This window comes from Nicotiana tomentosiformis, chromosome 3, assembly GCF_000390325.3.
Source record: "Nicotiana tomentosiformis chromosome 3, ASM39032v3, whole genome shotgun sequence".
In the NCBI taxonomy this organism is placed as follows: Eukaryota; Viridiplantae; Streptophyta; class Magnoliopsida; order Solanales; family Solanaceae; genus Nicotiana; species Nicotiana tomentosiformis.
Window position 1 is genome coordinate 28,668,552 of NC_090814.1, and position 72,089 is coordinate 28,740,640.

The 72,089-nt window shown below is 39.1% G+C and overlaps 2 protein-coding genes across 2 annotated transcripts; both read left to right on the forward strand.

Moving 5' to 3' along the window:
• Positions 1-16,422: 16,422 nt before the first annotated feature.
• LOC138907537 (uncharacterized) lies at positions 16,423-17,055 on the forward strand. Its single transcript, XM_070198135.1, has one exon. It carries the CDS (start codon positions 16,423-16,425, stop codon positions 17,053-17,055), a length of 633 nt encoding a protein of 210 aa, XP_070054236.1.
• Positions 17,056-17,683: 628 nt separating this feature from the next.
• LOC138907538 (uncharacterized) lies at positions 17,684-18,566 on the forward strand. Its single transcript, XM_070198136.1, has 2 exons — positions 17,684-17,804; positions 18,040-18,566. Exons 1-2 carry the CDS (start codon positions 17,684-17,686, stop codon positions 18,564-18,566), a joined length of 648 nt encoding a protein of 215 aa, XP_070054237.1.
• Positions 18,567-72,089: the final 53,523 nt, after the last annotated feature.

Here is a 72,089-nt window from a genome sequence, read left to right on the forward strand (position 1 = left end):
TTTATGGTGAGATTGAGAGTAAACGCACGAAGGGTGATGCTGTGCCGTTTCTATTAATTTTATGGTGAGATTGAGAGTAAAAGAACGAAGGGTGATGCCATGCATTTTTCCTTACTGCATTCACTATTCCTATTGATTCATGGTATATTGACTGTTCCGGTTATCATTCTGTTGTAGTTCTTTATCTTGTATTCCCTAGTATGTTCTTCCCATGTCTCCCCTCCCGACATTTCCTGTTTAGTTCTTCATTCCTATTATTTGCGTATACACTGTTAAATTGTACAGGTTTATTGTAGGTGCCTTGCCTTAGCCTCATTACTACTTCGTCGAGGTTAGGCTCGACACTTACCAGTATATGGGGTCGGTTGTACTGATGCTGCACTTTGCAGTTTCTGTGCAGATTTTGATACTGACTCTGGTTGATCGAGATTTTGCTATTGGTCCCCTGTCCAGAGACTCAAGGTAGATCTGTCAGATAGGAGTCTCGCAGATATGACATCGGAACCCTTGAGAAATATTCAGATAGGAGTTGGCGTAGTTAAAGGTATCGTATCAGTATTACGAAAATAAAAGAGAATGCCGCTAGGAAGATAGTCAAAACTTCAGTTCAGAAGCAACAGCACGAGCACAAGTGCACAGAGGTATGTAACTACAGATATTTACAGGCGAGTAAGAACATCGAAAACTTCTTCGGGTATACAATATAATAAGCTCACAACTTTACAAGAACTAGAGGGTCCTCCCTAAGCACTACCATGAAAGACTAGCTGAGGAAATAAGGGAGAAGACTTCAACCTAAGCACAGTTACCAAAAAAAGAAATGGTCTTATAACAACAGTCTCACAACAACATTGTATGCACTCCATAAGAAAGTTGCACATATCGTGGCTATCAAACGGGAAGAAGAAAAGAATCAAAATGTGATATTCAAGATCATATAGGTTGTATGGAATTCCAATATGTGTGGAGGCACTAAGATAAGCTAAGTATGCACGCAACAAGGGAACAGAAAGACCAGGAAAAGTAATAACTTACGTTTAAAGAAAGATGAGAAAGAACGATAGGAATTATTCGATCAATGATCCAGAGTTAGTTACGTTATAAACACACTTATGATTGCAGAGTATTATCCATGCAGCATATATGTTGACAATCATACAGCCGTAGAAGACTCTGGTATAAGTTAAAAGAAAGAATTGAGCCCAGTTCATAGATAAGGGATTGAATTATTAGAAGATTGTATCATGTATATTTCATAGCGTCCATGAAGGGCTAAATTAATAAGTGATACCAAGAGCCACAAATCAGAAGATAGCTTAAGCCTACATAAAGGCTGATCAGAAGAGAGAGGAAACTAAAGAGTTACAACAATGAAGTAAATCAGGAGTCTCATTATTGGACCTAGAAAATTATAGACCTCGTGATTGGGAACATTGCAGGATCACTCTTAAGATCAGAGGTACAAGAGAGATAGTACAACAGCCATATTCTATGATGGCTCTACGATAAAGCCAGTTAGAAGAATACCAGCCTCATAAGAAGTCAGTATGAAGCTCCCACCGGATTGTGTATGCACCAGAGGTGCAAGTAATATAATAGAGCTTCAAGTCATGGATGTGAATTATACCTATGTGGAAGGGAGGTCATGAAGGAGATAGAAGATGTGATGCGAGATTTTAAGGTAAGTAAGGTAAAGGTGAACAGCGTACGAGATACTCAGATGCAGAAGGTTGTGAATAGTCCATACTTTGGATAAAAGGCTAGAAACGCAGGGATTCAGTATCCAAGAATGATAGCGGCATCGTCAGTAGCATATCTTCCAGTCTATGGTTTTTAGATACCGAGAGATCTAGCCAAGAGAGTAAAGAAGAGTTAGAGACGATGTGATGTCTCGCTTGATGTTCCAAAATCACATAAGGAAATCTGTGGTGCGAGCAAGTTGAAGGAAGGTTGCGAATAGTATAATTGAATATGTGTAGGTCGCAAGCTAAAGTATGATAAAGCGACAAGGTTTTAGGAAGACAGGAGTAAGGATAAAAAAGGGAGAGTGAGAAGGTGATGAGAATGGATACAGTCCTTAGGATTAAGCCCATGAGAATAAGAGAGCTGATGGTTTCTCTAAATTATACAAAGCTCAGTATAGCCTGAATGAACTCAGATGAGTCTAAGACTGATGGCATTTAGAAGAGATGGAATACTGCCCTGATAGTACAATGAGGGTGTAATTGTGATATATAAAGAATGGCGTTTGGGCCTTCAATTGAGTAATGATTTGAAGAGGATTTCATGAATTCTACGGGATTAAAATACCCACGTAAGTGAATCACATTAGGATGCTATAACATACGGTTATTGAAGTACAGTATCGCCGCTAAGTGGATTAGGAAAATCACTTCAAATATTCCTCGATGCACGTAAGCCCTAGTGGCAAGGTATTACGTAAAGAATTTCAAGTTATCAGTGGTATATTGTAGATCAATATTGAGGTGAATCCACAATGGATGGACAAAAGTCACAAAGTATGAGATGAGATTAGGCCGTCATTATTAAGATGAACAGTAATTAGGAAGCATTAAAGGACTTAGATATATACATATGGGATAAGCAACAAAAGTAACCTGGAGTTCGGTAGCAGACCTCAGTAACGATAAATCGAAGTAAGAGTTATGGTATAGTATGACCTGCCTAGATGCAGTAAAGTTATCCGAATGGATAATCGGGTCTATGAAATAAGATATAACAATATTCGTAAGTTTGACAAAGTACCGAGCGAAGAACTTCAGTGTACCTATAGATGCCCAGAGGGACATCTTATTAAGCTCTGTATATGTTTACAAAGTGAGGCCTAGAGATTGGCTAAAAGCTGGAGGAACGAAAAAGGAGAGAAGAGTCGCATAGGCGTACTGACAAAGTCAGAGTCGTACAGGTTGCATGATAAAAGGTAGCAGCAGTTACAAGATTGGAAGGATTCCGACCACGAGTCGTGGTGTGAGAAAGAGGCCTAAAGGGGGAATGCCCTGGCCTTTGGGATTCATTCACTAAAAAGTTGCCTAGATGGCAAGAGGAGCACTAAAGTATTCGCAAGAGCTATGGGTTATGAGAATAATAAGTGCATCAGTCAACATTCGAGGACGAATATTCCAAAGGGGGGAATGATGTTACACCCCATATTTTCATACGTGAAAGTACGCCATAAGTAAATTGATGAAAGCTCAGAAATGAGATATTACATCCCGCATTTTCGTACATTAAAGTTTCATTGTAAGTTAATCGACGTAGGTTCGGGGATGAGATTATCTTGAGGTTAACGTATTTATGCTATTTATAACAAGCGATAAGTAAGTGCCGTAAAGGATAAAAGGTAAACGAATTAAAGAAAATGAGTTTCGTCGAAGGTGGTCAATTTGGGATATAATACGATCCGAGCTATAATACCCGGTATTTATGGACTAGTGCCATAAAAAGGTACCCTATAACCACGATAAGTAGGGTACATAAAGTATGTTAAAAGAGAGTAGTATTTTAAGTAATTGGAGATAATTCTTTATTATGTAGGTAATTGGCTAATTATTGAGTAATGGGATATTACTTAATTAATTAAGGGTATATTGGATAAGGATTTAATTTCATTAGGCGGCAGCCGCCCTCAAACTAAGTGACTAATCCTTTAGACCATTGAATTAAGAAGACACTTGGACAATATCCTAATCATTCCATACAAACACGTAAGAAGTGGACTTTGTGTTAGTCACCCTACACTTTGTCTTGAATATCAAAAAATTCAATTTGGAGGAGATTTAGAATTTTATAGGAGACTTCATATTACAACAGCAACGGGAGTTCTTGGTTAGTAAAGGAACTCATGCGAAATTATACTGTGTAATCGTAACTGGATTTTGTGATTCTAAGAGAGCACGGTACAATCTTTCCCAAGAATATCATACGGATTTTTCCCTACTCCAGGTATGTTAAGGCTATCCGTTCTTTCTTTTTGGCATGATCAATACGATACAAACGAAACGAGCAAATGTACAATTTTCATTAATGACTCTATTTATAGAAATATTAGGGGTGTCTATATTCTTGATTCCCCATGTGAATTATTATTATATCTTCTTTTCATGAGTCTCAGAAAAATACGTATTTGATAAAATTGATCCGACAGACATATTATTTTTATGACATTCCGAGACAATCTTATTAACGTATTTCTTATGCATTTCATGCATTTATACATGTACATTGACCCATGACCAGAGGGTGTTATATACGCGTATATTATATGTATATGGGATATGGAAAAAGGTTATGGCGTTATATACGCACCACCACCTGATCAGCTGGTGTACGTTGATGATTTGCCCACAGTGGCCGAAATGATATGATGGGATGCCCTCAGAGGCTTGATGATGTTATGAACGCATATACCAATGCATGGTATGAAATTTATACGCATATGCGTGACATTATAAAAATGAAATGATTCACAAAGCTATGCAGACGTACATGTCGAGTCTTTTACTCCATGTTTCTCTCATATCTATTATTTACTGATTTTCATTCCTTATATACTTGGTACATTATTTGTACTGACGTCCCTTTTGCCTGGGGACGCTGCGTTACATGCCTGCAGGTCTCTATAGACATGTCGAGAGTCCTCCAAGTAGGCGATCAGCTCAGCGGAAGATGTTGGTGCACTCCATTTGATCCGGAGTTGCTTATGTGGTCAGTATGATTAGGACATGTACTGGTTAGTATGGTGGGGTCCTGTCCCGACCTTTATGACATTTATGTATTCTCAGATTCTTGTAGACATTTTTCGCGTACGTGAAAGATTGTACAGCCTTGTCGGCCTATGTGTGAAGTTTATAAATGACGATGTTGGCCTATTAGGCCCGTATGTCACGTGTATATGATGATGTAATAAGAAAGATACGTTATGTTGGTAGTCGGTTGAGTAAGGTATCGGGTGCCTGTCGTGGCCCATTGGTTTCGATCGTGACAGAATCATTTCATATTTATTATGTCATGCATACGCGTATAAATGTCATACCATGCACAGGTATATGCGTACATAACATCATCAAGCCTCTGAGGGCATCCCATCATATCATCTCAGCCACTGTGGGCAAATCATCAATGTATACCAGCTGATCAGGTGGTGGTGCATATATAATGCCGTAACCTTTTCCTATATCCCATATACATATAATTTACGTGTGTATAACGCCATTTGATCATTAGTCAATATACATGCATAAATGAATGAAATGCACATGAAATACGTTAATAAGATTTCTCAGAATGTCACAAGATCAATATGCCTTTGATTAATTTCATGAAATGAACTGTATCAACTTACGTATTTTCTGAGACCCATGAACAAATGATAGAATAAATGTAAACATGGGGAATCAAGAACGTAGGCACTTCTAGTATTTCTATGAATAGAGTTATTTACGAAAGTTGTGCATTTGCTCGTTTAGTTTATAACGTATGGATCATGCAAAAGGAAAGAAGGGATAGCCTTAACATACCTGAGCCGGTTCACTTGACAATCCCTCTAACACATGACAATCGCGACAAAACACGTGACGACAAGATCGAAGTAGGAAAAAATCCGTATGATAATCTTGAGAACGATTGCACCGTACTTCCTTAGAATCGCAAATCCCACACTGGTATAGTATTAAGTAGTCTTCGTATGAAATGTTGAAGCAAATCACGTTGCTTTTGCAAAATATGATCTTTGCTGAAGCTTTCTTCTGTGACTTAGTAGGTGTGTGCATTTCATTTTGTGAACTAGAGAGATTCTTTTTAGCCTTTGGGTGTGGGCCCAACTTTTGTGGCTAAGCTTTGCCTAAAGGCCCCGAATTATGTCACTTATTTTAATGAACTAAGAGTCATTACTTGGGCTTGATCAAGACCGTCTTCGGCTGCCACATTGAGGTCCAAGGCTTATCTAAAGATGTTTAATTAATTAGCTAAAATCCCACTAAAAATCATTAACTACCCAATTACCAAATTAATTAGGAATTATCTATAATTACTTACAATATTAATCACTTTTAACACACTTCATACATCATACTATCATGGTCATGTGGTACCATGTATGGCACTAGTCCATAAATACGGGGTGTTATAGTTTGGACCGTATTTTATCTCAAAATGTCAAACTTCGACGAAACTCATTTTTTTCGATTCGCTTACCCTCTCACCTTCATGAATTTACTTATCACTTGCTTGAAATAGCATAATACTTATAATCTCAAAATAATATCATTCACGAGCTTACGTTGATTAACTTATGATGAAACTTTAACGTACGAAAATGCGGGATGTAACATCTCATTTCCGAGCTTTCATCAATTTACTTATGGCGTACTTTCACGTACGAAAACATGGGCTGTAACATCATTCCCCCTTTTGGAACATTCGTCCTCGAATGATGACTGATGCACTTTATAATTCTCCTAACACACAGCTCTTGCGAATACTTTAATACTCTCCTTGCCATTTAGGCAACTGTTCTGTGAATATATCCAAGGGCCAGGGCATTCCCACCTTTAGGCCTCTTTCTCACACCACGACCTGTGGTCGGAATTCTTCCAATCTCGTAACTTTTGCTACATTTTGTCATGCAGCCTATACGTCTTTTTCCGTGTATGTATGCCTATGCGACTCTTCCATCCAGCTTTTAGCCAATCTCTAGGCCTCACTTTGTAAACATATATAGAGCTTGACAAGATGTCCCTCTGGGAATCTATAGGTATACTGAAGTTCTTCGCACGGTACTTTGTCGAACATACGAATATTGCTATATCTTATTTCATAGACTCGGTTATCTTTCCACATGACTTTACTCTTATTTCGATTCAGCGTTATTGAGGTCTGCTACCAAACTCCAGGTTACTCTCGTTGCTTATCCTATATGTATAAATCTAAGTCCTTTAATGCTTCTTCATTACTATTCATCTTAAGAATGATGGCCTATTCTCATCTCATACTTTGTAACTTTTATCCATCCATTATTGATTCACCTCAATGTTGATCTGCAATCTACTACTGATAACTTGAAACCTCTTACGTAATACATTGTCACTAGGGTTTACGTCTCATCGGGGAATATTTGAAGTGACTTGCCTAATCCACCTAGGGGCGATACTATAATTCGATAACCGTATTTCATAAAATCCCAACCTGATTCATCTTATGGGGGGGGGGGGTATTCTAATCCCGTGCCGTCCATGAAATCCTTTTTTTTCTTCAAATCATTACTCAATCGAAGGCCCAAACATCATTCTTTCTCTATTCTACTCCCATGTCTCAACCTTATTGTATTTTCAGGCAACATTCCATCTCTTCTAAATGCTATTAGTCTTAGACTCCTTTGAGTTCATTCAGGCTATACTGAGCTTTTTATAACATAGATAAACCATTTGCTCACTTGTTTTCATGGGCTTAATCCCGAGGACTTATCCATTCTCGTCACCTTCTCACTTGCCTTTCCTTATCCTTACTCATGTCTTCCTAAAACCTTGTCACTCTACCATACTTTAGCTTGCGATCTACACATATCCATTTATACTACTCGCAACCTTCCTTAAACTTGCATGCACCATAGATTTCATTATGTTATTCTGGAACATCAAATCATCTCAAATTCTTCTTTACTCTCTTAGCTAGACCTCTCGATACCTAGAAACCATAGGCTGGAAGATATGCCACTAACGACGCTGCTATCGTTCCTAGATACTGAATACCAGCTCTTCTAGCCTTCTATCTAAAGTATGGACTATTCACAACCTTCTACACTTGAGTATCTCGTACGTTGTTCACCTTTACCTTATTTACCTTAAAATATCGCCTCCCATCTTCTATCTCTTTCATAACCTCCCTTCCACATAGGTATAATTCACATCTACAACTTGAAGCTCTATTATAATACTTGCACCTCAAGTGCATTCACAATCCGGTGGGAGCTTCATACTGACTTCTTATGAGGCTGGTACTCTTTATAGAATATGGTTGTTGTACTCTTGTACCTCTAATACTAAGAGTGATTCTGCAATGTTTTCAATCACGATTTCTATAATTTTTTGGGTCCAATAATCAGACTGCTGATATACTTAGTTGATATAAATCTTTAGTTTCCTCTTCCATTTGATCAGCCTTTATGCAGGCTTAAGATATCTTTCGATCTATGACTCCTGGTATTAGTTATTACTTTAGCCTTTCATGGGTGCTATGGAATATCCATGATACAATCTTCGAATAATTCAATCCTTTGTCTATGACCTGGACTCAATTCTTTCTTTTAACTTATATCGAAGTCTGCTATGGCTTGTATGATTGTCAACATATATGTTGCATGGATAATACTCCAAAATCTTAAGTGCACTCATAATGTAACTAACTCTGGATCGTTGATCGAATAATTCCTTTCGTTCCTTCTCAATTTTCTTTAAATGTAAGCAATTACTTTTCCTGATCGTTTTATCACTTGTTGCACGAATATTTGGCTTATCTTAGTGCCCACACATATTGGAATTCCATACAACCCATATGATCTTGAATATCACCTTATGATTTTTTTTCTTCCCATTCATTAGCCACGATAGCTGCCACTTTCTTATGGAGTGCATGCATTGTCGTTGTGAGACTGTTGTTACAAGATCATTTCCTCTTCAAGTTACTATGTTTAAGTTGAAGCCTTCTTCCTTATTTCCTCAGCTAGTCTTTCATTGTAGTACTTAGGAAGGACCATCTAACTCTTATAAAGCTGCGAGGTTATTACATCGTATACTCGACGAAATTTGTTTTTTTGATGTCCTTCCTTGCCTATAATTATCCATAGTTACTTACCTTCATGCCCTTGTGCTTCTAGGGTTACTTCCGAACTGATATTTTGACTGTCTTCCCAGTAGCACTCTCTTTTATTTCTGTAACACTCATACGGTACCTTTAACTACCCCAACTTCTATCTGAATATTTCTCAAGGATCACGATGTCATACCTACGAGACTGAATTCCCCATGTTGGGGTTCACTATGTTTATCTTGCACAATCTATTGATTTGTTTGTATCCTTTTGTCTAGCTATAACTAGCCTCTTCCTAAATCAACTGCTAACTATTCGTTGGCCCATTCTCATATCAACATTCCGCGTAATCGTTTTTGGGTTATTTCCTATGTCTTAAATTACGTATCGCACTGGCTCCTTATATATCAATAACATCTCGAGCAGTAACCCTTACTTCCTCTCCTTGACGTCGTGTTTGCACAATGTTATGGAATCGTTGCATATCGATAGGATTTAAATGTGTGCAATCTCATCCCTTTCTCATTTTTATCGCATTCTCCCTTTTCTATTCATAGTTACTAAAACCACTTCATTCTGACTTAATGCCACATCACTCCATATTCCTCCTTTTAGGGGAGTACTAAGATTTAGAGCAATGACGATCTACCTATAGATGTTTTACCTCTTCATCTTTGGCATCTTTTCATACCACCGATGACCCTTACTCGCCTTGCGGTAATCCTTCTGTGCCAAGGATAACAAAATTCCTTACGTATGAGGGTGTCACATAGTATAAATGGCACATATATTCCCTTAAGCTTAACTTTGCTCACATTGTTTGCTTTAGGGAAGCGTCTTGCTGAATGACCTTTAAAGGGTATTCTTCTGTCATCCATTCTATTATCGTTGGAATGCAATCTCTGAAATTTCCATGATACCGACTATTATTAAATCACTCAATCCCTAATTCATGTTTAGTTTATTTTGTTCACCAGCCCATACTAATTTCTATTACTTTGGGGTCTAACGTTTCCTTCTGGTAGTGTAACACCCCAGAAAATTTTGAAGAACTTAAGTGTAAAGCCCGGTAAAATTTGCAAAGAAAATAATGTTTCATGGTGCCGGACTAGGCTTACGTGCCGGACCTTTTGGGTTGAACAATGCACGAGAAAGTAAAGGAAAATTTTTGGCAAAAAAGTGCATTTCTGCGGTCCATTATGTGACCGCAGAATCACTTTGCGGACCGCATAATCGCCGCAGAGTGAGACAGTTAATTGGGTCCATTGGAGGCAATTATGCGGTCGACTATGCGACCCCATAACTGTTATGCGGTGTACTATGCGACCACATAGCTGTTATGCGGACCGCATAGTGACCGTAGACTCAAGCAGATTTTTGGTCATTTTGGACACTAATTATACGACCGATATACGGTCCACATAACCATTATGCGGTCGCATATGCGACCGCATAACCTGTTCCGAAGCTTCATTTTTGGATTTTTAAAACCCGACCCTATTTCGTTAAATACACTCTTTGGGTCATTTTTGAGCAATTATCTGACATTTTAGAGTGAGAGAGGGTGCCCTAGAGTGAGAAGGTGTGCTCCAATATTGTTCTTCAATTCTTGCTCAAGTTTTGGAAGATTAAGAGGGAAAGCTCACTAGGTCTTCATCCTAGAGGTAAGATTCTACACCCTAAACCCTAATTTCGAAATCATCTGAAAATGGGTATTTAGCAAGATAATATTTGGGCATGAGAGTTGATTAGTTTACATGCATGTGATATCAAGGGGTGTAGAAAGATTGTTGAACTAAGCATGGTAAAGATTGGGTTGTGGGATGATGGAATCTTCCATAAAAAGATCTTGAAACCTTAATCCACACTTAGTGTTTGATAAAATGCTCAAATGAGCTGAGAATATGAATATCTTCCTAATTATGGTTCAATTTTGTTATGTCTCAAATAGATTGGGATTGTTAGAATTTCCGGAACATTGTAGTCATTTAAGGAAAGCTCAAATGAGGTATGTTGGCTAAACTTTCTCTCTTGGAATTGAATTCCATAATGTTTCCGTGAGTTTCAAAGTATGGGTTGTGTATTAAAATGTGGTGTCTTGAATCGTATTTCAAATGAAAGCTAGTATGCCAAGTTGTGTGAGAAAATCTCAATATTCTTAAGACACTTAATTGCTCATATGTGTACCTAAAGTCTTGATTTGGAATATAAAGTGTGGCCAACGTGCCAATAGTGAAAGTTATACTTGTGACCAATGGTGCCAATGAAATGAAATAATGCGAGAAAGATTATGAAATGAGCTTTGACTCAACTATTCCAAAATTGACTTCGACAATATAATCGGCTAAAAGTTTATGAGCTCAAGTGATACCCATATGTGGCTGTTTTGGCTAATGCTATGCTTTGTAAGTAATTTTCAATGTGTTTTACGTTCTTACATATTCGTGAGTGGAAATTGTGTATGGTCTTAACTTGTACTTCGATTGCCAATCATTTTACTCCAATTATTGGAAAGAAACCGATTGTGTTTAAAAGCCTTCATTTCTAATGAATTTAAAGTTGTGATTTCCAGAATATTTTACTTGTTGATAAGTGTGGAATATGAAATATGTCCATTGCGCCATGAATAAAGAATCATATGTATGGCCAAGAAAGCCAATGAAATAATAATGTTGTAAGTGGTTGAAAGTACGTATTAGATGATATGTGGTTTGAAAGGTTATGAGATGTACGTATTTGTACATTTGTTTCCAATGTGTTATGAAACCCTATGGACAGTCTTTGAAACGCATAGGTATATTGTGTTATGAAACCCTATGGATGGTCTATGAAACGCATAGGTATATTTTGTTATGAAATTTTGTGGACGGTCTATGAAACGCATAGGTACATTGTGTTATGAAGTACATTGTGTTATGAAATCCTATGGACGGTCTATGAACGCATAGCTACATTGTGATATGAAATCCTGTGGACGGTCTATGAACGCATAGGTACATTGTGTTAGGAAATCCATTGTGATATGAAATCCTATGGACGGTCTATGAACTCATAGGGACATTGTGTTATGAAATCCATGGTGATATGAAATCTTGTGGACGGTCTATGAAACGCATTCTGGGCATTCTGTACAGGTTGTTTCAATTACATTATATTATGTGTTCCATGTATAGATCATATGGGCATTCTGTTTTGAAAGAGGATTTCTAGCTATACATACTAGTGCTATTCGACAGTACTAACGTCCCTTTTGCCGGGGACACTGCATCTTTAATGGATGCAGGTGGTTCTACAGTAGGTGGCATTGATCAGTGATAGCAGTACACTCCTTTCAGCTGATTTGGTGAGCCCTACTTCATTTCGGGGTCATGTATCTATTGTTTCTCGTGTACTTTGTGGTTGAGGTATAGCCAGGGCCTTGTTGCCGGCATTTCCATATTACTCTTCAGTTGTACTTAGAGGCTCCGTAGACAGGTTGTGGGTGGTATTTAATGTTGGGAATTGGACTAGAACTGTTGGCATTTGGCAACATGTTTTTCCTTAAATTTATAAACTAGTACTATTTTGGAAATATTGAATGATGTAGTTAATGGGAATGAAATGGAAGCGGTTAATGAAATCTCTTCAGTATTTGATTAACAGATTACATCTCCTCTTTATTCATGATTGAATTTGGGTAGAATGAAATCTAACAGGCTTGCTCAGTCGGGTTCACTCGGTTGAGCGCCGGTCGCGCTCCTCGATTTTTGGGGCGTGACAGGTAGTCGCGTTGGAGTCACGAACTTATTTCTCGAAATGAGGATATGACTTTATGGCCTATCCTCTTTTGTTGTATCAAGGCCTGTCACCTCTCATCTTTTCCTTCCCTTGAATATAAACTCTGTAATACTGTCATTATTTTTATCTACCGTTGTCATCCACGTATCACATCTTACTCATAATGCTTCATTATCTCTCTTCTTATTTCCCTGCTAATATTTCTATCTATCACTTTATTCTGAAAATTTTAATAAGACATTATTTTGCTTTTAGCTCCCCTTGCTCCATCCACTGGCTCTTCGGGTTGCCTAACATTCTCTCTCTACTAGGGACGCGAGCCATACTAAGGTAATATTTATCCCTTCCAGGCTTCTAGTGCCTATCTTTGTAATACTCATATCTAGTTGTACTATGTTAGAGTGCACCATCTGGGTGTCTCATAAAGAGATCTATTAGCACATTTGCAATATCCTTCGGAAATGTCAACTAACGCAAACAATCCATCCACCATTTTGGGTTACTCTAACCCCAGTCGGATCCTGATATCCTGTCCTTCTCTTAAATCATATATGTTAGATCCTATAGGGCATAACTGAGATTGGTGTGGCCGATGGTACATACATCTATTATTGTTGAAGGTAACTCAAAAGACTTATATCTCTCTTCATGAAGGGTGAATAATGATAATCTTCGCTAGCTGGGTATCTCGTATCCTTCTTCACCTTGCTTCTTTTACTTGTTGAAAATTTTATCTACCTTCTGAATCTCTCATTGCTTTTCACCATATGGGTGGATAGATATTCTTGCCTTAAGGCTCCTTATCAAGATGCTTACATGTCTTAGTACACACATGATCTGCTGAAGACCTCACATTTACTCATCATAAGCATCATGCAAAAATCGAGTTCCTCTGACCCAACTCTACCACGGCCATAGTCAATCTCTTACCAGGTGTCTTTTGGATGTATGTATCGTCTTATTATGAATAAAATAGAATTTAGGAGTCTAAATTCTTATAAGTGAGCTCTACCACACGATCTAGAGTAAGAAGAAAGAGTGATAGTCCTAAATTCCCTATAGCCTCTTGCTTATAAGTGTGGTGCACAACATACCCATAAATAAGACTATACTAGACACGACTTGTAGACTCCCTAGGACAGAACTGTTATGATACCACTTTTGTCACGACCCAAACCGATGGGCCGCGATGGGTACCCAGTACCTTACTCAATCGAGTACCAACGTAACGTATATTTTGTACCATACTATCATAGGTAAATGAGGCGGAAAGTCTGTCCTGAGATAACTAGAATAAAGCATGAGGGAATACTAGATATAAGATGACCCAACATGATATACCGACTTATACATATGACGTACGGGCTTATAAGGCTGACATGATCCTTTATATACTCAAAACATAGGCCGACAAGGCCATACAAGTATCTGTATATATGATATTTGTCTACAAGCCTCTAAGAGTACATAAATATCATAAAGATCGGGACAGAGCCCCACCATACCAATCAATACATGTCCTAATTATACTGACCAAATAAGCAACTCCGGAGCAAATGGAGCACACCAACACCTTCCGCTGAGCTGATATCCTTCTTGGAGGACTCTTAACCTATCTATCGGGACCTACGGGCATGAAACACAGTGTCCCCAGGCAAAAGGGACGTCAGTACAAATAATGTATCGAGTATGTAAGGAATGAAAATCTGTAAATAAAAGACATGAGAGAAACATGGAGTAAAAGATTCAACATGTAAGTCTGAATAGCTATGTGAATCATTTCATATTGATAATGTCATGCATATGCATGTAAATATCATACCATGCATAGGTATATGCATACATAACATTATCATGCCTCTGAGGGCATCCTATCATATCATCTCGGCCACTGTGGGCAAATCATCAACGTATACCAGCTGATCAGGTGGTGGTGCATATATAATGTCGTAACATTTTCCCATATCCCATATACATATAATATACGCGTATATAACGCCATCTGGTCATGGGTAAATATACATGTATAAATACATAAAATACATATGAAATATGTTAATACGATTTCTCAGAATGTCACAAGATCAATATGCCTTTGATTAATATCATAAAATAAATTGTATCAACTTACGTATTTTTTGAGACCCATGAACAGATGATAGAATAATAGGACACATGGGGAATCAAGAACGTAGGCACTTCTAGTACTTTTATGAATAGAGTCATTTAAGAAAGTTGTGCATTTGCTCGTTTCATTTGTAACGTATGGATCATGCCAAAATGAAAGAAGTGATAGCCTTAACATACCTGAGCCGGTTCTCTTGACAATCCCTCTAACACACGACAATCGCGACAAAACACGTGACGACAAGATCGAAGTAGGGAAAAATTCATATGATATTCTTGAGAAAGATTGCACCGTACATTCTTAGAATCACAAATCCCACGTTGCTATAGTATTTAGTAGTCTTCGTATGAAATGTTGAAGCAAACCACGTTGCTATTGCAAAATATGATCTTTGCTAAAGCTTTCTTCCATCACTTAGTAGGTGTGTGCATTTCATTTTGTGAATTAGAGAGATTCTTTTTAGTCATTACTTGGGCTTGATCAAGACCTTCTTGGCTGCCACGTTGAGGTCCAAGGCTTATCCAAAGATGCTTAATTAATTAGCTAATCTCCCACCAAAATTCATTGACTACCCAATTTCCAACATAATTAGGAATTATCTCAAATTACTTAAAATACTACTCACTTTTAACGCACTTTATACATCATACTATCATGGTCATGTGGTACCTTGTATGGCACTAGTCCATAAATACGGGGTATAATAGCTTGGGCCGTATTTTATCTCAAAATGTCAAACTTCGACGAAATTCATTTTCTTCGATTCACTTACCCGCTCACCTTCATGAATTTACTTATCACTTCCTTGAAATAGAATAATACTTATAATCTCAAAATAATCTCATTCCCGAGCTTACATTGATTAACTTACGATGAAACTTTAACGTACGAAAATGTGGGATGTAACATCTCATTTCCGAGCTTTCATCAATTTACTTATAGAGTACTTTCACGAAAGAAAGCATGGGGTGTAACAGGGTTCACTCGGTTGAGCGTCGGTCACGCTCCCCGAGTTTAGAGCGTGACAAACTTGGTATCAGAGCCTAAGGTTTTAAAGTGTCCTAGGATATCTCAGAGCTGTGTCTAGTAGAGTCCTTCGTATCGGTGTGTTGTCGACCACATATCTAAATAGGATGCTGCTTGGGCATCTAGGAATAATACCCTTCTTTCATGTTCTCGATCGTGCGATGAAGCTGATTGTAAGATTGTTCCTCCTTTTACTAGTACTTTGCTCTAACTTTCAGTATATGGCACCTAAGAAGAAGGCAAGAACTGGCCAAAGAGCCAATGTCACCCCAGGAGTGGAAGTTGATTCTATATTTAATGATGCGGGTGAGCACCCAAGGAGTGAGAATATTCCTACAATTACTACACTCCCTAATTCTACTATAACTGATCAGGCCGTACCTACCCCTACGCCTACTAAGGGTGTAACGGTCCCTCCAACTGATATACCAGTTCCACCTCCACCTCCAGCTTCCAATTTCGGTGTTTCTGATGGGGATCTTAGGGGAGCCATATAGATTTTCGCTCAAATAGTGGCTTCCCAGGCCTAGAGATCAAATGTTGCACCCACTTCTTCTAGTCAGCCAGGAGATTCTGCTAGTTCCAGGGTGAACAGGTTTCTCCAGTTGGATCCTCCAGTGTTCACGGGTACTAACCTAGATGAGGACCCTCGGGACTTCATTGATGAGATGCACAAGACTCTCCAAGTTATGCGTGCTACTAAGATAGAGGCAGTGGAGTTAGCCTCCTACCGTCTGAAAGAGGTGGCATATTCTTGGTATGAGCTGTGGGAGGAGTCCCGTGAGGAGGGGAGCCCTCCGGCGAGGTGGGGTGAGTTTGCCGATGCCTTCATTGATCATATCTTGCCTGCCGAGACTAAGGCAACCCATGCCGCTCAGTTTAAAAAACTAAGGCAAGGTACTCTGAGTGTGTGGAAATACCATATGAGATTCGCGCACCTGTCCAAGTATGCTATTTACATATTGCCCACTATGGAGGCTAGAGTGCGCCGGTTTGTGCAAGGCCTAAATCCCTTTGTAATTAATAAGGCCACAACTGCTGCCTTGAATTCCGATTTGAACTATGGAAAGATGGTGGAATTCGCTCAAGCCACAGAGACCCACATATTGAGGAACATAATGGAGTGCGATGGTAGTAATAAGGCCCGGTCTGCGGGCAACTTTGGTGGTTCTTCTAGTGGCGGCAGGTCAGCATTCAGGGGAAGGTCATCAGGGCCATCTCAGTCCTCTGCTCAGTCTTCGGTTAGTGCACCATCATCAGGGCCCGATCAGCAGCAGTGGAGCTGTTTCAGGCCCAGTTAGAGCAACAGGGGCTCCTACAAGCAGGGTCAGCATGGTGGTAGATTCCAGCAACAACGAAGGTCCCCATGTCGTAGGTGTGGAAAGATGCACTTGGGAATATGCTACATGGACTTACCCATATGGTACGAGTGCGGATTGAGGGGTCACATTCAGAGGGATTATCGTTCGTCCTGCCAGGGTGCGGGCAGGGGCACGTCACAACCGCCAGTTCTGCAGCTACTGCATCCACATCACCTCCTCCAGCTTGAGGCAATCCAACACCCGCAGGGCATGGTGCAACTAGGGGTGGAGCACAGAGTTTGGGAGGATCCAGCCGTTACGATGCTATGAGGGGTCGCCGGAATTCCGAGGCTTCTCCAGATATTGTCACAGGTTTATTGACTATCCAATATCATGATGTGTATGCTCTTATTGATCCAAGTTCCACTTTTTTCATATGTCACTCCTTATGTTGCTATGAAATTTGGGATAGAACCGGAACAACTTTATGAGTCGTTCTCTGTATCTACTCCGGTTGGTGAGTCTATTTTGGTCGTGCGGGTTTATGGGGATTGTGTTGTCACGTTGCATGGTCGATACACCATGGCCGATCTCATTGAATTGGGAATGGTCGATTTTCGATGTAATAATGGGGATGGGCTGGCTTTATTGTTGTTTTGCCAAGCTTGATTGCGGAACCAGGGTTGTTAAGTTCGAATTTCCAAATGAGCCAGTTATTGAGTGGAAGGGTGATGATGTAGTGCTGGAAGGTAGGTTTATTTCTTAACTTAAGGCCACGAAAATGATCAACAAGGGGTGTATTTACCATTTGGTCCAGGTTACGGACACTGATGCTGAGGCACCTACACTTGAGTCCGTGCCTGTTGTGAATGAATTTCTGGGAGTCTTTCCGGATGAACTCTCTGGGATCCCACCAGACATGGAGATTGAATTTGGGATTGATGTGATGCCAGACACGCATCCTATATCTATTCCCCCCTACAGGGATTATACAAAATCTCAAAAAGAGATTGGAAGTAGCTAGAGGTAAATGGCCCGAGGAACTTCCTGGAGTGCTATGGGCGTACCGAACAACGGCCAAATCGAGCACAAGAGAAAATCCTTTCTCCCTTGTGTACAGAGCAGAAGCCTTAAACCCGGTGGAAGTAGGGGAGCTTACCTTGAGATATTTCCAGGCAAGTGAAGAGGCAAAAAACGAAGCAATGTTAGTCAACTTGGAGCTACTCGATGAGCGTAGGGACTTGGAGCATATGGTAGCCCAAAAGCATAGAATAGAAAGATATTATAATCAAAGAACCAACCTCTGTTATTTCAAAGTGGGAGACTTGGTTATAAGGAAAGTAACTCAAAACACCCGGGAACTCAACGCAGGGAAGCTAGATCTAACATGGGAAGGCCCCTGTCGGGTTTTAACTATCACACGGAAAGGTTCATATGAGTTGGAGAATCAAGATGGAGAAAAGTTGCCAAGCAACTGGAATGAGGCGCACCTCAAGAGATATTATAGCTGATGAACATGACCTGTACTGAAAGTATGTGCTGCACTCTTTTTCCCTTCATCCAGTTTTTGTCCCAGTTGGGTTTTTCTCGCAAGGTTTTTAATGAGGTAGCAACGGAAAGCATACAACCGAGAAAGTTTCAATAGCAGCAATAAGACCTTTTAATAGCAAGGTACACAAGCAAAGAACCACTCCGGGGCGGTTAGATAATCTTTGCCTCGGTAGCAAAATTTTCACTGGAAAATTCACAGGTGCAAACCACTAGGGGATTGTTAGATAGTCTTGTTGGAGGCTCATTTATAGCAAAGCGAGCAAGAAGTGGCGACCCTTAACTAAAAGATCACCCCACTGAGGGTTCAATTTGAAGATGCTAGGGCCAAATAGGCTGAAGTCCATAGTGTCGTTCTTGCTGCATCCGATTGCGAGGTTGCGCTCCGCTGAAAGATTGACCAATTTGGAGGGAGCCTTCAACTCCAAAATGGAAGAGCATGCTGTTACCGGGGTGAAATATGCCCAATTGGAGGAGAAATATAAGAAGACCATTAAGCATAATAGACTTTTTAGCTCTACTGTCCGTGAACTCGATGTTAGCCTCAAGTTTATTAGATCCGCTCGGGAAAACCTTTCTGCCGAGGTTGACCTACTTAAAGAAGAACACAAGCGTCGAGCGGTTTCCCTCGTTGTTGAAAAAACATATGTTATGTACATCATGAGGAGAAATACCTTGGAAGAGGCTAAAGCGGGTGTCATTGACTTTGATGCCAAAATCGCTAAAGCCCTTGAGCTGGAGTCAGCTGCTAAAAAGGGTCTCCCGGCAGGGCCTGACGCTTCCGGTACTTCTGGTTCCGGTTCCGAATCCTCGAGAACTGAAGAGGAACCGGAGGGCGAATATATTGAAGGCTAAAATCATAAGGGTCAAGGTATTAAGCCAGGGACGGATCTACCCACTTCCCTTGGGGGCACAGATACTTCTCTTCCTCTAGGTTCCGGAGGTGCTGTAGTTTAACTTTTCATTTGTTATCCCAACTTTTGTACCTGTGCCGATTTGGCACATTTATTGTGAATAAAAACATCTTTTTCTCAAGTATTGCATGAGTATTTCTGCGTCATTTTTTTTGAACATTTATGCAAGTTTTAATCTTTGCGTTCTTTCTTGCTTAAGTGTTTTGTGCATGTTTTACTATTTCCGTCTAATTATGCAAAGCTTTGGGTGTATTTTCCCCTGAAAGCATTTTGATTTCGGGTACAAATTCTTCCAAAATCGACCTTTATCGTGAGGGTTTTTATAAGAAAGGGCCCTATTATGTTTAAGGTGCTCTTGAAGAGGGTGTCTCGTGTTTATTACGGCACTACCATTTGAAGTACTTGTTTAACTTTCAAATGAAAAAATCAATTCATCGTTCAGACAAGAAACAAGATAGAAATTAAATGACTTTACTTTATTCCTTCCATTTTCGAAAAGTACATAAGCATTCGTTATGCTAAAAAGAAATTGCCATTTCTTATGGCTAACTTGTACAACTTGTTTCTACGGGGCTGGCCGCGCAGTCCCCGGTCCCGATGATACAACTTTGTTTTCGGTTTTCATATTCTGGTCGGTGTGGCAGTCATTATTATCGTATCCTCATATCATCCGCCCCCCAGTGTTCGAATATGAAGAATGCAAATTTGAACACTGGAAGTTTTGCACCTTCGAGTACTCCACTAATGAATTGCTAGATAATCTTCAATTCGGTAACAAACTTCACTTCCCGACCAAAAGTTGATCCCGCCCGGAGGTAAGTTATTCTTTTTTCCGAATAAACCTCTAGAGGCCCTCAAAAGCAAGGAAAATGGCCTACGAAACAAGAAAGGCGAACTTAAGATATTACTAAATGAAGAGTGTACCACTGCAGTGTTGTGCGCATTGTTCAACAAGCACTCTACCGAGAGATCCTCTATCATTTCCCAATATATTTTTGAAGCTAAAGGCTTCAAATAGTTAGCAAGTTCCACCGGCCGGGATAGAAAATTGCATCCGGTAGAGACCGAGATAGTAACGCTCCTCCTCCTTTGCGGAACTTCTGAGAGGGCAGCATAATTTTGCCCCAAATTCCCATGAACCGGGGACTGGGGGAGAGAAACATCCTCTTCTTGGACAGATGCGACCGGTGGAGATGATGTAGCAGTTGTTGGTGGAAGAGTTGGTGAAGAAGGAGATGAAGCTGATGGCGTTGAAGTGTGAGAAGCAGTTGCGGCAAATGCAGTGCTGGTTGTTGGTTTCTCATCAACCGAAGATGGCAGGGACTCGGTAATCAACCCCAAAATATCGGGCGCAGCGACTGGGATCCTAAAATGAGAGTTGATATTTTCCACCATTTCAAACTCCCCCCAGAGAGCCGAGGGATCATCCTCGGTTGGTGTAACTAACTCAACAGATTGAGCAGTCTACGGAGTTGAGGAAGGTCATCATCTTCTATGTAGAGAAGCCCCCTCCTCGCTGTCTTCTCCATCATCACCAACTTTCAGAGATTACTCGGGGGAAGCATTCTTCTCCCTTTTATTCTTTCCCACGACCACGGAGGAACGCCTTCTTTTTGGTTGCTTTTTCTCCGCCCGGGGACTCCGAGAAGAAGCACTCACACCAGAAGCAGTCCTAGAGACGCCTGTGTGTGAAAAAGCCTTCTATAGTAGCCTCGCCGCATCAACAGGATCGACCAAATTGTCCTCTTTAGGGACGACAACTGAGCCCTGGAGTAGACCTATATTCAACAGAAGAGAAGGATCAGACAAATTTCTTATAAGAAAAGGTAAACACAAGATGAGTTCAACTTACCATGATTTTTGGCCTTCCATCCAAATTTCAGGGATAACCATTTCCACGTGCGGGTTTCGGGCATAGTAACGTCCAAAATTTTCTGAAACCATTGGTCCAAGCCCTCTACCCTAGGGGAACCCATCGAGTCACTGAGACAGGTAAACAAAGAAAAGTCAATAATAACAGAAGCAGAAGCAAACTATATACGTACGAGTGCAGTTCTACAATTCCGGGAAAGACGGAGCCGAGGCCGGGATGATGTCACCGATGGAAATAGAAACAAACTATTCTATCCACCCACGATCGTTATCATTATCCTCGCTGGATAGCAGTGCATGGTGGCCTCATTTGCTGAAGTAAATCATCCCCCACAAAAGATCTTGAGGGAATAAAGGTTCATCACGTGAGCTAGGGTTAGCGCCTCCCTCATTTCTTGGCACAGGTGCCGAATGAAAGCAATCATCCTCCACATGTAGGGACTCACCTATGCCAAATATACCTGGTAGCGGAGGCCGAACTCCAAAATAATGTAGTCAAGCTCTCCACTCAGAGAAAACGTCCCCAAAGTGAAGATATACGTATATAAGTACGTAAAACCCTTCTTGGGTAACGTTTCCCGCTCCGTCAGATAAGGAGCGATAATGTCTAAATCCTGGCAATGACAATCTTCCTTCACAACAGTAATACTAGAAGGATGGATGGAAGAAGGATATCTACCAATGGCCCATGTACGAGGGTTAGCATAAGGAAATTTCTCTTCGAAGTCTTTAGTTGTGATGAGACTTTTGGGAATAATGGCGCTCACTGTATGAGGAGCGGATTCATCGGCTTTGCTTTTGTTCTTTGAGGAACTGAGATTTTTTGAAGAAGAAGCCATTCTATGCTAGAGAAGAAGGTAAAGCTTTTCTCTTATGAAGAGAATTAAATAAAGGTTGAAGAACAGAGTACAAGTTGAATGAAGAGAGTTTGAGAAAGTTTGGAGAATTATGGGGTGTGAATAAAGGAGGTTGATGCGTATAAGTAAAGGTTTAGGTGGCTAAATTCGTGGCCATAATTACTTCGATAGCCGGCAAACGTTATGCTGAATCGTGGGATGATGCGTGTTCGGGGCATTAAATGCGGAGAGACGTGGGTCTAATCAACCGTCAGAATCTTTTCAGAGGGGGTCAGTGAAATTTCTGCCAAAAAAGTGTTTCTACCAACTTCTCGGTGACACAAAGTTATGTCGCCGGAAAGCAGGGGGACTATTTGTATAGGGTATAATATGCTATGTTAAGTGATTGCATAAGTGCGTGGCACGTGGAGTTGAAGGCAGATGATAGCTAAAACCGAAGACAACTATTCCAGTTGTTACCGGAAAGAATGGTGCTCATAAAGATGAAATAAATGTCTACCACCCGGTAGCATTTTGTCACGACCCAAACCGATGGGCCGTGACGGGCACCCGGTACCGTACTCAATCGAGTACCAACGTAATGCATCTTTTGTATCTTACTATTATAGGTAAATGAGCCAGAAAGGCTGTCGTGAGATAAGTAGAATAAAGCATGAGGGAACACTCGACATTGGACGACCCAATATGATATACCGACTTATACATATGACGTACGGGCTTATAAGGCTGAGATGATCCTTTATATACGCAAAACATAGGCCGACAAGTCCATACAAGTATCCGTATAAATTACATCTGTCTACAAGCCTCTAAGAGTACATAAATATCATAAAGGTCGGGACAGAACCCGCCATACCAATCAATACATGTCATAATCATACTGACCAAATAAGCAACTTCGGAGAAAATAAAGCGCACCAACACCTTCCGCTGAATTGATTGCCTACTTGGAGGACTCTCAACCTGTCCATCGGGACCTGCGGGCATGAAATGCAGCGTCCCCAGGCAAAAGGGATATCAATACAAATAATGTACCGAGCATGTAAGGAATGAAAATCAGTAAATAATAGACATGAGAGAAACATGGAGTAAAAGACTTAGCATGTAAGTCTGAATAACTCTGTGAATCATTAATATTTACAATGCCATGCATATGCGTATAAATGTCATACCATGCATAGGTATACATAACATCATCAAGCCTCTGAGGGCATCCCATCATATCATCTCGGCCACTATGGGCAAAATCAATAATGTATACCAGCTGATCAGGTGGTGGTGCGTATATAACACCATAACCTTTTCTCATATCCCATATACATATATATACACGTGTATATAATGCCATCTGGTCATGGGTCAATGTACATGTATAAATGAATGCAATGCATGAGAAGTACGTCAATAAAATATCTCGGAACGTCATAAGACCATTATGCCTCGAATTAATATCATGAAATAAACTTTATCAACTTACATATTTTCTGAGACCCATTAACATATGATAGAATAATAAGACACGTGGGGAATCAAGAACGTAGGTACCTCTAGTATTTTTATGAATAGAGTTATTTATGAAAGTTGTGCATTTACTCGTTTCGCTTATATCGTATGGATCATGCCAAAAGGAAAGAAGGGATAGTCTTAACATACCTGAACCGATTCTCTTGATAATCCTTCTAACACACGCCAATCGTGACGAAACACGTAATGGCGAGATCGAAATAGGGAACAATTCGTATGATATTTTTGAGAAAGATTTCACAATACTCCCTTAGAATCGCAAATACCATGTTGTTATAGTATTAAGTAGTCTTCATATGAAATGTTGAAGCAATCACATTGCTATTACAAATTGTCATCTTTGCGGAAGCTTTCTTTCTTAAATTAGTAGATGTGAGCATTCCATTTTGTGAATTAGAGAGGTTATCTTTAACCTTTAAGTGTGGGACCCAGTTAGGATGACTAAGCTTTGGCCTAAAGGCCCCTAATATGCCACATATTTTAATGACTAAGAGTCATTACTTGGGCTGCCACGTTAGGGGAGGGGAGGGGGGTTAAGCTTATCCAACAATGATAATTAATTAGCTAATCTTCCACTAAAATCAATAGTTACCCAATTATTCACATAATTAAAAATTATCTCAAATTACTTAAAATACTACTCACTTTTAGCATACTTTATGTACCCTACTATCGTGGTCATGGGGTACCTTGTATGACACTAGTTTATAAATACGGGGTATTATATCTCGGACCGTATTTTATCCCAAAGTGACAAACTTCGACGAAACTCATTTTCTTCGATTCGCTCACCATGTCACCTTCACGAATTTACTTATCAATTATTTGAAATAGCATGATACTTATAATCTCAAAATAATCTCATTCCCGAGCTTACGTCGATTAACTTACGACGAAACTTTAACGTACGAAAATGCGGAATGTAACATCTCATTTTTGAGCTTTCATCAATTTACTTTTGGCGTATTTTCACGTACGAAAACATGGGGTGTAACACATTTAATGGAGAATATTCTATAGTATTTAGTACACTGCCTGTTATAAAGAATTTATTATTCATGGCCGCCGTTAAATATTCTTCTATAGCCCTCATAATTGACTTTAAAAGAAGGGCATGATCCTAGCACCTTGTTCCCTAGGTGCAGCTATAAATAGTGAGCTCTATTACCATTGTTAAGGGGATGAATTTTTTGGCAAACTTATGCTATAATCTATTAAAAGCTTTATACAATTTATCTTACTTTTTGATTTCACTGTTATTGTGCCCAGAACCTCTGCTCTCGGAACTACTGTTTCTGCTATTTCATCTTCTTCTCAAGGCTAAGTGTTGCACATTTATTCAATCATTCTATTATTTCAGGATCAAATTAATTCACTTGTCTAGAAATCACGTATAAATGCAATTGTACCGTTTTACGGGTAAACAGATACGATAATCCATTGTGGGTATAGCTAGGTACATATGTATATAGAGGAAAACTTGGTTTGGAGAACTCCTAAGTGTTTGATCTTTTATGTATAAAAATGTTAGTTAAGCCTCGCGTCTCAAAGATTTTAGGTCTTATTTCACAATCGATCAGTTATATATATATATATATATATATATATAGTATACTATCTTGGAGTCAGACTCAACCTACAAAGATATAATGTCTCTAAACTTAAAGGTTGGAAAACAATCGATCAGTTCGGTACATTTATTTTATGGTCTTGGAGATGAATTAACTAATCTGCTCCAACCAACCCAACCACACATTCAATCGAATTCTTAGAAGTAGATCATGCACATTCACTATTTTCTTGTCCATGATCCTATAGTGGGAAAAGAGACACTCCTATTAAAAGGGGGCGGTATCAATAATCTATAAGGCCTAAAGTCAGTTCTATTGACTGTGTAATAACTTTTTACACCATAAATATATATTGTTTTATCGTCTTTAACTTAAGATGTGACTGATGCTTGTAGCCTCTAGGCTCTCATTCTTGCTTGCTATAGAAAGTTAATCGTAATTAATGAGTGAATTTAGTGGGTCAAACAAACAGTAGCTAAGCTTACATCATCGCTGTTGCACCCTTTCCTTTCGGGTGGACTAAGCTTCTTCTTGTTATAAAAGTCAAATCCTTATGTTAATATAACGACCCGATAGGTCGTTTTGAGTACTAGTTCCCTTTTGTTTTTGTGTTTCAAGACCTTTCATAGCTATATTTGATGATTTATGACTTGCGTGCGTTGTCCGTGTCGAATTCCGGAAAAATTAAGTGTAAATTTTAAAGAAAATATGAATTTTTGACTTTGAAAGTGGCTAGAGTTGACCACGATCAATAGTTTTGGTAAATGACATTGGATAGGTGTATTGTTGATTCCTGTAAGTTCGTATGATGATTTTTGACTAGTACGCATGCTTGGTCCCATCCTGGGTGACCCGAGGTCATTTCGGCACTTTATGTGAAAAATTGGAATTTGAGTTTGAACTTTGAAGATTTTGAGTTTTGGTAACCGATTCTTGATTTTTGATGTTATTGTGATGATTTGAGCTTACGAGCGAGTTTGTTTGATGTTAATATACTTACGAGCGAGTTTGTTTGATATTAATATACTCGGGTAAGTTTCAGATAGGTTGCAGACTATTTTTGTATAGCTGAAGGTTGCTAGTGTTGTTGGGCTGCAGATCTCGCATTTGCGAAGTTTTGTTCGCAAATGCTAGCCTTGCATTTGCGAGAACCTGCTCGCATTTGTGATACTGGGAAAGGGATGGCAGCTTCGCTTTTGCGAATCTTAGTTCCCATCTGCGAGGGGTGCAACCTTTGTATTTGCGATCAATATATCGCATTTGCGATATTGGAAGTTTAGGGGCTGGTTCGCAATTGTGACCAGCTGTTCGCAATTGTGATACCTGCAGCGAGGTAAAATATTGGAATTTTAGCTTATTTTACACCATATTTGAGACCTAGGCTCCATAAACGCGATTTTTAAAAAGCAATTTCTTCCCAACATCATAGGTTAGCAATCTTAACTTATTTTTATTCCGTTTTCATTACTTTTTCATGAATTTCATTATTAAATCTAAGATTCATAGAGTATAAATTGTGGGTTTGGGGTAGAAACTAAAAATTTTATAAAATTGAGATTTAGACCTCAAATTGAGATCTAATCTCGAAATAAATCACATATTTGAACTCGGGGATGAATGGATAATCAAAATTTGGTCCTAGTTTTGGATTTTGACCACGTGAGCCGAGTTCACTTTTTGTTGACTTTTCCAGTCATGTTAAAGATAGAACCGATTTCGTACGAGGGTAGTTTCTAAAGCTTGTATTGACTTATTTGAATAATTGACTAGATTCAGGTGGTTTGGTGGCTTATTCTGAAAGGAAAGCCATGTTAAATTGTTGATCTTGTTCCGTAAAGAGATAGGTATCGTGGTTAACCTTGACTTGAGGGGGTTACGACATGATTGGTCTATTTTCTGCGTGATCTATGTCTGGGAACAATGTATATGCAACACGGAGAGTGTATATGTGTTGTCATGGGTTTAAGCAAGCGAGGTGTATTATATTATTTTACCTCTTTAATTATACTATATCTTTACTTATTTACTTGTTAGGTACTCGTACTTGATACATGTATTACTTCATATATGTGTCCTCACTTGTGTCATGACCCAAATCGATGCGCCACGACGGGTACCCGGTACCTTACTCAACCGAGTACCAACATAACGTATCTTTTCGTATCATGCTATGATAAGTAAATGAGACCGAAAGGATGCCGTAAGATAACTAGAATAAAACATGCAATAAAAACTTATACATAAGACATACGGGCCTATAAGACCAAAATAACCACTCGTACACTGAACATAGGCCGATAAGGCCATACAATCTTTTACGTACATGACATCGGTCTACAAGCCTCTAAGAATACATAATTGTCATAAAGGTAGGGACAGAGCCCCGCCATACCAAACAATATACGTCTAAATCATACTGACCAAACAAGCAACTCCGGAGCAAATGAAGCGCACCGACACCTTCCGCTGAGCTGATAGCCTAGTTGGAGGACTCTCAACCTGTCTAACGGGACCTGCGGGCATGAAACGCAACGTCCCCAGGCAAAAGGGACGTCAGTACAAATAATGTACCGAGTATGTAAGGAATGAAAATCAGTAAATAATAGACATGAGAGAAACATAGAGTATAAGACTCAACATGTATGTCTGAATAGCTTTGTGAATCATTTATATTTACAATGCCATGCTTGTGCGTATAAATTTCATACCATGCAAAGGTATATACGTTCATAACATCATCAAGTCTCTGAGGGAATCCCATCATATCATCTCGGCCACTGTGGGCAAAATAATCAACGTATACCAGCTGATCAGGTGGTGGTGCGTATATAACGCCGTAACCTTTGCCCATATCCCATATACATATAATATACGCGTATATAACGTCATCTGATCATGGGTCAATGTACATGTATAAATGAATAAAATGCATATGAAATACGTCAATAAAATCTCTCGAAACGTCATAGGACCATTATGCCTTTGATTAATGTCATAATATAAAATTATCAACTTACGTATTTTCTGAGACCCATGAACAGATGATAGAATAATAAGACACATGGAGAATCAAGAATATAGACACCCCTAGTATTTCTATGAATAGAGTCATTTATGAAAGTTGCGTATTTTGCTCGTTTCATTTGTATCATTTGGGTCATGCCAAAAGGAAAGAAGGGGTAGCCTTAACATACCTGAGCCGATTCTCTTGAAAATCCCTCTAACACCCATCAATTACGAAAAAGATACATAACGGCGGATCGAAGTAGGGAAAAATCCGCATGATATTTTTGAGAAAGATTAAATCTGGTTCCCTTAGAATTTCTAATCCCGTTGCTATTACGTAGTATAACTTCGTATGAATTTCTTGGGTGGAGATCCGTCACTTTGTAGATTAGATTAAGCACCTCTCTTTTGTGAAGTAACTCATGTTACTAGCAATTTTGTTTTGCTGGAGCAATTCACATTGCTATGGAGATTAGACATGTCTCTCTTTGTAATTTTTTGAGATATCTTTTACCTTAGTGGGTGTGGGCCCCACTTAGATAATGACTAATCCCCAAGACTCTCTTAATGTGCCATCTTGCTTCATGAAGTAAGAGTGATTTAATTGCTGCCACGTTTTTGGCTTATTAAGCTTATCCAATAACTCTTAATTAATCACCCAATAATTCCTTAATTAACTAGGTAACCTAATAATTAATCAATTACCTACATAATTAAGAATTATCTCAACTTACATAAAATACTACTCACTTTTAACATACCTTATATACTTTACTATCATGGTCATGTAGTACCTTGTATGCCACTAATCCATAAATACGGGGTATTATGGCTTAGACCGTATTTTATCCCAAATTGTTAAACTTCGATGAAACTCATTTTATTCGATTTGTTTACCCTCTCACCTTCACGAATTTACTTATCCCTTGTTTGAAATAGCATAATACTTATAATCCCAAAATAATCTCATTCCCGAACTTACGTCGATTAACTTATGACGAAACTTTAACATACAAAAATGCGGGATGTAACATCATTCCCCCCTTTGGAACATTTGTCCTCGAATGTTGACTGATGCACTTATCATTTCCATAACTTATAGCTCTTGCGAATTCTTTAGTACTCTCCTTGATATCTAGGCAACTATTCTGTGAGTAAATCCAAAGGCCAAGGCATTCCCTCGCTTTAGGCCTCTTGCTCACACTTTAGGCCAAGGCATCTACCACTGATAAATTGAAATCTCTTGCGTAATCACTAGGGCTCACGTTGTATCGTGGAACATTTGAAGTGATTTTCCTGATCCACTTGGGGGCGATACAATACTATACTTCCATAATCATATTTCATAGCATTCCAATGTGATTCATCGTATGGGGGGGGGGGGTATTGTAATCCCATGCCATCCATGGAATCCTCTTTTTTTTTTCTTCAAATCATTACTCAATCGAAGGCCCAAACGTCATCCTTTATCTATCACAATTATACCCTTATTCTACTATCAGGGCAACATTCTATCTCTTCTAAATGTTACTAGCCTTAGACTCATTTGAGTTCATTCAGGCTATACTGAGCTTTCTATAACTTAGACAAACCATCAGCACTTTTGTTTTCATGGGCTTAATCCTGAAGACTTATCCATTCTCGTCATCTTTTCACTCGCCCTTTCTTATCCTTACTCCTGTCTTCTAGAACCTTGTCACTTTACCATACTTTAGCTTGCGACCTACACATATTTATTTATACTACTCGCCACCTTCTTTCAACTTGCTTGTATCATAGATTTCCTTATGTCCTTCTGGAATATCAAGCGAGACATCACACCGTCTCTAACGTTTCTTTACTCTATTAATTTGACTTCTCGATACCTAGAAACCATAGGCTGGAAGGCATGCCACAACTATCTTTCCTGGATACTGAATCCCAACGCTTCTAGCCTTCTATTCGAAGTAAGGACTATTCACAACCTTCTGCACTTGAGTATCTCGTACGTTGTTCACCTTTACCTTATTTGCTTTAAAATACCGCATCACGTCTTGTATCTCTTTCATAACTTTCCTTCTGCATAGGTATGATTTACATCCACAGCTTGAAGCTCTATTATAATACTTACACCTCTGGTGCATACACACTCTGGTGGGAGCTTCATACTACTTCTTATGAGGCTGGTACTCTTCTAACTGGTTTTCTTGTAGAGCCGTTATAGAATATGGTTGTTGTACTATCTCTCTTGTACCTCTGACATTAAGAGTGATTCTGCAATATTCTCAATCACGATTTCAATAATTTTCTGGGACCAATAATCAGACTCCTGATTTAATTGGTTGATGTAACTCTTTAGTTTTCTCTTCCTTCTGATCAGTCTTTATGTAGGCTTAAGCTATCTTCCGATCTGCGGCTCCTGGTATTAGTTATTACTTTAGCCTTTCATGGGCGCTATGGAATATCCATGATACAATCTTCTAACAATTCAATCCTTTGTCTATGACCTGGACTCAATTCCTTCTTTTAACTTATACTGGAGTCTTCTATGGTTGTATGATTGTCAACATATATGTTGCATGGATAATACTCTGAAATCTTGAGTGCATTCATAACGTACTAACTCTGGATCATTGATCGAATAATTCCTTTCGTTCTATCTCAGCTTTCTTTAATCGTATGCAATTACTTTTCCTGGTCTTTCTGCCCCCCCTGTTGCGTGCATACTTAGCTTATCTTAGTGCCCACATATATTGGAATTTCATACAACCCATATGATATTGAATGTCACCTTTTGATTTTTTTCTTCTTCCCATTCATTAGCCACGATAGGTGGCCCTTTCTTATGAAGTGCATACAATATTGTTGTGAGACTGTTGTTACAAGACCATTTCCTCTTTAGGTCATTGTGCTTAGGTTGAAGCCCTCTTCCTTAGTTCCTCAGCTAGTCTTTCATTGTAGTACTTGGAGAAGACCCTCTGACTTTTGTAAAGTTGCGAGCTTATTACGCCGTATCCCCGATAGAATATTTGATGTCCTTCCTCGTCTATAATTATCCGTAGTTACTTACTTCCACACCCTTGTCCTTGTAGGGTTGCTCATGAGCTGATATTTTAACTGTCTTCCTAGTGGTGCTCTCTTTTATTTCCGTAAAACTCATACGGTACCTTTAACTACCCCAACTCCTATCTGAATATTTCTCAAGGATCACGATATCATTATCTGCGAGACTGGATTTGCTATGTTGGGGTTCACTATGTTTATGTTGCACAATCTGCTGATTTGTCTGTATCCTCTTGTCTCGCCATAACTAAGTTCTTGCTGAATTAACTACTAACTACTCGTTAGTCCATACTCATATCTATATTTTGCGTAATCTCTTTTGGGATATGTCATTTGCCTTAACTTACCTATTGCGCTGGCTCCTTATTCATTACTAACATCTCGGGAAGGAACCCTTACTTCGTCTCCTTGACGTCATGTTTGCATAATATTCTAGAATCATAGCATATCAGTAGGATTTGAGTAAGTGCAATCTCAACCCTTTCTCATTTTTATCGCATTCTTCCTTTATCGTTCCATAGTTACTAGAACCACTTAATTCTGACTTAATGCCACATCACTCCATATTCCCCCTTTTAGGGAAGTACTAAGATTTAGTGCTACGATGATCTACGTATAAATATTTTAACTCTTCATCTTTGGCGTCCTTTCAAAGACTATCCTTACTCGACTCGCTGTAATCCTTCTGTACCAAGGATAAAGAATTTCCTTACTCGCGAGGGTGACACTTAGTATAACTGGCACATACAGTCAATTAAGCTTAACTTTGCTTACATTGCTTGCTTTAGGGAAGCGTCTTCCTGAATGACCAGTCTCTGAATTTCTCACGAATCTTCTTCTGTTGTCCATTCTATTATCGCATGAACGAAATCTGAAATTCTCATGATGTCGACCATTATGAAATCACTCAGTCCCTAATTCATGTTCAGATTATCTTGTTCACCAGCCCATACTGATTTCTATTACTCTAGGGTCTAACTTTTCCTTCCGGTAATCACGTTAGAGTCACAGACTTATTTCTCGAAATGAGGATATGACTTTATGGCCTATACTCTTTTGTTGTCTCAAGGCCTGTCACCTCTCGTCCCTTCCTTAACTTGACTATAGACTATGTAACATTGTCATTCTTTTGGATCTACCGTTGTCATCCATGTATCACATCTTACTCATAATGCTTCATTAACTCTCTTCTTATTTCTCTCCTAACATTTATGTCTAGTACTTTATTCTGAAAACTCCAACATGACATTCTTTTACTTTTAGCTCCCTTTGCTCCATCCACTGGCTCTTCGGGTTGCCCAACATTCTCCCTCTACTAGGGATGGGAGCCACACAAAGGAAATATTTATCCCTTCCAGGCTTCTAGTGCCTATCTTTGTAGTACTCATATCTAGTTGTACTATTCTAGAGTGTACCATCTGGGTGTCTCACAAGGAGATATATTAGCACATTTGCAATATCCTTAGGGAATGTCAATTAATGCAAACAATCCATTCATCATTTTGGGTTACTCTAACCCCATCCGGATCTTGATATCTCGTCCTTCTCTTAAACCATATCTGTTAGTTCCCATAGGGCATAACTGATATATCTGTGGGCGATTGTACACACCTCCGTTACAATTGAAGGTAACTCAAAATGCTTATATTTTTCTGCTTGAATTATAAATATTGTTAATCTTCATTAATGGGGTAGCTCGCACCCTTCTTCACATTGCTTCTTTTACAAATTGAAACTTGTATCTATCTTCTCAATCTATCATTGCCTTTCACCATAGGGGTGGATAGATATTCCTGCCTTAAGGATCATTATCAAAAGGCTTACACGTCTTAGTACACATATGATCTACTGAAAACCTTACATTTACTCATCATAAGCATCATGCAAAATCGAGTTCCTTTGACTCAACTCTTTCACAGCCACATGCAATCTCTTACCAACCGTCTTTCTATATGTAGGCATCGTCGTATTATGACTAAGATAAAGTTTAGGAAATTAAGTTCCTACAACTGAGCTCTACCACACGATCTAGATTAAGAAAAAAGAGTGACAGTCCTAAATGCCTTGTAGCCTCCTGCTTATAAGTGTGGTGCACAACACACTCATAAACAAGACTCTACTGATTCCACCTTTGCCACGACCCAAATTGATGCGCCGCGATGGGCACCCAGTACCTTACTCAACCGAGTACCAACATAACGTATCTTTTCGTATCATGCTATGATAAGTAAATGCGACCGAAAGGCTTCCGTAAGATAACTAGAATAAAACATGCAATAAAAACTTATACATAAGACATACGGGCCTATAAGACCAAAATAACCACTCGTACACTAAACATAGGCCGACAAGGCCATACAATCTTTTACGTACATGACATATGTCTAAAGCCTCTAAGAATACACAATTGTCATAAAGGTCGAGATAGAGCCCTGCCATACCAAACAATATACGTCTAAATCATACTGACCAAACAAGCAACTCCGGAGCAAATGGAGCGCACTGACACCTTCCGCTGAGCTGATAGCCTCCTTGGAGGACTCTCAACCTGTCTAACGGGACCTGCGGGCATAAAAGGCAACATCCCCATGCAAAAGGAATGTTAGTACAAATAATGTACCGAGTATGTAAGGAATGAAAATCAGTAAACAACAGACATGAGAGAAACATGGAGTAAAAGACCTCATATGTATGTCTGAATAGCTCTGTGAATCATTTATATTTACAATGCCATGCATATGCGTATAAATGTCATACCATTCATAGGTATATGCGTTCATAACATCATCAAGCCTCTGAGGGCATCCCATCGTATCATCTCGGCCATTGTGGGCAAAATCATCAACGTATACCAGCTGATCAGGCGGTGGTGTGTATATAACGTGGTAACCTTTTTCCATATTCCATATACATATAATATATGCGTATATAATGCCATCTGGTCATGGGTCAATGTACATGTATAAATTAATGAAATGCATATGAAATATGCCAATAAAATCTCTCGGAACGTCATAAGAACATTATGCCTTTGATTCATGTCATAAAATAAAATTATTAACTTACGTATTTTCTGAGACCCATGAACAGATGATAGAATAATAAGACACATGGGGAATCAAGAATACACCCCTAGTATTTCTATGAATAGAGTCATTTATGAAAGTTGCGTAGTTTGCTTATTTCATTTGGGTCATGCCAAAAGGAAAGAAGGGATTGCCTTAACATACCTGAGCTGATTCTCTTGACAATCCCTCTAACACCCGTCAATTACAAAAAAGACACGTAACGGCGGATCGAAGTAGAGAAAAATCCGTATGATGTTCTTGAGAAAGATTATATCGGGCTCCCTTAGAATTGCAAATCCCGTTGCTATTACGTAGTATAACAACGTATGAATTTCTTGGCTGGAGATCCGTCACTTTGTAGATTAGATTAAGCATCTCTTTTGTGAAGTAACTCAAGTTACTAACAATTTTGTTTTGCTGGAGCAATTCACATTGCTATGGAGATTAGACATGTCTCTCTTTGTAAATATTTGAGATATCGTTTACCTTAGTGAGTGTGGGGCCCCACTTAGGTGATGACTAATCCCTAAGACTCTCTTAATGTGACATCTTGCTTTATAAAGTAAGAGTAATTTAATTGCTGCCACATTTTTGGTTTATTAAGCATATCCAATAACTCTTAATTAATCACCAAATAATTCCTTAATTAACTAGGTAATATTTCATTATCCAATAATTAATCAATTACTTACATAATTAAGAATTATCTCAACTTACTTAAAATACTACTCACTTTTAGTATACCTTATATACCTTACTATCATGGTCATGTATTACCTTGTGTGGCACTAATCCATAAATACGGGGTATTATGGCTCGGACCGTATTTTATCCCAAATTATCAAACTTCGACGAAACTCATTTTCTTCGACTTGTTTACCCTCTAACCTTCACGAATTTACTTAACCCTTCTTTGAAATAGCACAATACTTATAATACCAAAATAATCTCATTCCCGAACTTATGTCGATTAACTTACGACGAAACTTTAACATACGAAAATGCGGTATGTAACAACTTGTTACATGTCCTTAATTGTTATATGTTCTAGATTATTTCATATTTTTAGTTATTGTACGCCTTTATTTGTTATGTGCTTTACATGTTATTTGATAGATGGTTTTACCTGCCTCATGCCTTTACTAGTCTTATTCCCTTTACTTGTTTCTTGGTTCACTCTACTATGTAATATCAAATTGTATGATTTTTAGATTTTTCTCGCGTTTACGAGTTGTAGAAGTTCTTGTTGACATATATTGTGAGGCTAGTTATGAACTTTAAATTGTTTAAAATCTTTTGTTCGTGTACGTATTTCCTTGGTGAGTTATGCATTTTAGTTTTCTTTTTGTTATGTTGTGAGATTCGATGTATTTGATTGTTATTGATATATTGGATTCGGTTTCTGCGCTGCAACGATATGTATATACATATATATATTGGATCCGATTGTGCGTTGCAACAGTATTGTTATTGATATTATTTAAATATTTCTTGCTTGTTATGTTCTAGTGCCATGTTGTGTTATGAGATTGTAACATGATGTTATTTTGGGGCCCTCTGTTATTTACTTCTTTTAGTCCATTCGTTATGTAGTTATCCGTTTCTCTATACTGTTATCGCTTCTCTGTTTATTACTTGTACCTATTTACAGTAAGTGTCTTGTCATAGACTAGTCACTACTTTCTTGAGGTTAGACTCGATACTTACTAAGTACATGAGGTCGGTCGTACTCATACTGCACTTCTTGTAACGACCCGACCGGTTTTTTTGAGGATTAACGTCCCGTTCGGCAGTTTTAGGTCTCAAGCAACTTCGTATTATGTGTTATGGCTTGCATGTGTGGCCGAGTTTGGTTTTCGGAGGATTCGGTTTGCGTGTGTAGGCGACTCTGAAATGGTGTTTTAATGATTCCAATATCTTCATATGGTGATTTTGGACTTAGTAGTGCGTCCGAATTTTGATTTGGAGGTCCGCAGGGTAATTTAAAGCATTTCGGTGAAAATTGAAAAGTTAAAGTTTTGGAAGGTTGAGAGGTTTGACCGAGAGTTGACTTTGGTTATATCGGGATCAGATTTTGATTCCGAGAGTTGGATTAGCTCCGTTATGTCATTTGGCACTTGCATGCAAAAGTTGACGTCGTTCCGGGTTGATTTGATATGTTTCGGCACGGGTTTTGGAAGTTGGAAGATTTAAAAGTTTATAAGTTCGATTCGAGGTACGATTCATAGTCTCGATGTTGTTTGAGACCCCGAGCTGGTCCGTGTTATGTTATGGAACTTGTTTGTGTTTCAACGAGGTCCTGGAGGCCCTGTGCGTGTTTCGGACGAGTTTCGGGTGGTTTTTGTGCTTTAGGTCAGGTCTGGTTCTGGTGTGTCGCATCTGCGTATTTTACAGCGCAGGTGCGGATCTTCTTCCGTGATGGTTCAGTCGCTTCTGCAATGTTGGACCTGCGCTGGAATTCTACTTCTGCGGATTCAAGAACGCAGGTGTGTGGCCGCATCTGCTGGGAGCCTATCGCAAATGCGAGTTTATGGCTCAAGTAGAGTGTCCGCTTTTGCGGTGTTGTAATCGGACCAGCGCAATCGCAGATGTGGATAATGACTCGCAGGTGCGCAATTTTTTGCTGGAAAGTGGAGGCCACTGATGCGAGATTTTTCTCACAAAAGCGAGGGCGCAGAAACGCAACTTTGTCCGCAAATGCGGAAATGGCTGGGCAGAATGCTTAAATGTCGAGGGTTTGATATTTTTGCCATATTTTGAGTTGTAGACCACGGCTTTGGGAGATGTTTCATGGATGTTTCAAGAAATACATTGGGGTAAGTGTTCTCTACCCGAATCTTATCATATCTCTTGAATCCCTTGCTATTTTCATGATTTAATTAGTGAATTAAGTTGGGAATTTGGGAAAAATTTGTAAAATCTTTCAAAAGTGTAAAATGATTATTTGTAGGACGAATTGATATCGGAATTTGGTATGGCTGAACTCGTATCGGAATGGGTGTTCGGGTTTTGTGAATTTTGTCGGGTACCAAGGTGCGCGCACGGGGGTTGACTTTTGGGTTGACTTCTTAGTTTTAATTAAAGATCAAAGTTCTATTAACCGGAATTATTTCCTATGATATTTATTTATGATTTAAAGTTATTTTGGCTAGATTTGAACCGTTCGGAGGATATTTCACCCGAGAAGGTCATTTTAGAGTAAAGGTCTAGCTTCTTTGAGGTAAGTATCTTGCATAACTTTGTGTGGGGGAAACTACCCCCTAGGATTTGGGTCATTTGTGCTAATTGTGTCATGTGAAGGCCATGTACGCGAGGTGACAATTACTTGCTCGAGCTTATTTGTGGAAATTTGACCATTTAGGGCTCTTAGGTTGTTATGTTCATTAGATATGAAGTTGTTTGTCATATTAAATCCCCCATTTACTAAATTCACCCTTACGTGTCTTAATTGGAATTAATTGAGATTTTACATCCCGCATTTTCATATGTTAAAGTTTCGTCGTAAGTTAAGCGACGTAAGTTCGGGAATGAGATTATTTTGAGATTATAAGCATTATGCTATTTCAAACAAGTGATGAGTAAATTCGTGAAAATGAGAGGGTAAGCAAATCGAAGAAGATGAATTTCGTCAAAGTTTGACATGTTGAGATATAATATGGTCCAAGCTACAATACCCCGTATTTATGGACTAGTGTCATACAAGGTACCACATGACCATGATATCAAGATATATAAAGTGTGTTAAAAGTGAGTAGTATTTTAAGTAATTTGAGATAATTCTTAATTATGTGAGTAATTGATTAATTATTAGTTAATGGAAGATTAACTAGTTGATTAAGAAATTGGTGGGTGATTAATTAAGGATTTTGAATAAGCCTTAACGTGGCAGCAAAAATTGCGACTCCTAAGTCCACATTATAAGGTGGCACATTAAGAGAGATTGGTGGCTTAGTCATCTTATCAAAGTGGGGCCCATCTAAAGGTTAAAGGTAACCTTTCTAATTCACAATTGAATTGCTCACATATTAAGAAGAAAGCTTTAGCAAAGATAATTCTGCAATAGCAACGTGATTGATTCAAGCATTTCATACGAAGACTATCTAATACTATAGCAACATGGGATTTGCGATTCTAAGGGAGAACAGTGCAATCTTTCTCAAGAATATTATATGGATTGTTCCCTCTTTCGATCTCGCTGTTACATGTTTTGTCGCGATTGTCGAGTATTGGTAGGATTGTCCAGAGAATTAGCTCATGTATGTTAAGACTATCCCTTCTTTCCTTTTGGCATGATCCATACGTTACAAATGAAACTAGCAAATGCACAATTTTCATAAATGACTCTATTCATATAAGTACTAGAAGTGCCTACGTTCTTGATTCCCCATGTGTCCTATTATTCTATCATTTGTTCATGGGTCTCAGAAAATACGTAAGTTGATAAAGTTTATTTCATGATATTAATCAAAGGCATATTGATCTTATGACATTCTGAGAAATCTTATTAATGTATGTCATATGCATTTCATTCATTTATACATGTACATTGATCCATGACCTGATGATGTTATATACGCGTATATTATATGTATATGGGATATGGGAAAAGGTTACGGCGTTATATACGCACCACCACCTGATCAGCTGGTATACGTTGATGAATTGCTCTTAGTGGCCAAGATAATACGACGGGATGCCCTCAGAGGCTTGATGATGTTATGAACGCATATACCTATGCATGGTGTGACATTTATATGCATATGCATGAAATTATAAATATTAAATGATTCACAGAGCAATTCAGACTTACATGTTGAGTATTTTACTCCATGTTTCTCTATGTCTTTCATTTACTGATTTTCATTCCTTATATACTCGGTACATTATTTGTACTGACATCCCTTTTGCCCGGGGACACTGCGTTTCATGCCCGCAGGTCACGATAGACAGGTTGAGAGTCCTCCAAGTAGGCTATCAACTCAGCGGAAGATATTGGTACACTTCATTTGCTCCGGAGTTGCTTATTTGGTCAGTATGATGTGGATATGCATTAGTTGCTATGGCGGGGCCTTGTCCCGACCCTTATGACAATTATGTACTCTTTGAGGCTTGTAGATAGATCTCATGTATATGAAAGATTATATGGCCTTGTCGGCCTATGTTTTGAGTATATAAAAGATCATGTCGGCCTTATAAGCCCGTACGTCATATATATAAGTTTGTATTAAATGTTGGGTCGTCCATTGTTGAGTGTTCCCTCATGCTTTATTATACTTATCTCATGACAGCCTTTCTAGATCATTTACCTATAATAGTAAGATACAAAAAGATACGTTACGTTGGTACTCGATTGAGTAAGGTACCGAGTGCCCGTCGCGGTCCATCAGTTTGGGTCGTGACAAAAGTGGTATCAGAGCAGTTCTTTCCTAGGGAGTCTAGAAGTCGTGTCTAGTAGAGTCTTGTTTATGGGTGTGTTGTGCACCATACTCATAAGTAGGAGCCTACAGGGCATTTAGGACTATCTCTCTATCTTCTTACTCTAGATCATGTGGTAGAGCTCAGTTGTAAGAAATCAATTTCCTAAACTCTATATTATTCGTAATACGAATCGGCCTACATCTAGAAAGACGGTTGGTAAAGGATTGAATACGGTTGTGGAAGAGTTGAGTCAGAGGAATTCAATTTTGCATCGTGCTTATGATGAGTAAATGTATGGTCTCCAACAGATCATGTGTGTACTAAGACGTGTGAGCTTCTGGAAAAGGAGCCCTAAGGCATGAATATCTATCCATCCACATGGTAAAAAGCAACGAGAGATTCAGAAGGTAGATACAAGTTTCAACAAGTAAAATGAGCAAGGTGAGAAGGGCACGAGGTACCAAGTTAATGAAGATTATCAGTATTTACAATTCAGGTAGAAAAATATAAGCATTTTGAGTTACCTTCAACAGTAACAGAGGTATGTATAATTGGCCACACCCATCTCAATAATGCCATATGGGGGCTAATAGGTGTAGTTTTAGAGAAGGACGGGATATCAGGATCTGGCTGGGGTTAGAGTAACCCAAAATAGTGAATGGATTGTTTGTATTGGTTGACATTCCCGAAGGATATTGCAAATGTGCTAATAGATCTCCTTGTGAGACACCCAGATGGTGCACTCTAGAATAGTACAACTATATATGAATACTAGAGTGTTCAAAAAAACAAATTTATAAAGATAGGCAACCCGAAGAGCCAGTGGATGGAGTATGGGGAGCTAAAAGCAAGAGAATGTCTTGTTGAGATTTCAAAATATAGTGATAGACATAAATGTTAGCGGGAAACAATGAGAGAGTTAATAAATCATTATGAGTAAGATGTGATACATGAATGGCAACGGTAGAACAAAAAAAAAATGACAGTATTATAGAGTCTACAGACAAGGAAAGGAAAATACGAGAGGTAACATGCCTTGAGGCAACAAAAGAGTATAGGTCATAAAGACACATCCTCATTTCGAGAAATAATTTCGTGACTCTAACCTGATTACCAGAAGGAAAGGTTAGACCCTAGAGTAATAGAAATCAGTATGGATTGGTGAACAAGGTAAACTAAACATGAGTTAGGGACTGAGTGATTTGATAATAGTCGGCATCATGAGAATTTCAAAGATTGCATTCCGGCGATAATAGAATGGATGACAGAAGAATAACCTTTAAAGATCATTCAGGAAGACTTTTTCCTAAAGCAAGAAATGTGAGCAAAGATAAGCTTAAGAGAGTGTGTGCGCCAGTTACACTAGGTGTCTCCCTCGTGAGTAAGGAATTTTGTTATCCTTGGTACAGAAGGATTTTCGCAAGGCAAGTAAGGGTCATCGATGATGTGAAAAAACGCCAAAGATGAAGAGGTAAAACATCTATACGTAGATCATAGTAGTACTAAATCTTAGTACTCCCCTGGGGTGGGGGGATATGGAGTGATGTGGCATTAAGTCAGAGTTAAGTGGTCCTAGTAACTATGGAATGGTAAAGAAAGAATGCGATAAACATGAGAAAGGAATGAGATTACACTTATCCAAATCCTACATATATGCTACGATTCCAAAACATTATGCAAGCACGACGTCGAGGAAAGGAAGTAAGGGTTCCTACCCGAGTTGTTATTAATAAATAAGGAGCCAATGCGAGATGTAAGTTAAGACAAATGGAATAACCCAAGAGGTATTACACGGAATATAGATATGAGAATGGACCAACGTGCAGTTAGTAGTTGATTTAGGAAGAGTCTAGTTATGGCTAGACAAGAGGTTACAGATAAATCAATAGATCGTGCAAGATAAACACAGTGAACCGCAACATAGGGAATTTAGTCTCGCATATATGACATCGTGACCCTTGAAAAATATTCAGATAGGAGTTGGGATATTTAAAGGTACCATATTAATGTTACGGAAATAAAAGAGTCTCACTGGGAAGACAGTCAAAACATCAGTTCAGAAGCAACTTTACGAGCACATGAGCGTGGAGGTAAGTAACTAACGATAATTATAGGTGAGTACGCAAATCAAAAAATTTATTGGGTATGCGATGTAATAAGCTCGTAGCTTTACAAGAGTCAGAGGGTCTTCCCCAAATACTACAACAAAAGACTAGCTGAGGAAATAAGGAAGAAGGCTTCAACATAAGCATAGTAACCTAAAGAGAAAATGGTCTTGTAACAACAGTCTCACAACAACATTGTATGCACCCCATAAGAAAGTGGCACCTATCGTGGCTAATAAATGAGAAGAAGAAAGAAAAATAAAAAGGTGATATTCGAGACCATATGAGTTGCACAAAATTCTGGCATGCGTGGGAACTAAGATAAGCTAAGTATGCACGCAACAAGGGGTAGAAAGACCAGGAAAGGTAATAGCATACGTTTAAGGAAAGCTGAGAAGGAACGAACGGAATTATTCGATCAATGATTCAGAGTTAGTTACGTTATGAACGCACTTAAGATTTTGGAGTATTGTCCATGCAGCATATATGTTGACAATCATACAGACGTAGAAGACTCCTGTATAAGTTAAAAGAAAGAATTGAGTGCAGGTCATTGATAAAGAATTGAACTGTTAGAAGATTGTATCATGGATATTCCATAGCATCCATGAAGGGCTAAGGTAATAACTAATACCATGGGCCGCAGATCGGAAGATAGCTTAATCCTATATAAAGGTTGATCAGAGGGAAGAGGAACCTAAAGAGTCACATCAACTAAGTAAATCATGTGTCTGATTATTGGACCCAGAAAATTATAAAAATCATGATTGAGAATATTGCATGATCACTCTTAATATAATAGGTACAAGAGAGATGGTACAGTAGCCATATTCTATAACAGCTCTACGATAAAGCCAGTTAGAAGAGTACCAACCGTATAAGAAGTAAGTATGGGGCTCCCACAGGATTGTGTATGCACCAGAGGTGCAAGTATTATAATAGAGCTTCAAGTTGAGGGTGTGAATTGTACATATGTGGAAAGGAGGTCATGAAAGAGATAGAAGATGTTATACGATATTTTAAGATAAGTAAGGTAAAGGTGAACAACGTACGAGATACTCAAATGCAAAAGGTTGTGAATAGTCCATACTTCAGATAGAAGGCTAGAAGCGCTGGGATTCAGTATCCAAGAATGATAGCGGCGTCGTCAGTTGTATATTTTCAAGCCCATGATTTCTAGGTACTGAGAGGTCTAGTTAAGAGAATAAACAAGAGTTAGAGACTATGTAATGTCTAGCTTGATGTTCCAGTATAACATAAAGAAATCTATGATGCAAGCAAGTTAAATGAAGGTTAAGAGTAGTATAAATAGATTTGTGTAGGTCGCAAGCTAAAGTATGGTAAAGCGACAAGGTTTTTGGAAGACATGAGTAAGGATAAGACAGGGTGAGTGAGAAAGTGACGATAATGGATAAGTCCTCAGGAAAAAACCCATGAAAACAAGAGAGCTAATGGTTTCTCTAAGTTATCGAAAGCTCAGTATAGCCTGAATGAACTCAAGGGAGTCTAAGACTAATAGCATTTAGAAGAGATGGAATGCTGCCCTGGTAGTAGAATGAGAGTGTAATTGTAATAGATAAAGGATGACATTTGGGCCTTCGATTGAGTAATGATTTGATTTCATGGACGGCACGGGATTAGAATACCCCCACCCATAAGATAAATCACATTGCGATGCTATGAAATACGGTTATGGAAGTATGGTATCGCCCCCAGGTGGATCAAGAAAATCATTTCAGATATTCCCCGATGAGACGTAAGCCCTAGTGGCAATGTATTACGTAAGAAGTTTCAAGTTATTAGTGGTAAATTATAGATCAACAATGGATGGATAAAAGTTACAAAATATGAGATGAGATTAGGCCATCATTCCTAAGTTGAACAATAATGAGAAAGCATTAAAGGACTTAGATTTATACATATAGGATAAGCAACGAAAGTAACCTGGAGTTTGGTAGTAGACCTCAACGATAAATCGAAGTAAGATTTATGGTATTGTATGACCTACATAGATGTAGTAAAGTCATACGAATGGATAACCGGGTCTATAAAATAAGATATAGCAATATCCGTAAGTCCAACAAAGTACCGAGCAAGGAACTTAAGTATACCTATAGATGCCTAGAGAGACATCTTATCAAGCTCTGTATTTATTTACAAAGTGAGGCCTAGAGATTGGCTAAAAGCTGCAGGAAAAAGGAGATAAGAGTCGCATATGCACATTTACAAGGTCAGAATCGTACATGCTGCATGATAGAAGGTAGCAATAGTTATGAGATTGGAAAGAATTCCGACCACAAGTCATGGTGTGAGAAAGAGGCCTAAAGGAGGGAATGCCCTGCTCTTTGGAATTATTCACAGAATAGTTGCCTAGATGGCAAGGAGAGTACTAAAGTATTCGGAAGACATAAGTTATGAAAATGATAAGTGCATCAGTCAACATTCGAGGACGAATGTTCCAAAGCGGGGGAATGATGTTACACCCCATGTTTTCGGACATGAAAGTACACCATAAGTAAATTGATGGAAGCTCAGAAATGAGATGTTACATCCCGCATTTTCATATGTTAAAGTTTCGTTGTAAGTTAATCGGCGTAAGTTCGGGAATGAGATTATTCTGAGATTATAAGCATTATGCTATTTCAGACAAGTGATGAGTAAATTCATGAAGGTGAGATGGTAAGAAAATCAAAGAAAATGAATTTCGTCGAAGTTTGACATGTTGAGATATAATATGGTCCAAGCTACAATACCCCGTATTTATGGACTAATGCCATACAAGGTACCACATGACCATGATAGAAATATGTATAAAGTATGTTAAAAGTGAGTAGTATTTTAAGTAATTTGAGATAATTCTTAATTATGTGGGTAATTGATTAATTATTAGTTAATGGGAGATTAACTAGTTGATTAAGAAATTGGTGGGTGATTAATTAAGGCTTTTGGATAAGCCTTTATGTGGCAGCAAAAATTACGACTCCTAAGTCCACATTATAAGGTGGCACATTAAGAGATATTGGTGGCTTAGTCATCTTATCAAAGTGGGGCCCACCTAAAGGTTAAAGGTAACCTTTTTAATTCACAATTGAATTGCTCACATATTAAGAAGAAATCTTTAGCAAAGATAATTTTGCAATAGCAACGTGATTGATTCAAGCATTTCATACGAAGACTATCTAATACTATAGCAACGTGGGATTTGCGATTCTAAGGGAGTACGGTGCAATCTTTCTCAAGAATATTATATGGATTGTTTCCTCTTTCGATCTCGCTGTTACATATTTTGTCGCGATTGTCGGGTATTGGTAGGATTGTCAAGAGAATCAGCTCATGTATGTTAAGACTATCCCTTCTTTCCTTTTGGCATGATCCATATGTTACAAACGAAACTAGCAAATGCACAACTTTCATAAATGACTCTATTCATAGAAGTACTAGAAGTGTCTACGTTCTTGATTCCCTATTTGTCCTATTATTTTATCATTTGTTCATGGGTCTCAAGAAATACGTAAGTTGATAAAGATTATTTCATGATATTAATCAAAGGCATATTGATCTTATGACATTCTGAGAAATCTTATTAATGTATTTCATATGCATTTCATTCATTTATACATGTACATTGACCCATGACTAGATGACGATATATACACGTATATTATACGTATATGGGATATGGGAAAAGGTTACGACGTTATATACGCACCACCATCTAATCAGCTGGTATACGTTGATGAATTGCCCACAGTGGCCAAGATAATACGATGGGATGCCCTCAGAGGCTTGATGATGTTATGAATGCATATACCTATGCATAGTGTGACATTTATACGCATATGCATGAAATTATAAATATAAAATGATTCACAGAGCTATTCAGACTTACATGTTGAGTATTTTACTCCATGTTTCTCTATGTCTTTCATTTACTGATTTTCATTCCTTATATACTCGGTACATTATTTGTACTGACGTCCCTTTTGCCCAGGGACACTGCATTTCATGCCCGCAGGTCCCGATAGACAGGTTGAGAGTCCTCCAAGTAGGCTATCAGCTCAGCGGAAGATATTGGTGCGCTCTATTTGCTCCGGAGTTTCTTATTTGGTCAGTATGATGTGGATATGTATTAGTTGCTATGGCGGGGCCTTGTCCCGACCCTTATGACAATTATGTACTCTTTGAGGCTTGTAGATAGATGTCATGTATATGAAAGATTATATGGCCTTGTCGGCCTATGTTTTGAGTATATAAAGGATCATGTCGGCCTTATAAGCCCGTACGTCATATGTATAAGTTTGTATTACATGTTGGGTCGTCCAATGTTGAGTGTTCCCTCATGCTTTATTCTACTTATCTCATGACAGCCTTTCTTGCTCATTTACCTATAATAGTAAGATACGAAAAGATACATTACGTTGGTACTCGGTTGAGTAAGGTACCGGGTGCCCGTCGCGGCCCATCGGTTTGGGTCGTGACATTTATTGGCGATTAAACTCTTATGTGCCTTAACTGAAGTTGATTTCTCTCTTATCGTCAATATATCCTTTCCGTAATGGCTTAACCTTAATTGAAATCAGTATTATCTCTTCCGTAATTTCTTAGCCTTAATTGAAGTTTGTTATCTCTTTCATTGTTGACGTATTCTTATTTGGGGTCATTGATTCATTATATCTCTCCTGTTGTCGAATTGCACTTTTATGGAATCATTGTTACACATTACCTCTCCCTTGTTGAACTATTCTTGTTGAGACTATTTTTTCCCTGTTATGTCTTTCTTTGTGAGTTCGTTCTTCTGTTTCTTCGTGTTCTGAAGTTCTTGTATTGATTTACTTGCTGTATTCTCATGTTATTATTGTTGTTGTTGTTATATTTAGTATTGTTGAGCAGAGGGCTTTGTGTGGTTATGATATTGAAACTGTTTTGAGGAAATGTTATGGCATGAGGGCACATATTGTGAAAGTCATTTATTTGAGATGTTATGTTTTTGCACACGTGTTGTTGTTGAGAAAATTGTTATTGTGTTTGCACGAGGTTTCTGCCGTGCGGTTGTTATTGCGCTTGCACGAGGTTTCTGTTTTGCGGTTGTTATTGTGTTTGCACGTGGTTTCTGTCATGCAGTTATTATTGTGTTGCAGGAGGTTTCTGCCGTGCTATTGTTATCATTGATACGCATGTGGTGGTATAAGGTATGGGTGTTGAAACGCATGCGGTGAGATAAGGTGGGCTTGAAACGCATGGTTAGTATGGGAACTACTAGAAGCCATGCGGTGTGATAAGGTGAGCTAAAATGTGGGATGTTATTTTGGGAAAAATGATTTTTCAAAACTAAATATAAAGGCTCCCGCGGTGATATAAGAAAAGTTATGATTCATTTTATGATTTGAGACTACGAGGCGGTACCTCGGTAGGGCTCTTGTTGTCATTTCCCAAATCTTTTATACTTGTTTTTGATTATTCTTTCCTTAGCATACTATTAATTGTCTTCCTATGTGTTGCAATATTTTTCTTAGTTCTATGTAGCTAATCTTGTTGTGCTTGTCGTTGCTTCAACTTCATTGTTGTCTTGCTTACACTGTACATTTTGTGTTGATCGTTTCTTATGTGATATTCGTTGTCTCTACTCTCATTTATTGACTTGAATTATGGTAGAACACTAGCACAAGCATACACGTAAATGAATAACCCATATCAGTTTAAGAAGATGAATACTGATGCTATTGACCATTACATGTACTCTTGTCTACTTGCCTTCTAGGTGAGAGCTTTTCTCCTGGCACGTGAGTCGTCCGTGCAGTTATGAATTGTAATGCGGGCACAAGATGCCAAGTGATTAGGTTCATGAATTGGAACCCGCTAGCTGTGATTATGAGGTTTGGTACCTCGTGGAAATGCTTGACAGATCTGGTATGAAAGCGGTTGTTCTTATTAAGTTGTTGCTGGTTTTCCTTCATTTGGTATCACCGGACATAGACTGTATTCAACTTACTCTATAGCACTATTACCTGACTGCTTCCTATTAAATATTGTTGTTATTAGTGTATCATTGCAAGCATTATTTTGTATTCCTTATCCTGCTTAGCTTATTATTAATATTGTTTCTCTGTTAGTTCACCTTCACACTTGTTCAGGTTGTTTAGTCCAGTATGTGTCATGACTGTACTTCATCACTCCTCCTCCAAGGTTAGTCTTGATACTTACTAGGTACTGTTGTGGTATACCCATACTACATTTCTGTACATTTATGTGCAAATCCAGGTGCCACGGTTATTGTTGGTTATTAGTTGGTTGGCCGAGCATTGCCATGGAGACTAAAGGTAAACTTGTCGTCATGTTTGCATGCCTCAGATTCACCTTCTGATATTTTACTTGTACTATTTAATTCTATTCTGAATAGTTGTATTTAGGGATTTTCTAGCTAACTCAGTAGAGCTTATGACTTGTACTACCGGTTTTGGGAATTGTAAGTTGTGTATAAAGTTTTCTATTTCATATATTTTAGTTGATGGTTGAATTCCTCGATTTATTTCGTAAGTGTTAGGCTTACCTAGTCTTAGAGACTAGGTGTCGTCACGACATCCTACATAGGGAAATTGGGGTCGTGACAAGTTGGTATCAGAGCTCTAGGTTCATAGGTGCTACGAATCATAAGCGAGTTTAGTAGAGTCTTGTGGATCGGTACGGAGACATCTGTACTTATCTTCGAGAGGCTACAAAACTATTAGTATAGTTTCACTTCTTTCATTCCTATCGTGTTATTTTATAGATCTCGTAGTTTGAACCTTTGTCATTTTATTCTCTCACAAATGGTGAGGACACGAGCTACAATTACCGACGATGCTGCCCCAGAGCCGGTGTTGTTAAGGGCCGAGGTAGAGGTAGAGGCAGAGGCCAAGGAGGAGCATATGCTACAGCTAGAGCACCTGTCAGAGTAGCTGTTGAAGAGCCGTCAATAGCTTCTGTTGGGGGACAGGCACCGGAGGCACCTGTTGTGACCCCAGGATTTCAGGAGACTTTAGCATAGTTCCTGAGCATGTTTGGTACATTGGCTCAGGCGTGGTTGATTCCATTTGCACCAGCTACTTCACATATTGGGGGAGGAGCTCAGACTTCCGTCGCCCGTACTCTGGAGAAGCGAGTCCATGTTGGTCAGGTTCCAGGTGTTATACTAACACAACATGTTGTCCCACTTTAGCTTGTGGTTAGGGAAGCAGCATATGAGGAAGAGCAACTTAGACTTGCGAGGTTCAAGAAGTATTACCCTCTTACTTTTAGTTGTTTGGCTTTAGAGGATGCACATAGGTTCCTAGGGGATTGCTACCGTATTCTCCGAACTATGGGTGTTTTGGAGATGAGTGGGGTTGCTTTTACTACATTCTAGCTTAAGAGGGGCGGCATATCAGTGTTGGTGAGCACATGAGTTGGGTAGTCCGGCCGATGCAGTTTCACTTTGATGGACTCAGTTTTCAGAGGTGTTCTTTAGGGAGTTATTGCCCAAACCCTTCAGGAAGCATGGCGCATGGAGTTGATCAGCTGCGCCAGGGCACTATGTCTGTATTAGAAAATTCCATTAGATTCACTGATTGTCTAGACATGTACCTATTTTGGTTTCTACAGTAAAAGAGCTAGTCCGCAGGTTCATTGGGGGCTCAGTCATGATATTCGGTTCAGCATGGCTCGAGAGTTGGAGTCGGATGTTCCATTTTAGCAGATGGTAGAGATCGCTCACCGATTAGAGGGCATGCGGGAGCATGAGGGGGAAGTCATGTGGGGTCATGAGATAGAGGACATGGAGGCTAAGAGGCCTCGTAGTCCAAAGAGACCTATTTGTTCCTATTTTGGAGGATGGGTACGGCATGGTAGAGGTTTTATGGGTCAGCCAGTTCAATTTGCACTTCAAGATTTGCATGGTGTTTTAGGTACCCATGGGTCTCACGGTACCCTATGCCGGATAGCTTCCACAGCCACACTAGCGGAGGAGTTGCTTTGAATGTAGAGATACCAGCCACATAGTGAGAGATTTCCCAGAATCCGGACATATGTGTCACAGCGGGGTATTCAGGCTATGAGTTTTGCCCCAGTTGCTGATATTCCTGCACCGCCAACTCGGGGTGCAGGTTAGGCAAGTAGAGGGCACCCAAGAAGGGGAGTCCCGACTCTATGATGTGTTTCTACGGTAGGGATAAGGCCATTGCACCATATGATGTCACACAGGCATGGGCTCAATTTGTGATAGAGGAGCATCATTCGTATTTTGTTTCGGTTCTGTTTATCGGTGTTAGTCCTTCTATTGTGCTTCACATATGGGTTAGTTTCATGATCTTGTGCTCTGTTTATATGTTTACCCCTGTTGGGAGATTCTATAGTGGTAGCCCGTGTCTATCGCGTTGTTTTAATTCATTCCTGAGAGGTATGAGACAAGAAGTGACTTTTTGTTACCCATTACAGTAGGATTTGATTTAATTTCTGGGTGGTTGGTTACGATTTTTGATTTAAATGCTCTACTAGTGTGGGAGTTCAGTATCTGTTGTGATTTTGTTGGCAGAATTGAATTAGAGGAAGGTTTCGGTTTGTATGATGTGTATTCTACTTGTGATTCAGAGTTAAGGGTGATACCCTCGCAGTTTTATGTGATTTGGTGTGTTTGAATCAGACTGCATGCCGCGGTGGAGTTATATAAGGATGAGATCCTTGAGATTAGCCCAAATATTTTTATTCTCTCTTGTGAAATTGATTCGTAGTATGGTACTGATAGTTAGTTATGCATGGCGGGCTTGTTTGATAGTTCTTTCATGTGTTCCCTTGTATATTTAGTCATATTCGTTCTGTGTTTATTGGGTTTTAGCTTGCGATGTGTGTGCCCAGGTGGTGTTAGATGTGACTTGTTTATTCGGGTATATAGTTATGAGTTCTTAATGTTTCTTGCATCGTTGTCAGAGTTGAGAATGGTTTGGATCAAGGTTCTAACGGATATGAAGTTAATTGCCAGTGCTGGGTTAGATTATAGACAACTATTATGATCAGAAATGTTGTCATGGACATATGTGTAGTGTGTTATGTTGTGTGTTTGTACCTTGTGGGAGTAGGCATAAGTTGTTGCAGCTGGTTGAGGTTGGTACCGTGTGTGGATGTGGGAATCAGGTCTTTTGGGAATGATTGGATGGTGAGAAATCTGGTTCTAAGGTTATCAGTGTGGGTGGAAGGAATAATTTTAAGTTGAGATGGTGTTGTCGGGCTAATGTGGATTGGGGTGACATGGTATCACCCCCGGGTGTATGTATGGTAAGTTCATTCAGTGATTCGAGGACTTCGAAATAGTTCTTGGCACGTTCGAAGACGAACGTTTGTTTAAGAGGTGAAGAGTGTAATGACTCGACCGGTTGTTTTGAGGATTAACGTCATGTTAGACGGATTTAGGTCTCAAGCAACTTTGTATTATATGTTACAGCTTGTGTGTGTGGCCGAGTTCGGTTATCGGAGGATTCAGGGTCAATTTGGGAAAAGGATTCTTATTTTTGAAGCTTAAGCAGTAAGAATTGACCGGAATTTAACTTTTGTGTAGACGACTCTGAAATGACTTTTGTTGATTCCAATTGCTTCGTATGATGATTTTAGACTTAGGCGTGCGTCCGGATTTGGAGGTCCGTAGGGTAATTTGAAGCATTTTGGCAAAAATTAGAAAATTGAAGTTTTGGAAGGTTGAGAGGTTTGACAGAGAGTTGACTTTGGTGATATCAGGGTCAGATTTTGATTCCGAGAGTTGGCTTAGCTCCGTTATGTCATTTGGAACTTGTATGCAAAATTTGACGTCATTACGGGTTGATTTGTTAAATTTTGACACGCGTTTTGGAAGTTGGAATATTTGAAAGTTCATAAGTTTGATTCGAGGAGCGATTCGTAGTCTCGATGTTGTTTGATGTGATTTGAGACCCCGAGTGGGTCCGTGTTATGGTATGGAACTTGTTTATGTTTCGACGGGGTCCTGGAGGCCCCGTGTATGTTTCAGACGAGTTCAGGTGATTTTTGTGCTTTTGGTCAAGTCTAGTTCTAGTATGTCGCATCTGCGCATTTTAGAGCGCAGGTGCGGAGTCGCTTCCGTGATGGTTCAGTCGCTTCTGCGATGTTGGACCATGGCTGGAATCCCGCTTCTGCGGATTTAAGAATGCATATGTGTGGCCTCATCTGCGGGGAGCCCATCGCAGATGCGAATTTTTGGCTCAAGTAGACTGTCCTCTTCTGCAGTGTTGCAATCACACCCGCGCAATCGCATATGTGAATGGCTCACAGGTGCGCAAATTTGTGCTGGAAAGTGAAGGCCGCAGATGCGAGATTTTTCTCACAAAAATGCAACTTTCTCCGCAAATGCGAAAATGGCTGGGCAGAATGTTTAAATGTCGAGGGTTTGGTATTTTTGCCATATTTTGGGTTGTAGTCCTCGGCTTTGGGAGATATTTCGTGGGGTTTCCAAGAAATTCATTGGGGTAAGTGTTCTCTACCCGAATCTTATCATATCACTTGAATCCCTTGCTATTTTCATCATTTAATTAGTGAATTAAGTTGGGAATTTGGGGAAATTTTATAAAATCTTTCAAAAGGGTAAAATGATGATTTGTAGGACGAATTGATATCAGAATTTGGCAATTTTGATATGGTTGAACTCATATCGGAATGGGAGTTCGGGTTTAGTAAATTTTGTCGGATTTCGAGGTGAGGGCCCAGGGGTTGACTTTTTAGTTTTAATTAAAGATCGAAGTTTTATTAACTAGAATTGTTTCCTATGAGATTTATTTATGATTTAAAGTTATTTTGGCTAGATTTGAACCGTCTGGTGGATGTTTCACTCGAGAAAGTCATTTTAGAGTAACGATCTAGCTTCTTTGAGGTAAGTATCTTGCCTAACTTTGTGTGGGGGAAATTACCCCTAAGGATTTGAGTCATTTGTGGTAATTGTGTCATGTGAAGGCCGTGTACGCGAGGTGACGAGTAAGTGCTCGGGCTTATTTGTGGAAATTTGACCATTTAGGGCTCTCCGATTCTTATGTTCATGAGATATGAAGTTGTTTGTCATGTTAAATCCCCCATTTACTAAATTCACCCTTACGTGTCATAATTGGAATTAATTGCTTCATGTTCTACCCTTATTGTCGATTAAACTCTTATGTGCCTTAACTGAAGTTATTGCCTCTCTTATCATCATGCTATCCTCTCCGTAATTGCTTAACCTTAATTGAAATCAGTATTATGTATTCTGTAATTGCTTAACCTTAATTGAAGTTTATTATCCCTTTCATTGTTGACGTATTTTTATTTGGGGTCATTGATTCATGCTATCTCTCTTGTTGTCGAATTGCACTTTCGTGGAATCATTGTTACACATTAGTTCTCCCTAGTTGAACTATTCTTGTTGAGACTATTATTTACACGTTGTGTCTTTCTTTGTGTTCTGAAGTTCTTGTGTTGATTTACTTGTCGTATTCTCGTTTTATTATAGTTGATGTTGTTGTATTCAATGTTGTTGAGTCGAGGTCTATGTGTGGCTATGATATTGAAACTGTTTGAGAAAATGTTGTGGCATATGGGCACATATTGTGAAAGTCATTTATTTGAGATGTTATGTTTTAGCACCCGTGTTGTTGTTGAGAGAATTGTTATTGTATTTGCACGAGGTTTCTGTCGTGCGATTGTTATTTTGTTTGCACGATGTTTTTGTCATGTGGTTGTTATTGTATTTCCATGAGGTTTCTGCCGTGCGATTGTTATTGTGTTGCACGAGGTATCTGCCGTGAGGTTGTTATTATTGCTATGCATGCGATGGTATAAGGCTTGGGTGTTGAAAAACATGCGGTGAGATAAGGTGGCCTTGAAACGCGTGGCTAGTAGGGGAACTACTAGAAGCCATGCGGTGAGATAAGGTGGGCTAAAACGCGGGATGTTATTTTGGGAAAAATGATTTTTCAAAACTAAATATAAAGGCTCCCGCAGTGATATAAGGAAAGTTGTGATTCATTTTATTATTTGAGACTACGAGGCGGTACCTCGGTAGGGCTCTTGTTGTCATTTCCCCATTATTTTGTACTTGTTTTTTATTGTTATTTCCTTAGCATACTATTAATTGTCTTCCTCCGTGTTGCAATATTTACTTAGTTGTATGTAGCCAATCTTGTTGTGCTTTCCATTGCTTAAACTTCATTGTTGTCTTGCTTACACTGTACATTTCATGGTGATCATTTCTTATGTGTCATTTGTTGTCTCTACTCTCATCTGTTGACTTGAATTGTGGTAGAAAACTTGCACAAGCATACACGTAGATGAATCACCCATATCGGTTTAATAAGATGAATCCCAACGTTACTGACCATTACATGTAATCTAGTTTACTTGCTTTCTGTGTGAGAGTTGTTCTCCTGGCACATGAGTTGACCGTGCGGTTATGAATTGTAATGTGGGAACAAGATGACAAGAAGTGATTAGGGTTCATGAATTGGAACCTGTAAGCTGTGATTATGAGGTTTGTTACCTCATGGAAATGCTTGACAGATCTAGTGTGAAAGCGGTTGTTCTTATTGAGTTGTTGCTGGTTTTCCTTTATTTGGTATAACCGAACTTAGATTGTGTTCAGCTTACTCTACAGCACTATTACCTGACTGCTTCCTGTTAAATATTGTTGATACTAGTGTATTATTGCGAGCATTATTTTGTATTCCTTATCCTGCTGAGCTTATTATTAATATTGTTTCTCTGTTAGTTCACCTTCACACTTGTTCAGGTTGTATAGTCCGGTAGGTGTCTTGACTGTCCCTCGTTACTACTTCTCCGAGGTTAGTCTTAATACTTACTGGATACCGCTGTGGTGTACTCATACTATGCTTCTACATATTTTTGTGCAGATCTAGGTGCCGCAGTTATTGATGACTATTAGCTTGCTGGCCGAGCGTTGCCGTGGAGACTCAAGGTAAACCCGTCGTCGTGTTCGCACGCCTCAGAGTCACCTTCTGATATTTTACTTGTACTGTTTAATTCTATTCCAAACATTTGTATTTAGAGATTTTCTAGCAAACTTAGTAGAGCTTATGACTTGTACTACCGGTTTTGGGATTTGTAAGTTTTGTATAAAGATTTCTATTTCATATTTATCAGTTGACGGTTGAATTCCTCTATTTATTTTGTAAGTGTTAGGCTTACATAGTCCTAGAGACTAGGTACCGTCACGACATCCAACGGAGGGAAATTGGAGTCGTGGCCAGTTGGTATCAGAGCTCTAGGTTCATAGGTGCTATAAGTCATAAGCGAGTTTAGTAGAGTCTTGCGGATCGGTACGAAGATGTTTGTTCTTATATTCGAGAGGCTACGAAACTATTAGGACAATTTTACTTCTTTCATTCCTATCGTGCGAGTTTATTGATCTCGAAGTTTGAACCTTTGTCATACTATTCTCTCACAAATGGTGAGGACACGAGCTGCAATTACCGATGACGCTTCCCCAGAGCGGGTGTTGCTAAGGGCAATGGCAGAGGCCGAGGTGGAGCACGTGTTACAGCTAGAGCACATGTCAGAGCACATGTTGAGGAGCCTCCAAATAGCTTCTGTTGGGGGACAGGCACCGGAGGCGCCTGTTGTGACCCCAGGGTTTCAGGAGACTTTAGCACAGTTCCTGAGCATGTTTGGTATATTGACTCAGGCGGGGTTGATTCCAGTTGCACCAACTACTTCACAGATCAGGGGAGGAGCTCAAACTCAAACCACCCGTACTCCGGAGCAACGAGTCCACATTGGTCAGGTTCCAGGTGTTATGCCGACACAACCTGTTGTCCCAGTACAGCCTGTGGTTAGGGCAGCAGCATATGAGGAAGAACAACTTAGACTTGCGAGGCTCAAGAAGTATTACCCTCCTACTTTCAGTGGTTTGGCTTCAGCGGATGTGCATGGGTTCTCAGGGGAGTGTTATCGTATTCTCCGCACTATGGGTATTGTGGAGATGAGTGGGGTTGCTTTTACTACATTCCAGCTTAAGAGGGGCAACATATCAGTGGTAGTGAGCACATGAGTTAGGTAGTACGGCCGATGCAACTTTACTTTCATGGACTCAGTTTTCAGAGCTGTTGTTGAGAGATTTGTTCCCCAGACCCTTCGGGAAGCGTGGCACACAAAGTCGAGCAGCTGTGCCAGGGCACTATGTTGGTATCATAGTATGCCGTTAGATTCAGTGATTTTCCATACATGTACCTATTTTGGTTTCTACAGTTAGAGAGCGAGTCCAGAGGTTTATTGGGGGCTCAGTCATGATATTCGGTTCAGCATGGCTCGGGAGTTGGAGGCGGATGTTCCATTTCAGCAGGTGGTGGAGATCGCTCGCCGATTAGAGGGCATGCGGGACCAGGAGGGAGAAGTCATGCGAGGTCAATAGATAGAGGAAAGAAAGGCTAAGAGGCCTCGTAGACTGGAGAGACCTATTGGTTCCTATTTTGGAGGCTGGTTACGACATAGTAGAGGTTTTATAGGTCAGCTAGTTCAGTTTGCACTTCAGGCTTCGCGCGGTGTTTCAGGTACCCATAGGTCTCAGGGTAACCGTGCCGGACAGCTTCCACAGCCATGCCAGCGGAGGGGTTTCTTTGTGTGTGGAGATACTAGCAACATCGTGAGAGATTGCCCTAGACTTCGGACATATGTGTCACAACGGGGTATTCAGGGTATGAGTTCTGCCCCAGTTGGTGATATCCCTGCACCACTAGCTTGAGGTGCAGGTCAGGCGAGTAGAGGGCACCCAAGAGGGGGAGGCCTGACCCGTTGATGTGTTTCTACGATAGGACTGAGGTCGTTGTACCAGATGATGTGGCACATCCATTGGTTTGATTTGTTATAGAGGAGCATCATCCGTATTTTGTTTCGGTTCTGCTTATCAGGGTGAGTCCTCATATTTTTCTTCACATATGGGCGAGTCTCGTGATTTTGTGCTTTGTTTATGTGTTTACCCATATTGGAAGATTCTATAGTTGTAGCCCGTGTCTATCATGTTGTTTTAATTCATTCTTGAGAGTTACGAGACTAGAAGTGACCTTCTGTTACCCATTACGGTATGTTTTGATGTGATTTCTGGGTGGTTTGTTACGATTTGTGATTTAAATGCTCTACTGGTGTTGGAGTTCAGTATGTGTTGTGATTTTGTTGGCGGAATTGAATTAGAGGAAGGTTTCAGTTGGTATGATGTGTATTCTGCTTGTGATTCAGAGTTGAGCATGATCCCTCGCGGTTTCATATTAGTTGGTGTATTTGAATTGGACTGCGTGCCGTGGTGGAGTTATATCAGGATGATATCCTTACGATTAGACCATATGTTTTGATTCTCCCTTGTCAAATTGATTTGTAGTATGGTACTAATAGGGAGTTACCCGTCAGGCTTGTTTGATAGTTCTTTCATGTGTTCCCTTGTATATTAGGTCATATTCGTGTTGTGCTTATTGGGTTTTAGCTTGTGAGTTGTGTGCCCAAGTGTCGTTAGATTTGACTTGTTGATTCAGGTGTATAGTTATGAGGTCTTAATGTTTCTTGTATCGTTGTCAGTGTTGAGAATGGTTTGGAACAAGGTTCTTGCGTATATGAGGTTAATTGCCGGTGCTGGGTTTGATTATGGATAACTATTGTGATAAGAAATGTTGTCATGGACATATGTGTAGTGTGTTACATCATGTATTTGTACTTTGAGGGAGTAGGCATAAGTTGTTGTAGCTGGTTGAGGTTGGTACCGTGTGTTGATGTGGGAATCATGTCTTCTGGGAATGATTGGATAGTGAGAAATTTTGTTCTAAGGTTATCTGTGTGGGTGGAGATGGTGTTGCCGAGCTTATGTGGATTTGGGTGACATGGGATCACCCGCGGGTGTATGTATGGTAAGTTCATTCAGTGATTGGAGGACTTTGAAATGGTTCTTGGTATGTTCGAGGATGAACGTTTGTTTAAAAGGGGGAGAATGTAAAGACCCAACCGATCATTTTGAGGATTAACGTCTTGTTCCGGGTTGATTTGATATGTTTCGGCACGGGTTTTGGAAGTTGGAAGATTTGAAAGTTCATAAGTTCGATTCAAGGTGCGATTCGTAGTCTCAACGTTGTTTGATGTGATTTGAGACCCCGAGCGGGTCCGTGTTATGTTATGAAACTTGTTGGTATGTTTTAACGGTGTCCCGGAGGCCCCGGGTGTGTTTCAGACGAGTTTTCGGGTGGTTTTTGTGCTTTGGTCAGGTCTAGTTCTGGTGTGTCGCACTTTGGAATGCAGGTGCGGAGCTGCTTCCATGATGGTTCAGTCACTTCTGCAATGTTGGTCCTAGACTGGAATTCCGCATCTGCGAATTTGAGAACGCAGGTGCGTGGCCGCATCTGCGGGGAGCCCATCGCATATGCGAGTTTGTGGCTCAAGTAGATAGTTCGCTTCTGCGGTGTTGTAATTGCACCCGCGTAATTGCAGATGCGAATAATGGCTCGCAGGTGTGCAATTTTGGGCTGGCAAGTGAAGGCCGCAAATGCAAGATTGTTCTCACAAAAGCGAGGGCGCATAAGTGCATTTTTGTCCGCAAATGCGGAAATGGCTGGGCAGGATGTTTAAATGTCGGGGGTATGATGTTTTTGCCATATTTTGATTTGTAGACCTCGCCTTTGCGAAATGTTTCGTGGGGTTTCAAGTATTTCATTGGGGTAAGAGTTCTCTACCCGAATCTTATCATATCTCATGAATCCCTTGCTATTTTCATCATTTAATTAGTGATTTAAGTTGGGAATTTGGGGGAAATTTGTACAATCTTTCAAAAGTGTAAAATGATGATTTGTAGGACGAATTGATATCGGAATTTGGTAATTTTGGTATAGTTGAACTCGTATCCGAATGGGTGTTTGGGTTTTGTGCATTTTGTCAAGTTTCGAGATTGTCACGCCCCGACCTTGAGGAGCGTGACCGGCGCTCAACCGAGATACACCGATCAAGCAAGCATGTACAATACCTTCTACCCAACTCACCCATGAATAAAGAGAATTTATATATATCAAAAATTAGATATGAGAGGATTTCATGAACAATTCCAATTCCATCACCAACGGTTACTCTTCCAACACCACCATACAACCCACACTATGTCTACGGAGCCACTAAGTACAACTGAGGAGTAGTATGGAAGTGTCGCCGACAAGGCCTCGACAATACCTCAAAACATAGAGTACAATGTCAAATGACATGAAGCCCGGAACAGAGTAGGGTTCACGAAAATCTGCTGAATAGAGAGTAACTATCACGCCCCGCTCAACCGAGTGAACCCGACCGAGCAAGCCTATTAGATTTCCTTCTACCCAAACTCATTCATGAATAAAGAGAATATATATTTTCGTTAATCAAACAATAAAGTGATCATGTCTGCAATACCAATTTCATACCATTAGTTACTTCATTTTAGATTTTCAAATTTCACACACATTTTCATGGTCTAAAGTTGAACAAGTAATTCAAACACAACATAACATTGTCTGACTTCCCCAGCATCAATAAACAACCCACACTATGTCTATGGAGCCTCTAATAGATACAAAAGAGTATTATGATAATGCTGGCAACAAGGCCCCGACTAAACCTCAAACACAATACACAAGAAACAAAACATACATGAACCCGAAATGAAGTGGGGCTCACCATGTCTGCTGGGAAGAGAGTGTACCGCTATCACTAATCAGTGTCTCCTGTTGTGGAACCACCTGCATCCATTGAAGATGCAGCGCCTATCGCGTCCCTTTTTTCTCTCTCGCAAAATCGGGTTTTCGACATGTGACAACTCTTTTAAATGGGTATTAAAAGAGAAGAGTCGCCACCTAACAATTTTTAAGGTGCGTTAGGGCACCTATTGTGTAGATAACTCTGTTTGACTAGTCAACGTCACCAAAAATCGGGTAAAGGATCAAATTACCTCAAAGATAAGGTGTTCGGCACTCTTTGAGGTCCATAACTGTGGGTCCCGACTGAACTTAAGACTATGTGGATTATAATTAGGCGAGATGATCAAATAAACAAAGAGTATAAAAGGTAAAAGAGTTACATTATAACACAATGAGAATTGGTACACATCTTAAGGACTACAACTATAACGGTATATATTAGATGACTAAGTGGATAAAGAAAGGGGGTCCTAAGTTTTTTAGCCTAAAGGATCACCCCGTGCAACATAAATAATACTTCGCAACTCCTTTTAGATAGGAGTTGCTCATATTATTCAGCGGGAACAGACTATCATCTCCTGCTACCTGATTACTATGTTAAAGTTGTTTACCTAAAGCGTTCTAATTCAGTTCAAAGACGTGTACTATGCGTGCACTACCCGTCCCAAGCCTATAGTCCAGGAGGCTTTGGACATCTATTTGAGGTGATCAAAAATGATAAAACTAGGCGACTATCAAAACAAATAGGACTGCACATAAAGAAAATAAATGGCTCAAGTTGGCCTCCACATGTAAGCAACAAATGCACGCGAGCAAGTTCATATTATAGGCAGTAGACAAAATTAAGATGAATTAGAGTCCTTAAGTCTTATAGACATGCTTCTATGTGATTCTGATTTCAAGCGTACAGGCAGTGTTGTTGTCTTAGAACAACAAATTTGTAGATCGTAAGTATTACAAATCCTATATGCATAATCTCTAAATTATTTGCGCAATGAGGCAATAAAACGTTTGACAGTTCAAAGTTACCCGTGTTTGATTCTATTGGTATATTTTCTAGGCGAGTAATAGGATCCTATAGGTAGGATTTCTAAGAGTTGGCGATTGAAACTGGTTCTATAACACTTCATTCCTATAGGTATGTTTTATAAGCGAGCAATGCGATGGAAATAACACTAATAGTAGCCAATTCATCATTTATGGTCCCGTAGGCATGATATCTATACGAATATTAATAAGAGCGGGTCTCTAGCACTTAACGCGATCCTATAGGCATGATATCTAACACATGTCAATATAGCATATTGAGCAAAATGAAACACTTAAATCCTATAGGCATGATTTCTAACAAACACATAGAAATGGAGCATATTGAGCAAAATGAAATATTTAGATCCTCTAGGCATGTTTCTACCCTTTCATGCGAACATTAGAATATACCCATTTTCCCAATTTCACTAATACCCCAATTGTTGTTATTACAAAATTATTATAGGCCCAATGAACATAAATATAAATATTACACACGGAAAACTGCTGGCCAAAAGCAGGCCCAAAAGTAAAAAAAATAAACCAGTATTGCGTGGGATCTCAACAAGCTCACTTTTCCACGAATAGCAGGCCCAGATGAGAATTCAGCTCAAGAACTGGAGGGTATGAATTGCACAGCCCAAGTCCAGGTTTTGGAACCATGTTAGAACCCAGATGGACACTTACCAAACAACTACGAGTTAACAAATACACCTAACAATCACTTAAAGAATTCTGGACCTACTAACAATGAATAAGTGATAGAATTTGAAGAAATGCATTTTGTATTTTAGAAGCAGACATAGCACGATTGATTAAACAAAGAACATACAAGTTAAGAGGATCAATAAGGCTTAGATTCCTCATGGCAAGTTGATATAACAATACTGACATTCCAAACTCGATTAATTAGCAGGAGATATCATATTGAGCAGAACAACATATTGAGAGAGTTAGGGGAATCAGGTTTTATGAGGTTATACGATAAACATATCAGAGTGCACAGTGCCAAACAGATCTAGAATAGGGCAATAACCTAAAGGATTTCAAGTGTCTATCTAACAATGAAAGTTCTAGCATGACAATTCTAATAAGGTCACAAATAGCATATCAACATACTATTAGTATAGCTTGTTCAATATCATGAAACTTAACATAGTGGGAGATAGATCATAGTACAAAGGCTTTACAGAGACTTATGGCATGTGAAAGGTAGACTAGATACACATTAACATGTCAATTGACCATACATAAGAGAGGAAATGTGACATTTTCCCTAAAGTCTTAGATAATGCTAAAGATCAGGATTACAGATTGCAAAGAAACATGTTAAGGCTAGATTTTAAGACAGTATGAGATCCATATAGTTGTGACTAGTTTGCAAAGAACAGTCGATTGAATACAAGACTCAGTAATTCATTCAAAGCAAATGAATGCTTTCATAAGAGTTTTAGTATAGTACCCAAAGCAAGGCATGAAAAGGATTCTGTAACTAACAACAGGTAGTCAGTTTCATTAAAAGAACACCTACAATAGGCATGTATTGAAACTCAAAACTCAAACATGTTCAGATACTAAGAAAACACAGAGGTATGGAACTGGTTCCACAGGAAAACAAGGAAATCCAACATAGAAGTGCAGGATATAGTGAAGAACACACATTAGCCTAACGCGAACTAAGAACAAACTGGTATCTATCACATGTACTAAAATGCATTCAACTATCAAAGGATACAGAATGACAGGGGAGTATCATAGCAGTGCAGTATCAAGGATTCACAACTAACAAAAGAACTAAATCATGCTCACAGAATTTTAAACATCCTTAATATCTAGAACACATAGAGATATACAGAAGGAAAAATATTGAACATTGCAAGAGTTAAAGGCACTAACCAGTAGCAAAATTAGACGAGCAAAAGAATAAAGATTTTAGAATACTGGTAGTAAGAACCCCAAATCTCTAATGCTTCAGAGTTCATAAGAGCCTCGTAAGGGACCCGAGCAGTGCTTGCACCAGATGAGGTTGATAATATTATGGCCTTGGCTTTCAGTCATCCAAAGAGCCAAATGTTTCAGAGAAGATGAACGAGTGAGGAAAATATATTGAGTGCAATAGCAGTGAAAACTTTCGATGCCTCTAGAGGGGAACTGGGGAGGGGTTTATATAATGGTAGAAATTGAACAAATAAACATGGAAAACTTTCAATCAAACACAAATAAGGAAAGAAAATATCTCGTGCAATCAATAATAGAACCGGTAAAGGAGAAATCAAAAATTTCAAAAACTAATTGAGTCCAATGGTCATGAATCTGGTCGGAAATGTAAGAATCGGTCATTGTAGAGTGTATATAGACAAAAAGTTGTCCAGATCTTTACCAGATCAAGGTAAATCGGTCCCGTTTTGAGAAGTAGTTCTTGCCAAAAATAGGGCAAGAACTAAGTAATACCATAGACACGCGTATAACAGCAGAGTATCACAAAATAGGTAAGTAAATCATGGATTGATTCCATGTTTGGATTGGAATTGGAGAAGATTGGGGATATGGCACCTAGGGTTTACCAGAGGCGGGTGGAGTGATGAGAGAATAATGAGGCGGCTGGGCAGGGGAAATGGGTCTTTAGTGTTTGGGTTTGGGATATAAGAGGGAGTAGGGTTTTATTATGGGTCATTGATCATCTGAGATCAATGGCCAGGATCGAAGGGAGATAGGGTGCGCTAAGAGAGCGGGTCCTCTGGTTTGGGCTGGGGCAGACTGGGCTAAGGTTTGGGTAGTTTTGGGCCACTAATGTGGTCCAAAATTGGTACAATTTTGGGCTATACTTTAAATACAAACTTGTTTAAATAAGATTAATTAATAATAAATAATAAAATATTTATTATGTGCTAAAATAGTTGAAAATAATAACATAACATTATAAAAATATAAAAATGATATTTTAGCACAAATAATGTAATAAAATGAAATTATGCATGAATATAGGCCATTATTGCAAAATTATGTAAATAGCTTAAGAATACACAAATAGGCTTAAATAAAATAAAATAAAATATTTTGAAACATATATGTTGATGCAAATAATAACTTTAGATAATTAACCCATTACAGAATAATTTAAGGGATAATTAATAAATAATCAAGTAATGTAAATGCGAAAACAAATCAATTTTGAAGCTCTAAAGATGTGGAAAATTATAGAAAATACTTGTATAATTCTTATAAATTAGGTAATGATGTAATAATGACATTTTGAAAGTATATATACTATTTTAAAAATATGAGGCCAAAATTGGGTATCAACAGCTGCCCCTCTTTACCCGAGAATGATGAAAGAGTTGTCGGGTAAAGAAAATAATGAACAATTTTGGCCAAATTGAGTGGGGAATGGTGTGATTTGAAAAAATGGAGGCCGAACCCTGGTTCCTGAGTTGCCTACATATCCCTAGTGTTATGGGAATCAGGTCGTGTGTAGTTTTGGATCCAACGGCGAACGAAGCCGAGGGAGTTGTTTCAAGAGTGATTGTACGTTTCGAAAAGGATCTTTTGGGTAGGATAGTATCGTAAGCGGAGTCATGAATGCGAAATGAAAATTACGGGTGTATCATGAGGCAGATATCTGAACGGTCATAGAGTGAAATGTAGGAAATGTTAGTTACGTTTGAAGCAGTCAAAGGATGTGAACGTAGGAACGGAAACCGGAGCGAAGATTGCTCCCGTTTGTAGAACGGTTACCTCCCAAGTTACCTGCAAAACTCAAAACATGAAGGTTGTCTTTGGACGGTGAGGATGACGTCCTTAGACCATGACGTCCTGGGCCATGAAACGTATGATAAGGGATTCTCAGGCCATGAAATGGTGTCCTCGGGCTATGAGGATGGTGCCTCTGGACTATGACGCCTTTGAATAATGATGTGCAGTATCGAGAGATCCTCAGGCCATAGAATGGTGTCTCCCGTCTATGAGGATGGTGCCTTCGGACTATGATGCCTTCGGACAAAATGGCAATGTTTTAGCCCATGAAATGCAAGGCTATGGCAATATCGATCGTTTGATAAAAGAAACAGGTGATGCTTAGTTATTTGCGAAAACAAGACAAGACAACGTTTAGTCTTGTGTGACATGAGGGTAGTGCTTAGCCCGATTTGATGAAGGAAGACAATTCTTAGAATCATGCAAGGAAAGGCGGTACTTAGCCTTATGCAGTTACTGCAAGGCCCCGTAAAAAGTTTTTTCTAATAACCCGGAATCCGTGATGCCAAAGTAGTCGTAGAGGTTAATAGTAGTAGAAATGTTGGGCAGAACTAGGAATTTCTGCGGCCGCAGAATGGTCGCAGAGTGAGTCAGTTTTCTAGATTATTTTTTATGTCAATTTTACGGCCATTATTCGACCGCATAACCACTTCGCGGGATGCAGTCTTGTCGCATACCAAGTTTTGGGATTTCTCGGAGGGAGATTCTGCAGTGCACTATGCGACCGCAGAACAGTTCTGCGGTTCATTATGCGACCGCAGAACAGGTCTGTGGGCCGCATACTGACCGCAGACCTAGTCAGTTCCTTTCCAGTTTTGGAACCCTAACTTCGCGGACTGCATAACCATTATGCGGTCGCATATGCGACCGTAGAACCTGTTCCGGAGCTTCAATTTTGGGTTTTTAAAACCCGACCCTACTTCGTTAAAATACGGTCATTTTTTAGCAAAATCTCATACTTTAGAGTGAGAGAGAGAGAGTCCTAGAGGGAGAATGTGATCTTCATCAAGTTACCCTTCAATTCTTGCTTAAACCTTTGAAGATTATCAAGAGAAGCACCCTAGGTCTTCATCCTAAGAGGTAAGATTCTATCACCAAGCTCTTGATTTCAAAATATAACTAGAATGGGCAATTAGTAAGGTAGTTCATGGGGATGGGAGTGCTTACCTTACATGCATGTATTCTTAAGGTACGTAGGGAGATTGTGTTACACCCCATATTTTCGTACGTAAAACTACGCCATAAGTAAATTGATGAAAGCTCGGAAATGAGTTTCGTCAAAGTTTGACATTTCGGGATAAATACAGTCTAAGCTATAATACCCCATATTTATGGACTAGTGCCATACAAGGTACCACATGACCATGATAGTAAGGTGTATAAAGTGTGTTAAAAGTGAGTAGCATTTTAAGTAATTTGAGATAATTCTTAATTATGTGGATAATTGAGTAATTATAGATTTTTAAGTGGGAGATTAATTTGTAAATTGGATTTTGTGGATAATTATTTAGGTGAAGATTTTGGATAATTCTAAGGGGACAACCTTCACGTGGGTTTATGAAGACTTGGCAGCAAGTTAAAGCCAATTTAATGACTCTTAAATTTATGTGAAAGGTGGCATTTTAAGAGATTTTTAAGTGGCTAAATTAAGCCTTATAAGTGGGGCCCACACCACTATAAAAATGGGTCTTTCTAATTCATTTCATTCATTTTAAGAAAGAATGTCATACGAATTTGCTTTGGCAAAGTAAATTGCTTCAACAAAATTCAAGCAAAGATTTCTTAGCATCTTAGCAACGTGGGATTTTACAATTTTAAGGAAGTACGGTACAATCTTTCTCAAGAACATCAAACGGATTTTTCCCTATTTCGATCTGCCATTACGTGTTGTCGCAATTAACGTGTGTTAGAGAGATTGTCAAGAGAATCGGCTCAAGTATGTTAAGTCTATCCCTTCTTTTTTTTTGGCATGATCCATATGATACAAACAAAACGAGCAAATGCACAACTTCCATAAATGACTCTATTCATAGAAATGCTAAAGATGCTTATGTTCTTGATTCCCTGTGTGTCCTATTATTCTATCATCTCTGTTCATGGGTCTCAGAAAAAATGCAAGTTGATAAAGTTTACTTCATGATATTAATCAAAGGCATAATGGTCTTATGACATTCCGAAAGATTTTATTGACATACTTTCATGCATTGCATTCATTTATACATGTACGTTGACCCATGACCAGATGACGTTATATACGCGTATATATATATATATATATATGTATGTATATGGGATATGGAAAAAGGTTCTGGCGTTATATATGCACCGCGACCTGATAAACTGGTATACGTTGATGATTTGCCCACAGTGGCCGAGATGATATGATGGGATGCCCTCAGAGGCTTGATGATGTTATGAACACATATACCTAAGCATGGTATGACATTTATATGCATATGCATGACATTGTAAATGTTAATGATTCACAGAGTTGTTCAGACTTACATGTTGAGTCTTTTACTCTATGTTTCTCTTATGTCTTTTATTTACTGATTTTCATTCCTTACATACTCGGTACATTATTTGTTATGATGTCCCTTTTGACTGGGGACACTGCATTTCATGCCCACAGGTCCCGATAGACAGGTCGAGAGTCCTCCAAGTAGGCTATCAGCTCAACGGAAGATGTTGGTGCGCTCTATTTGCTCTAGAGTTGCTTGTTTGGTCAGTATAATTTAGACGTTTATTGTTTGGTATGGCGGGGACCTATCTCGACCTATATGATAAGTATGTACTTTTAGAGGCTTGTAGACAGATGTCATGTATACGGATATTTGTATGGCCTTGTCGGCCTATATTTTAAGTACATAATGGATCACATTGGTCTTATAGGCCTGTATGTCACAGGTAAGAGTTTCTATATTAGGTTGGGTCGTTCTATGTCGGGTATTCTCTCTAGTTTACTCTAGTTATCTCATGACCCCTCTTCCGGCCCACTTACCTATGATGATGTAATAAGAAAGATGCGTTACGTTAGTACTCGGTTGAGTAAGGTACCGGGTACCCGTCGCGGCCCATCGGTTTGGGTCGTGACAAAAGTGGTATTAGAGCAGTTCTGTCCTAAGAAGTCTACAAGCCGTGTCTAGTAGAGTCTTGTTTATGAGTGTGTTATGAACCATACTTATAAGCAGGAGGCTACAAGGCATTTAGGACTGTCACTCTTTCTTCTTACTCTAGATCGTGTGGTAGAGCTTAGTTGTAAGAACTCAATTTCCTAAACTCTATCTTATTCATAATATGACAATGCCTACATCCAGAAAGACAGTTGGTAAGAGATATAGTTATGGAAGAGTTTATTCAGAGGAACTCAATTGTTGCATCAAGCTTATGATGGATAAATATGAGGTATTCAGCAAATCATGTGTGTACTAAGATGTGTAAACTTCTTGATAAGGATCCCTAAGGCAAGAATGTCCATCCACTCTTACGGTAAAAAGGAGTAAGAGAATCGGAAGGTAGATACAAGTTTCAGCAAGTAAAAAAAGCAAGATGAAAAAGGGTACGAGCTACCTAGCTAATGAAGATTATCGCAGAGGAATATAAGCCTTTTGAGTTACCTTTAACAATAACAGAGGTATGTACAATTGGCCACACCCATCTTATTTATGCCCTATGGGGGCTAACAAAAATAGTAAAAGAGAAGGCAGGATATCAAGATCTAGCTGGGGTTAGGGTAACCCAAAATGGTGGATGGATTGTTAGCGTTAGCTGACATTTCCGAAGGATATGGCAAATGTGATAATAGATCTCCTTGTGAGACGCCCATATGGTGCACTCTAAAATAGTACAACTAGATATGAGTACTACAAAGATAGGCACTGGAAGCCTGGAAGGGATAAATATTATCTTAGTGTGACTCCCGTCCCTAGTAAAGAAAGAATGTTAGGCAACCCGAAGAGCCAGTAGATGGAGCAAGGGGAGCTAAAAGCAAAAGAATATCTTGTTCGAGTTTTTAGAATAAAGTGATAGACATAAATGTTAGCGAAAAATAAGAAGAGAGTTAATGAAGCATTAAGAGTAAGCTGTGATACATGGATGACAACGGTAGATCAAAAAGATGATAGTATTACAGAGTCTATAGTCAAGTGAAGGAAAGGACGAGAGGTGACAAGCCTTGAAATAATAAAAGAGTATAGGCCATCAAGTCATATCCTCATTTCGAGAAATAACTTCGTGACTCCAACGTGACTACCAAAAAGAAAAGTTAGACCCAGAGTAATAAGAAATCAGCATGGACTAATGAATAAGATAACCTAAACATGACCTAGGGACTGAGTAATAGTCGACATCATGAGGATTTCAGAGATTGCGTTTCGGCGATAATAGAATGGACGACAGAAGAATACCCTTTAAAGGTCATTTAAGAAGACGCTTCCCTAAAGCAAGCAAGGTGAGCAAAGTTAAGCTTAAAGGACTGTATGTGCCAGTTACACTAAGTGTCACCCTCACGAGTAAGGAATTTCGTTATCCTTGGTACAAAAGGATTTTCGCGAGGCGAGTAAGGATAATCGATGATGTGGAAAGATGCCAAAGATGAAGAGGTAAAACATCCATATGTAGATCATCGTAGCACTAAATCTTAGTACTCATCTAAATGGGGGAATACGAAGTGATGTGGCATTAAGTCAGAACTAAGTGATTCTAGTAACTATGGAATGGTAAAGGAAGAATGCAACAAAAATGAGAAAGGGATGAGATTGCACTTATTCAAATCCTACAGATATGCTACGATTCTAGAACATTATGCAAATATGACGTAAAGGAGAGGAAGTAAGGGTTCCTGCTCGAGATGTTATTGATAGATAAGGATCATGTGCGAGACGTAAGTTAAGATAAAGGAGATAACCCAAGAAGATTACGCGGAATATTGAGTAGTTAGTAGTTGATCCAGGAAGAGCCTAGTTATGACTAAACAAGAGGACATAGACAAATCAATAGATTGTGCAAGACGAATATAGTGAACCCCAACATAGGGAATTCAGTCTCGAAGATATGACATTGTGATCCTTGAGATATATTCAGATAGGAGTTGGGGTAGTTAAAGGTAAATAAAAGAAAATGCCACTGGGAAGACAGTTAAAATATTAGTTCAGAAGCAACCCTACAAGTACAAGGGCATGGAAATAAGTAACTACGGATAATTATTAGAGGGGAAGAACATCAAAATTTCTGTCAAATATATGATGTGATAATCTTGTAACTTTACAAGAGCCAGAAGGTCTCCCTAAGTACTACAACGAAAGACTAGCCGAGGAAATAAGGAAGACAGCTTCAACCTAAGCACAGTGACCTAAAGAGGAAATGGTCTTGTAACAATAGCCTCACAATAACATTGTATGCACTCCATAAGAAAGTGGCACCTAGCGTGGCTAATGAGCGGGAAATGAAACCAAAAGTAATATTCGAGACCATATGAGTTGCACAAAATTCCGACATGCATGTGGACTAAGATAAGCTAAGTATGCACGTAATAAGGGGGCAGAAAGACCAGGAAAAGTAATTTCTTACGTTTAAAGAAAGATGAGATGGAACAAAAGGTATTATTCGATCAATGATCTAGAGTTAGTTATGTAATGAACGCACTTAAAATTTCGGAGTATTATCCCTTCAGCATACATATTGACATTCGTACAGCCGTAGAAGACTCCGGTATAAGTTAAAAGAAAGAATTGAGCCTAGGGAATAGGCAAATGATTAAATTTCAAGAATATTGTATCATGGATATTCCATAGCGCCCATGAAAGGCTAAAGTAATAACTAATACCAGGAGCCGTAGATCAAAAAATAGCTTAAGCCTACATGAAGGCTGATTAGAAGAAAGAGGAAACTAAAGAGTTTAATCAACTAAGTAAATCAGGAGTCTAATTATTGGACCCGAAAAATTTCAGGAATCGTGATTGAGAATATAGCAGAATCACTCTTAATATCATAGGTAAAACAGAGATAGTACTACAGCTATATTCTATAAAGGCTCTACGATAAAGCTAGTTAGAAGAGTACTAGTAAAAACTCCCATCGGATTGTGTATGCACCAGAGGTGCCAGTAATATAATATAGCTTTAAGTTGTGGATGTGAATTATACATGTGTTAAAGCAAGGTCATGAAAGAGATAGAAGATGTGATGCGAGATTTTAAGGTAAGTAAGGTAAAGGTGAACAACTTACGAGATACTCAAATGCAGAAGGTTGCGAATAATCCATACTACAGATAGAAGGTTAGAAGCGCTAGGATTCAGTATCCATGAATGGTAGTGGCATCGCCAGTGTCAAATCTTCCAACCTATGATTTCTATGTATCGAGAAGTCTAATTAAGAGAATAAAGAAGAGTTAGAAACGATGTGATGTCTCGCTTGATGTTCTAGGATGACATAAGGAAATCTACGATGTAAGTAAGTTGAAGGAAGGTTGAGACTAGTATAAATATATATATGTGTAGGTCGCAAGCTAAAGTATGGTAAAGCAACAAGGTTTTAGGAAGACAGGAATAAGGATAAGAAAGGGCGTGTGAGACGGTGATAAGGATGGATAAGTCCTCAAGATTAAGCACATGAAAACAAGAGAGCTAATAGTTTCTCAATGTTATAGAAAGCTCAGTATAGCCTGAATGAACTCAAAGGAGTCTAAGACTAATATCATTTAAAAGAGATGGAATGCTGCCCTGGTAGTAGAATGAGGGTATAATTGTGATAAATGAAGGATGACGTTTGGGCCTTCGATTGAGTGATGATTTGAAGCAATTTTATGAATTGTACAGGATTAAAATACCCACGTAAGGGGAATCACATTGGGATGCTATGAAATATAGTTATGGAAGCATGGTATCGCCCCCAGGTGGATCAGTCTAATCATTTCAAATGTTCCTTGATGCGACGTGAGCCCTAGTGGCAGTGTTACATAAAAGGTCATGTTATCAATGGTAAATTGTATATTAACATTGAGGTGAATCAATAATGGATGGATAATATTTACAAAGTATGAGATGAGATTAGGCCATCATTCTTAAGATGAACAGTAATGAGAAAGCATTAAAAGACTTAGATTTATTCATATGGTATAAGCAACGAGAGTAACCTGGAATTTAGTAGAAGACCTCAGTAACTATAAATTGAAGTATGAGTTATGGTATAGTATGACCTACCTATATGCAGTAAAGTCACACGAATGAATAACCGGGTCTATGAAATAAGATATAGCAATATCCGTAAGTTCAACAAAATACCGAGCGAAGAACTTCAGTATACCTATAGATGCCCAGAAGGACATCTTATCAAGCTCTGTATATGTGTACAAAGTGAGGCCTAGAAAATGGCTAAATACATAAAGGAAAAAAGAGAGAAGAATCGCATAGGCACACTTACAAGGTCATAGTCGTATATGCTGCATGACAGAAGGTAGCAACAGTTACGAGATTGGAAGGATTCCGACCACAAGTCATGGTGTAAGAAAGAGGCCTAAAAGGGGAAATGCCTTGGACTTTGGATTTATTCACAAAATAGTTACCTAGATGGCAAGGAGAGTACTAAAGTATTCAGAAGACATAGGTTAAGAAAATGATAAGTGCATCAGTCAACATTCGAGG

Coding starts and splice junctions, on each gene's coding strand:
- LOC138907537 (XM_070198135.1), top strand. CDS start 16,423: ATGCACAAGACTCTCCAAGTTATGCGTGCTACTAAGATAGAGGCAGTG.
- LOC138907538 (XM_070198136.1), top strand. CDS start 17,684: ATGGGGATGGGCTGGCTTTATTGTTGTTTTGCCAAGCTTGATTGCGGA. Junction 17,805..18,039: donor TGATGATGTAGTGCTGGAAG/GTAGGTTTATTT, acceptor TCCCCCCTACAG/GGATTATACAAAATCTCAAA.